Raw genomic sequence first — 50,510 nt, 5'->3', positions numbered from 1 at the left:
TGATCACTTGATGTTTTGAACGTAGCCTAACCTAACCTTTCGTTCCGGTCAGCGTGAAATTGTTTCGACACTCTTCGTCCTCTCGCTGTGCCGAAACGACGAATTTCACAGGGACCCAAATTAAACTTCAGCGCTCGATCGATAAATAAGCCTTTCGTCTTTAATTCACGTGACGTCACGTTCTCGCGGCAGCAATTATACAAATATGGCCGCCTTCCGGGTTGTTACGCCGCGCAGAACTTTACCGACGTTTAAGAAGTGCTTGCTGCCCCCATCAAGACGCCTCTGAAACGTCGGTAAACCTCTACCAGGCTACACGGCGCGAGAACTACGTATTTAAATCGTGTATTCTTGTCTCGGTGGGAAAAATTAAGTTTCGATATATCGATTCCAGAAAGTCGCAAAACTGTTGTGTTCGTGGCCTAAGCCGTTTTCGTCCTGGCACTTCACGAACGGAACCCAAAACCCGAAGCCTCTTCAGGGCGGATTAGTTAGGAAGACGTTCACGGGCTTCAACTCCACGTTTTTCTGTTTCGTCTTCATCCCCTAGGGATTATGCTGTCCCGCTACTTGAATGTTAATGACGCGTGCGAAAAGCAACTTCTTCGTTAACCGGGTCTGCCACATTTGACTTAAAACATCCGCACTTTTTATATCTTAATTTTAGTTGAAAGAAAAATCAGTTCATTTTCTAGCCAATTTCTTCAGACAGGAATTTGTAATTTGTTTATTTTCTTCTTGGGAGCATGTGTAGACTTCTTTATATATCGTGAGCTTCGTGTTGTTGTTGTTATTATTTAATTGGTGCCGGCTGTGTGTAGTGAAGAATAAGAGGGCCTTTGCCCCACAGAGAAATGTCGCAGTTCGAAAGCATTTGAAACTCTGAAATGTTGGTTAGTCACCGGGACTTCGAGGCTCTCGCTCTGTTCGAGTGGACATCCTTGAGCTGCAGAAAATGTCTCCTGCAGTTTGCCCCCCTGCGTTCGTCACAGGCCGTGCAAGTGGCACAATTCGCTGGTGCTCACGAAAAAACTTGCGATAAAGACACGTGACAGAACAACAACCGCTCTAGCGCCTTCGCAATGCGACACGTTCGAACAGACGCCTGCTGATACGGTTAGAAAATCCTTGACAGACTTTAACTACTCCTTTCGTTCACAAATGGCTGCACACTGGAACGTCGCCAAAAATAAGAAGAACCACAACGCTGATGTTAGGTGTGACGTGTTTTGACAGCTGGCACTTGTAAGTAATGGCTTCCACCTGTTCCCATAAAGTACCTTCAACATGTGGCTCGCGAACAGGATGAAGCAGCTAAGTCCAAATGCCTTGTTTTGCACAGAAACATAAAAACAACGTAAATGTGTGGACTCATTATTCTTCCACGAGTGTTCTGTTGTAATGCAAGGACGAACGCCCCCATGGGCCACAGAGCGGGGAAATTAAAAAAAGAAAAAGCAACTAACTCCATGCAGCAGTCCTTCCCGCCTTCTATGGTATCAAAAGGGAAATCACCGCCATCACCGGAGCCCGTCCCCCGTTACCACCTTGACCCAGATGTATCCAATCCAGGCCCTCCAGCCATCCATATTAATATTATCCTTGGCCTTCTAAGAGGTCTTTTCCACTCAGGATTTCCGTTTGTTAGCGTCCACCAACCGAATGGACAAGGCATGAGTACAACGAGTAGTCTTCCAGGACAACTTGACCCTACACTACACAGGATGAACAGAATTCAGTCTTCTGTTTTGCCCGGATTCCAAATCGAGACCTTCAACTACCATGGACCCTTCAGTCCGTGACCACCATGATTCAGCATCTTTCAGGGCACAGTCACCACACAATATCACTCTCAGTAGAGATCTACGCGATTGGTGTCGATAAAAAGGTCGGGGCATCTTTTATCATTCCTTAGCACAGGGGCACTCGCGAGGCCTCTTCTTGTTCACATAACCAAATAAATGAAAATCCTAGTCAGATGTCACAATGGTTCACTTAATGTTGCAGACTTCGGTATAAGCCTCGCTAAAAAATTCGCATGAGCCAAGAACTTCCGAACGACTTCTATATTCCATGGTGCTCAAATTCTTGCACCGCTTTGGCATTGAAATCAGCTCGACTAACCACGAACCTAGTCTCTCTATTCCAGATCCACATCTGACCTTGGTTAAAGTCGTGCTTAACTCGCATATCTGCTTCCAGTCTAAGATCATGTTCCGCCTTGGAAGCTCCGTAATGCACACCATCAAAGCACATGGCGGTCCGCTCACAAGGTGAAAAGCACATCGCATGCAACTGGCAGTTTGTGCATTCAATCTCCCCATCTTGGATGAGACAGAGCGCTGCCTAGGACCAACATGGCTTTCACGTCTTCAGAAGGAATCTTCGGCGCCTCAGTCTGAAATTGCTAGCAAGGAGCTAAAAATTCTGATTCTTTACAACTCTCAGAATTATAACTTGGCTCTCCAGAAAGAATTTAAGAAGATAGTTATGATGTTTTTCCTTGCACTGTGTGGTCTGTTGACCCCTGACTAATAATTAATTGTGTACTGATTAAGCTGCAGTTTCTTAAATGACGCTGCTTCTAGCAAGCTACACATTTCTGCTTTCAGGAAATATTAAGATGAACCTAACAATCGAAAGTGGGCTGGACCCTTCTTGCTGCAGGTTTCACGCAAAAGAAGGGTAAGAAACAGGTGCACTTTGTCTCCATACACAGCATTAACAGACTCGTTCTTGGGGTTCCAAAGAATGTACTTCCTTCTTCAGGAGGATTCTGTAAGCAACTGGCTTAAGTTCAGGTATCAATACTATAGACGCCAATTCGCCGACATTCGCAAAACTTGGTGTAAATAACATGCCTTTGGAAATATTCGCAGCTCGTTACATTTAACATGATGTCATCAACAACATTACCTGACAACTACTGAGGTGAGTTAACACCAGAGCCATTCAATGTAGCGTACAGGAGTATGCATGTTGGGGTGAGTGACGGCGGGCAGAACTACAACCAACATGATAATAAATCACTGTAGCTTGACACAATATATTTATATGGTTACATGTTACACACACGTTTACTAAATTATCAACTGGCGCTAGAACTTGGAAGTTACGAGTACCAACAAAGTCCTTCTTTCTGTCACTTGCTCATACTGACTTAGCTCAGCTTAATATTACATTTTATCATCCCTTCTATTCTTTCCTAGGGGCTGGCCCTGGACTGGACGACCAGGGATCAGACAGGCTCTGGGGCCCACCCAGCCTCCCATCTAATGGGTACAGTGCGGCCGGGGCGTGACGCTGACCACTCACCCCTGTCTAGTGCAGAGTTTAAGAATGAGTAGGAGCTATACAGCAGGACAGCTTCACTTCATAACATCGTAAGACCTTCAGTCTAGAACCTGTGAGCTGCTATTACCATTCACATTATTTACAGCAAAATTAAGCTACTTACTAAAATATAAGAAAAAGTTCTGAGCCATTCCTTATAATAAGCAAGATGAAATAAAGTTTAGGTATTAACGGTATTATAGAACGTGGAATAACTAAAAATTAAGTCGCACTGAATCACGCATGAAAATTCCATTGCAATTCACAATATGTGCCATGCAAACAAGTGTGCACATACGCGCACTGTACAGATGTAAGGAACTACTCCAATGTGATGACTTCCACACTGTCGCCAACCGTACTGCCATGTTTTTCGTTCATCTTCTGTTCTTTCTGCTTGACTGCACTGGGTCCCCCAATCCTTTTTGCTCCTTGACTTCCAGTCGATAATTTTCTGCCTATTTCTGTTATTGAAACGGAGTCCTTAAATTTCTTGGCACTCGATCGGAAACAATCTCCTCCGCCTGAGCCCTGTCTTCCTTGCTGCCCGCCACTGAAGTTTCCATCTGAAGTGCCTTGCTGCTTGGCGGTGATCGTTATTGAAGAAGGAATTGTGACGGGTAAGTCTAGTGTCGGTGGTTTTGCGATCACCTCCAACTCAGAGCTTTGCTGATGAAGACGACTCAACATGCAAATGCTAGAAGCCGCTGAATTGGAGGGTGTGACCGTAATCTCGTGCCCAATTTTCCGCAACGGTATGGGGCTCCTGCAGCCTTTAGTTCCACTCTGGCTCTTATAAATGCTAGAAGGACTCAAATCTTTATTTTCAGGACTTTTATTTTTGGTAACAGCCGATTCACTAATTTCACTTCTTTGCACAAATGGATTTGAGGTTTTTGGAGTGGTTTGAGTGTCTTTATAAATGGAGAGGTCTTGTCCAATTCCACTGTTTGCACTTCTCGGTACAGCGATCATCTGCGTCTGACCGCTCTTAATGGAAGGACCAGTAGCTGAAGTAGTTGACAGTTTACAACCACTGCTCTGGTTTCTCGGCCCCAGGGCAGCCGCCATCCTCGAAGCGATGTCACGACTACAGTCCGACCTGCCTGGCATCTTGGAACCACCACTATGACTATGTTTGAAAGGAGGTGTTATATTCATAACATCTTTAGACACGCCTGTCTGATCCTCAGTTTCATTTCCTTGCGACGGAGATACGGCACATTTACGAAAGTTCATGAGCTTCGAAGTTGATGGTTTTGTTGATGCTGTAGCACTGACAGGTGTGGAGGTGACTTGACTGATGGACACTCCTGCTGTCAGCATTCCTTCACCGCCTTTTAGTAGGGAAATATATGGATTAGGATTAGAAGGCTTTTGTGGCTGGGGACTGAACAAAACCTGATCTTTAGGGGGTGTATATGGTGAAGCAGTCACTGTCAAAGGTAACTGAGCTACAGACGTAGACACCTGGGAACTTGCCTTGGAGACGGAAAGCGAAACATTGGAAACAGAAGAACGGTTGCTAGCAGACTTCGCTAATGCCTGTGAAGCTTGGAGTTTCTGCTGGAGAGAAGGCATTAACTGATTGTTCTTACTGTGGCGGTATTTTGTTGTTAACGGCGATGTTGAAGGGCTGGAACTGCAAGGAACCGATGACTGAGCAGGTGGCAGAGGAGTTATGGATATACTAGTTGGAAGAGAAGTAGAAGGCTTCTGTGTACACTGTGGATTGGCAAGAGCCGAGATTCCTTTATTTCCTACAGAACTGCTTTCATGAGACTTGACTGCTTCAGACTCTTTCTGCCGCTGACTTGAAGGAATACTTGGAATTACAGATGGAGCGACACTGCCTGTACTGGTTGAAAAGTGACGGAGAAATTCTGCTTGGTAACCGCCGATATGAGCGTGTAAATTCAAAAAATTAAGAGCAGCAACTTGTTGGTCTAACATGGCAGGTGCTTTTGATTGGACAGCCGCAGTGATGAGAGACGGATCCGAGAAGAGTGTGTGAAAGGGATAATATGGCAAAGTTGGTGTTGACATATTTTGAGGTATTATGGGTCCAAACTGCTGAGGGGGCGCCTTTTGTATGCTGCAACGAGAACTTGAATACTGCGATTTTGAGCTGTGTGGCGCGATGGTTCCGCTGACGTGGACGTTCAGAGGTCGACCGCGAGATCGAGGCAGTGACTGCGTAGACGAATAATTTGAGGAAACTGCTGGTTTCACTATCGGTGTTACTGTCTTTCGTTGCTGATGTGTAGTCACGTTGGTACTGGCCCCCGTAACAGTTGGCGGCGTGGCGGTGACAGGCTGAGGGAAAGAAGAAACGGTCTCACACAACTCTATACAGACAAAACAATTGAACACTGCGATGGCATAAAAAGAGTTCTGAAGTGAGAGCTTAACAAGGCATACCAGTGGGACGGTGTGTTAGACTTCGCTGCCATATGAGGGGAACTGGACTTTGCCTGAGTGAACTTGTCAGCACAAGCACAATCAGCAACCATGATGGAACTCACCGGTAAATTAATGTGTGTATGCCACGGAAACGTATTTTAGAATGGGATCTATGGTGCACATGCAAAGACATGTAAGACGTAAATATAATATTTTGAGAAATGGAAGAATTGTGAAGCAAGATACAATACTAGCCCTCAAAGTTATATGATATTTAATTTTTACTCGGTCCTGGAGATTGAGGAATTTTAAAAATTACAGCTTCAAAACGCAAAATTTCATTCAAACAGCAATAAGTTAGCAAGATATGAAAATCCATGGTCTCTTAGGCACGTATGTAGCGCCAGTCTCAAATCATGGATTTGTCACCTTGATAAATGAAACAGAGCCACTTTCTGAAAAGCTGTGACATCCAAAGCATTAGCTATGTTACACTATCACCCCAGAATCCTTCAAACTTAGTATTTAAAATAGTTCTGTAAATGTTTTAAATGACAGTCCACCTGGCTCACGGTTGTAGGCACTGGGGCTGTGACAGGGGCATGAGCTGCAGCCCGACTGGCAATGATCTCTTGCTGGCTGAAACGTATCACCTGATCCAACACTGCCGTCTCTACCTACAAAACACCAGACGAACACCAACATAAATTACCCACTACTGAAACAAATGACGGTACACATGAAATTACACTGAAAGGAATCCAGTCATAAGAAACTGCACTTGCATGAAGAACGCATAATAAGGGAGTAGCCAGAATGATATTCTGCATACAGAATTATTCAGAAATTTAAAGCAAAGAAGAAATAAAAGGCTTATGAAATATAAATGCATTTTTTGCAGAACAAACCTTTGCGTGTTGTTTATATGCTTCAGACAGCAGTGATGCAAAAACCGATTCCTTCTGTGGAAGATACCTTTGGACACGCTGGTATGCTCGGTACATTTCCACTACCAGCCCGCTTGTTATGGGTCCCTCACGAAGTTTTGCTCGTAGAGCCTGCAGTGCCAGGGTCAATGCCTGACGACACAATTGCTCCCTTTCAGAATCACGAAGGTACTTCCTGTAAAGATTAAGTAGGACAGGAAGAAAATAGATTTGTACTTATAAAAGCTTCATGTTTCTACAGCAGTAATTTTCAAGCTAAAATTCAGTCAGGAAGATTGCAACAAAGGAAAAGGGATGCCTCCGGGCAGATAGCACTGAGCAGAATGACATGAGGGACCACAAAATTGTGGTGACAGAATATTAAATGTTTGTATTTTGAGACCTACATGCCACCCACTATTTAACCTGTGCACACACTGTCAGGACATTTATTAATTAACCTCCAGGCTTAAAGTGTTAATTTACTTTACATCCTTCTGCATGATAGGGTAGTACTGTACGTCCAGTAATTGCTTTCTACACAATTTAAAACACTTGTTGTAAAATCAGTGACAATTCAAACAAATATTCAGTAAGATCATGGAGATTGGTTTCTGCGCATAAAAACACACGCATGCCCATCAAAAGCAGAATGAAATAAGCTGAAAATTTCCAGAATATGCAACTGTAACAACGCTAATAAACTAACTTGTCAGCTTCTGGAGTGCGCCTCAGCTGCAAACAGAGCTCCAGTAACATCCTGTGATCTCGAATCTCCCTCAACACTTCCATGAGCAGCAGAACGCAACGGCTCATGTGAGAGGCAAAACTTCCTGGGCGGTCGATCTCAGACACTGGTATGCGCCATACGCCCTGTTCCATGATAATTTTTTTTGTAACACTAACAGACAGCCAAATAATGCAGACACATTCAGAGGAAAATTACTTTCGGTCAGGTTTAATAATTTATATAATTAATTACAATTTGAGGGTACAAGAGGCAGTGACTCGCCTCACAAAGCGTCCCGTACCAGAACACCAGCTGCACCCTGTTCCTACCGATGTGGCTCTGGTGACCAAGACACAGTATTATAACCATTACAACAACTTTGGAGGAAATGCAAAATGTCTCTCTTGATACAGCGAACTCCCAATTATCCGTGCAAAACTTCCTTTACACATAAATGTAGACGTGTGTGAACTAGAATTTGACATCATTCCATGCCATACTGCCTGGTTTAGGGAGGGGGCATTTGGTTTTGGGACAGTCTATATCTTCTGCAGACTGTTTTTGGTGTTTTACGGTCAGTTTCCATGGTGTGGTTCGGAGGCTGTAAAAAAATAAGTTACTTCGTGAAGGTCTGTGAATGCACCAAACAAAATATTTTGGATTATTTGTGCACCGTCTCCCCAACAACAGCCTGGATAATCAGGAGTTTACTGCGTGTGCATCTGTTACCAAGCCTGTCCATTTTCAATAATTCCGACACCCAAAGTGCAGAATTGCCAGAATCATCCGCAACTGAAATTTGGTAAGTCTACTACAATTATGCAGACAAATTAGAAAGCAGAAGATGAAACATTTTAATAAACAATTCCATTTATATTTTCTTTTCAAAAGACCTAAATAAGCTGAACATTCAATCGTAAACATGTGTGATCCTGCAAGACTATGTGCGAATGGCTCAAAATTTTCACAACGATTTCACCCCCTGAACTGTACAATAAAGTATAAAACAAGCAAACAAACAAACAAACAAACAAACTATTATCACTATAAAAAAGACACTAGTGTCATACGCGCATGGCACTAGTTTGTTTGTTTGTTTGCTTATTTTATATTCTAATAAACTACACGGTATGCAAAGTTTTAAAAAAATGTACAATAAAGGAAATTATCTTCAATTTAATAAGCAGTGGAACTTCAGCAATTACTCACAACCTGATTAACAAATCAGGTTCAAGGCTCCTTTAATTTTCGATCACAAAACTGACAAGTACTAATAAGTAGAAATGGAACCATAATGATTGCTTCAAATAAAGTATTATGACAGAAGACAAGAATTCTTAACACTCGAAAGAAAACGCTCGACGCCAGGACAAGAGACATTTTCAGTTTTCAAGCATAAAGATAACAAGGAACCAGTATCATCAATATTCTTTGGTGCTTTGCAAAAAGGGGTCATGTCCATAGAAATTGCATTGTTCTTGGGCCATTCCTACTGAGAACCAGTAAATTAATGATACTGGTTCCTTATAATAAGACTTTTTTTCAATATGGAATGTACCGTAAAACGTGTGTAACTGACTCACATTAAAAAAGTTATTATTCTTTCTCTCTGCAAACAGACCCTGGAACCTGGCACTGGCAGGCCTTTCCTCCAAGGTCAGGCACTTGTACGTCCCCAGGAGGAGGTCCTGGCACTTGGATATATTGCGATGGAACTTGGAGTGGAAATAGAAGTGTGTCAGACGATACAAGGATTTGTAATGCTGAGGGAACCGCAAAACACATTCTTCTAAAGCAACCAGACAGTGTTTCGCCAGCTCGTAATGATCTGCGGTAACAGTGAAACATAACCTGATAGTGACAAATACGAGACATCGATAACATAACAAGAGTGTAAAGAACATGTCATGATTTAACAATTAAATAAACACACAGAGGTCTTAAATAACAGATATAAACAACTAGTGAATGTGGTCAGCTCCAAAGTATTCACACTCTGGCTGTGCCATGTCTCGAACCACTGCTGGAAATCATTGTCTGAGAATCCCTTTGCCCTGAATCTCTTCCAGTGATTGAGAATTAAACCATTTAAAGATGTTTGGTTCCAGAAACAAGACAGAGAGATACAGGGCAAAATGAGCTGAGCATAGTGAACATTCTAACACTGGTATTTCTTTACTGGCGAAAAGTGGCTTTATAGGAAGTGATGAGTGGCTGGATACACCGTCAAGATGTGCCTGGCAAAAGATCTGGTCATTTTACAGAAATGTGCTGCCACATATCTTTAAACATTTTAAGGTAGAATGCCTGGTTGACTGTTTCGGAGGAACATGCTCATAAGGTACAGCTAATCTGACATAAAGAGATCAGATCAGAATGGTTTTTACCTGTAACTGTAACATCTCAGCCTTTTGTGCAAAAACAAAAAATCTAAATTTCTGGTGCATTTTGTTGTGGGTCTCTCTTGAAAGGTCAGTTTTATGACCAGTTCCCATTTCCCCAGAAAGGTCAGGTTTTTCCAAAAGCGTTGATAACACATGACTGATAAACTGTAGGAACAGGGAATTAGCATCCAGATGTGGAAAACTGACTGAAATGGTGAGCAATGATTGTTGACCTGAGTGCTGAGAAGAAATGAACATCAACAGAGGAACCAGAGACATTGGTTTTGACCAAGGACCTGTACTAAAATGGTGCAAGAAAATCTCTACCGTGAGCAAAAGTTGAAAAGAATTTACAATGAAGTTTCATTTTAAAGAACTATAACATGTGCCCAAGGTTTAAATTATGGCAGGAAGGTCAAAGTATCGTACATACCGTGATGAGTTCCGTGTTCGTCGTCTCCACCGTTCCCTCTCCTCTTATCTTCACACTTGGTGCTCACTGTGATTCTGCTCTTTGCCTTGGTCGTGAGTGCAGCTGATCTGACTCTGGCCATTGTCTGAGGCGTCTGTTTTGCCTCTTCTGAGATGGCATCACTAACATTGTCAGAGTCGCTGTTTGACGAAGAATTGCTCGAGTCCTCGTTACTAGTTGAAGAATCATCTTCTGAATCGCTGCTGCTGGACGAGGAGTCTGCCGTCGAAGTTTCTGTGGTCGTAGTGGTGGTGGTGGTCGTTGTACTCTCCTGAGAACTGCGTCTATTTACAGACGCCTCTGTATTCGCATTTACCGCCTCCTCTCCTTCCGGTTGTCGTTCCAGCGACTTTGTTCTCTTACTGTCTGACTTGACACCATTCGCACCAGGAAGCTTCTCTCTTTTAACGTCTTTCCCCTCTTCTTCTTCATCTTCTTCATCATCTTCATCATCATATTCATCATCTCCGTCTTCATGTTCATCATCATCACCATCCTCATCATTTCCATTTTCTCCACTAGTTTCCACTTTAGCATCAATTAATTGTGGACACTTATTATCATTTACTTCAACTTTTGTACTTTTAACATCTCTAACATCAGTAATTACATCTTCACATTCATCTTTAATTACATTTGCTTTACTGTCAATGCTATCCATCTGATCTAGTTCATCATCAACTATTACTTCTTCAACAACAATTTCTTCCACAACTTCCATTGCTAAATCGATCGCATCCAACTTTTCCACTGCACCTTCCTCAGTGTGTAGACGGATCACTGATTCTTTACGATTGACCAGTTCCATCACTGGGTCCTTCTTAACTACAACACTGTCAACGTCTATCTTCAGCGGATCCACCTGCACATTTGCTTCATTTGGAAATTCAAAAGCTTTAGGCAGCGAGTCATCTAAAATGATTATTTCTGTACCATCATCTTTGTTCTTAACTGGATTTAAATTTATTATTTTATCTGGTGACTGGGACTGGTTCCTCCTGCTTTCTGTTTCTACAACTTTAGTTAAGATTTCTTCCATCACGTCAATAACATCCTCCATCATACATATATCCTACACAAAAAGAAAACAAATTAATTTTACCCTTATGTACCCTAAGATTTATTCTTCTTTTGTATTTGACTGGTTACCCCGAGTTTCTATCCCACAAGAAAGTAAATGGTGCAAAGTACAATGTGCATGCTGTACATTCTATTGCATTATCATGAAACAAATTCCTGGCTGCCGTGCAGCTCACTTACCAGTGTTCTTTGTAACCATATTCTGTTTATTCCTGTGTCCCACTGCCTCAAATCCTACACTTGACCACCAATAAGAACACACGTAACTGTTGTTGTCAGTAACTTGCAAACGTTGTATTAAGAAGTAAAATATTACAACCTTTTGTGCTGCAGTGGCGTAACGCCGTCACGTCAATTGCCAGCTGACACTGGGTTACAAATTGTTAAAGAAGTTGCAATGAGGCATACTTAAATATGTGCTCACAGTTGTTACTATATTTAGTGCTTTATATTTAATAATAATCTAACCAAAGGCAAATCCAGACGTGCTTTCTTTGTAAATGGGACCTCTTCGAAAATATCCAAAGACACGGGCGGTCGTTTCTTCGTCACTCTCGGGTTTCCTAAAGCAAGTAAATACGGAATACGAAAGAAAATTATAAACCTGTTGAAACAACAGAGACATTTTAAGAGAATACTTACAAATATGGAACTAAAGAAAATTCTCAGTTTATTACAAACAACTTCCTAGTTCCACAAACATTTAAAAAGCCCCCACATAGTATTACAATAAAAATAAAAAAAATTGAAAATCATGTTTATTTCAGATAAAGAAATGTTAAAATTAGCAGCTACAATCAATAAACACAAGCAAATTTCCACAAATGAATCACTATTTCGCTCACTCACTTTCTGTTGGAATCTATAATTTAAAAGACTCGGACAACAGTTTCGGGTACTCTAACAAAACTAATTCACAAGGCTGTCATACAACACACCTGCTGCAAGTTACTTTAATAAGCAATACGGTAGCTTATGACACAGAAACACGCTTACCCTTCTATTTCTCTCAAATTAGAAGCCATGAATGGTCCTGCGGCAGCATCCTTGAGCATTTTTTCAAACAGCGTCTTCAAATTGTCATCGAGCCTTCTGCCTTCATTCTGCTCCAAATATTTAAGTATGCAAGCGTGGATCCTATAGTAGACTTCTAAGGCTTCAACTGCCAAGTTCTGTGGATTACTGTAGCTTATCCTACGGGCATAACTAGCCTGCGTCTGATGAAGGTGTTCGCAAGCCTGCAATAAACGTTGCGTCTACATTCAACAGGCATACTCTTGTTCAGTTCATAGTTTGTTAATAAACCATTTTCTTATCAAGGGTTCTGGGCCTTTGTGCATATCAAGTGGCAGCATAGAGCGTGGTTTTGTGATTCTATCTAACTCAAGATGTTCTGTTATTGCACTCACATTTGTTTCTTTTGTACTGATTATTGTGAATTGTTGTTAATCTGTCAGCTGTTTATCATCTTTACAATGGATCGTGCACTTCCGAATTTGGACTACCTGAGGAAGGATGAGCTGGAATATGAGATCAACATATGGAAGGTCACGGCCTCCAAGAATATTTACGTAATTAGCAGGCAGCGAGATTCACGCGTCCGCCTTGGACTCCATCAAACCTCTGGTGAGTTGTGAACCTTGTGCAATAAATTTAATCAGATCCAGGAAATAGAAACTTACATTTCCTAATCAGTACACCAGGATTATGATGCGCCTATGCCAGCTGACCTACGGGACTCGTGACCTTGCCGACAGGAAAGTTTCAGACCAGTCCAATCCTGCCTCCCTAGACAAATTGTCCGAGGGCATTTCCCACTTCGCGTCGTCTGTGGAGGAGTTTCATAGCCATCTCTGCCAGCCCTCCCAGGATCCCACTCACAAACCCAATTCTCTTGATCATTTTACCTCTGATTCTAACCGGGCTCTTATTTCACAACACCAAGAATAATTATAATCCATTTATAAAAACACCAAGGAAGCCTACTGCTCTTACCTTTGCAAAATGGCTAAGGAAAACTCTTGGATTGTGGTCTCTCTTCTCTGCCACTTTACCCAGCATATAGTGATGCAGCCAGCGCTCATCTTGTATTCCAGAATCCTCTCCTGCAGCATACCATATCTGTCAACATACACCAGTCCTGATATTTTAGCCACAAAAATTATAGCTGATGTATAATCTATCATAGGACATATGACCGTCTAACAAAACAGCACGCCATTTACGATGGACATGCGACTTCTCCTATTAAAGACAGGGTGAAGCATACCTAGTCTTTGAGCTGCCTTTCTGTATTTTGACGACAAATCAAAGGGAATTATCAAATGGGTAAACACGTGGAGAGATAAGAAATAGATACAAAATTTTAGTCAGAAAACTTGAAAGGAAGAGACCACATGGAAGACAAAGGCTTGGATAAGGGATAATATTAAAATAGATTTTTAATAATTCCTTAGGAATGGACTGGTCAGGGACCAGTCGTAGATACTTGGTCATCACGATAATGAACCTTCCGATCGCACGCAAGATGGGGAATTTCTTCATTACCCGAGAGACTACGAGCTTCTTACGATAAACTCTGCTCCATGGAGTTAGTCATATGAGATAAATGGCCTACATCTGCAATTTTAAAAGTAAAAACACTCAGAACAGCGAAACAACAAACAAAGATTCACTTGACCGCTGACCTTGCTGGCAGTGGTGAAACACTTCTCTGCCGTGTCCAACATCTTCTCCTTTCGATTCTCCAATATCTCAAACATCTCCAGGCTGAGGCTGTCTGTTTCCTGCAGACACACGGTGTTCAATGGTTTACAAAAATTACAATGCAATAATGAGAATGTTTTGTTAATTAAATGGCTTCCCTGATGATGTGAAATTGTAGGTGCAGATAATGGCTATGTCTTCTGTTCTGTCAAACATGACGCTGTGTTTCATCTCTGTGGAGAGTTTTGTTACAGCCAATCTCCAGTCTGGAGTCTCTAATGTGTTCCCAACTCCTGGTGGAGATATGAAGGCCCATTTGGTCAAGTAAACCTTACTGCATTAGCAGAGGATCTTGTGCACGCCAATCTTTGAGTCTGGAATCGTCTGCTTCGGTTCCACGGAGGACAGACAACTCCAAAATCAAGAACTGGGCATGTACAACAGGATCAGTCACACCTGCACCATCAGGGAAACCACTGAAATAAGAGAGCACCTTCAAAACTTCAACTGTAAAGATGTGTACAGACCGAGTAAAGACTCTTATCACCTTTCTAACCAGACCTACCGCTCAGACACCTTCATCAAGCAACTGCTAAGCCTCACCAGCAGTGACTGACTCAGCAGACCTAACGCACTTTCAACCACTGGGTCACTAAAACTCTTCCACCTACTTTCCTACTCACATGGTTCCTAAAATGTTTCTCATTGACTCTTCTCCTACTTCATTCTGAATTGCCTTTCTGTACTGTGTTCTGCTACAGCAAATGCGTCTGGACCAAGTCTGAATGGTAAATAAAACATAGATGGCAATCATTCCAACAAGATGGCTATAGCACAACAGAGATAAACCAGAGAGAGAGAGAAGCAAATGACTGGCATGGTCACAATAACTCATACACATTCCTCTGGAGATATCAGCAAGTTTCTCACCACAAATAACATCAAGACAATGCAGTGGCTGAACAAGAAGAGTATTAACATACTGGGACCACTGAAAGATGATCTGGGAGGTGCAAGGACTGACTTTGAAGAGCTCACCAACATACTCCAAGAAACCACAGCAGGGTTAGGTTAGGTTCACAAGAATGTTGAATAACATTCAGAAAGGCCATCTTGCTTCTGAAGAAAAAACTATGCATGTCAGAAGGTCAGAAAAATATCATATAAGTGCGTCACTCTAACTTGTTTTTGCAAGTTTTGAATCAGTGAGCTTAATAGTGACGACATGAGTTTATACTTTACTCTGCATAAGTAACCTAACCTTCAAAGGTCAATGGTTGTCACAAATGTAGGCCCCAGTGAATCTGTAAATGTGTGTGTGTGTCAATAAACACCATTCCCTGATGGTGGAGATTATAAATCGTACCTCTGCTTCAAACTGATAAACCAATCACCTGAGAATATTCTATTGCGTACATCCTCCGTCATCAGCATCAAACAGTGGACAGCATTTTCAGTTACTTGTTATACGACTCTTGCTCTCAGTGAAGCTCAAAAGCGAGTTTACAGCTACAAGAAACGCTCTTTTATCTTACCTGTTTAAGCAGGCGGGAACAGAAGGAATGCACCATATAGACAAAGGAGTCGTACTCGATCCACATCAATGAATGATTCGCCTCAATATCCAGAGCACGCTGAAAGCAACGCTGAGCAGCAGACGCTTGACGCAAAAAGTCCATCTCGCTCTTCAATGGTTCACACTGCGACATAAAATTGTGTTGAACCTTACATATTTACAAAATACTGATTGCTACTACCAAAATTATACACATAGGAGTCTGTTCCCAGTGGTAGATCCGCTTTTCCCACGTTGAAACACGCTGTCCCACGTGGCACTCCACTGGTCTCACCCCCTTCAGGACTCTGCCCCATGCAGTTGGCAAGTCAGAGTACACTCCAATGGCATAAGTCCATACCAAATTTCATCAAAATCCATCCAGTGGGTCTCAAGTTCAATCACGCAGACAGACATGACCAGCCACACACATGCATTCACTTCATGCACATCCTGCAAAAGTGAATGCGTAGCAACCAGTGATTACATTAAGTGGAACGCACTGTAAATATTTTACTTACAGAATTAAGTTTAGTTTCCAGTTGACTCCCACGAGCAAGCGCCATTCCTGCCCAGGAGTCGATGCGTACAGGATTGACACAAACATCCAGCAGGTAGTGCCTAATTGCCTTCCCCTGCAACAGACACTCCGCACTTTAACCTTGTGTTCACTGTTTCCACACTGCACGGCAATAATCGGTGTCAAAATCATTCAGATAACACTAAGGACTCTTCCACAAACACTTATGTATGTCCATTAATAATTCTGGAGAGGAATTTCAAAGGTTCGTGTTCGAGTCGAACATTTCATGTGCATGGTACAATTTTAAAATTTCAGTACAGAAAAGTAAGATATGGGTTTTACAGGAATTACCCCACACGACCTGAAACAGTTACTGACAGGACTAAATTACAAGCTTCATACTTACAAGGACACTGAAGACAAAATCAAGGAAGAAATACTAACAAAGTTTTGTAATGAAATGTCTGTCTTGGTGTTACAGTACAGAAGTGAAGCGAGGGCATTACGGAAGGTAGAATATTCAAAAAGAGAATCCAAAGAAATTAAGATTAAAGGAAGCACAATTCACATATCTTATCAACTACTTACCCATTCATTAACTTTGAAATACTAGTCAGCCAAGAGGTAGAAGATCGCTGACATGGAGCGAGGCAACTGACTACGAGCATCTCCCAACACGGGAAAAGACGGGCTCGTCCCATCGATATATGCCATCACTTTTTCCACCAGATGTGCTGAAAGCAACACAAATTCATATCAGTTCTGTACGTGCTCGCAGTAGCCGATATAGATGGGGCAGAAGCAGGTAAGTCAACATTGTGGAGCCCCTTGAGAGTACAAACTTTTTCATGATTCAAACACAGTTCTAATATCTGTCGTATCCTAATTACGTTAGGTTAGTAGGTACCTTTCCCTGGTGACTTTATAAACAAGTGACTATCAGAGTTCTTTCTTCACTCATGCAAGTGGCTGTTCTACGCAATGGACTGTTCCTTGTTCTGTACTGTGCAGGGAGCTGCAAGTGCACTGTAGGTTCAGTGTCCTGACACCTAAAATCACATGATGAATCTACTCTGAACATAATTCTGGACGATGCAAATAAACAAAAATGAATAAACTATACAGTGAACAATCCAGTCAACTAAAGAGACACGTGACTAAAACACGGCCTTGATGAGCTGATAAACAGAACCAACAAAATTATCACAAGTAGTTGAATCTGTTAGAGAAAACATTTTACCTTGGTTTTCTTATTCGGATGTGCATACAAGCAAAAGAACACCTGTTCCAGGCCTTGACTTTGTCTGTCCCTAACAGAAGCTAACTTCTCATCTCTCAGCCTTGGAATTACCACATCCAACGTGTGTAAGAGGAGTGCCCCTTCACTGCCGCAGCACCAAGACCTCCTGCACGACAAGGAGGAAGTTACACCCAGCAGAAGTCCATTACAACAAAGAATGGTAAAAACTGCTCCGGGACTAAAACAACAAATGCTTTATTTTATTTCAAGTAAAATTTTACTCTTTACGCCACCCGTGTAAATGTATTACGCTCAACCGCATTCACATCGCTGCTCTTTTCCCCGATCAGTGTTACGGATTGCATTACATTGATCAAATTTATAAGGAAACAAACAAGGATTCAAGGAAACATAATGAAAAGATCAGTTCTGGAATTTGTTCATTTCAAGATTTTATCAATCTCCACCACTGACACAGCAGTTCAGGAATTACCACTGGGTCTCGCTTAGGGCCGACATCTTACCTCCCAAGAAAGTCATGGGCAGTAAAGAGAACCGAGATGTGGCCCGGCAAATCCTCACTTTCATGAATCTCCTGCTCCTCGTCCTCGTCCGAGCCGGAAGACGACTTCCCTCCCTCCTCCTTCCTCCTGTCACAAGAAAACGCTTGTCACGTGTCAGCAGCAGACAGTAAAACCACAGTTTACACAGTCAGTTGGTTTCATGCAAAATAAGTACAGAAACATAATGAGAAGTGACAGACCATTTGTCAACTTCTTCTGTTTAGATTGTTTCTAAAGGCTTTTGATGTTTAAAGAAAACTTTTCTTCAAGGGGCTGAATAATACGACTTGCTTCAGGTGGTAATTAAAAACAGTTATGAAATTCTCACTGCTCTTAGGGAAAGATAGCGAGCGTGATTGTTACATAACTTCCATAGGTTTTATGCCGAGCCAGACAATAATAAGTTCTGAAACACAGGGCAGCATTCCAACTGGAATATTCATGAGTAATTGAGGCTCCAGCAAATGCAATATGTAACATATCAGTATGGAACCTTTGTCCAAGAAATTTAGATGCTAAAGTTCAAAATTTATTACATAAAGAAAGACGCTCCGTGCAATACTCACTGTTGCAGGATCTGTTGGAGCAGAATCCACGGACAGATAGATTCTACTGGCATCTCCACAGCTGTTTCTGGGGCATCCAGTTGGTGACACACTATGTGGGTCAAATTTTGGACCAGGCGGGCCAATCTGCCATTTGGAATATTATCGACTGCAACACCACATGGTATGCGTGAGGAAGAAAAGCACTTCATACAACATTTTGGTTGGAAAATCTGAAGGAAAGAGACCACTCACAAGACCTAGGCATAGAAGGGAGGATAATTTCAAAGTAAAACTGAAGGAAACAGAGTGGGTTCATCTGGCTCAGGACTGGGACCAGTGGCAGCCTCTTTTAAACACTGAAATAATCCTTAGGGTCCCATAAAGATCGGAAATTGACGAGCCGAGAGACTGATAACCGCGTATAAATGATCTTTATTTGAAGACCAGCCAAGTGCCAGAAGAGATATGAAGCCAAGGGTATGATAACGCGCTGCTTGGTCAGGGCCATCTCATACCTCGTACACAACACTTACTGTGCACACCTTGCACAAGCAATTAATGACACCTTCCACAAAATTAAATATAAAAACATAATCAGTGCTATGAAATTAATTTCTAAAACAACTAATCACATACGACATAAACACAAAGCGTGCGTCATCTTTCTTCCCATGCAGGTGCACTCTGTCGGAAGAGTTTTGTAAGGAAGCTCAGATAAGATGAGTCTCGTATATTTATGTACAAGAAATGCCACCTACGAGCAGACAGCACTTCAAACCCACAATGCCACTGTGTTACGCTCTTTTTCAATCAACACTTACCGACTGACGGACCAGCCTTCTTCACACAGGATTCCAGACCAGAAAGGAGTTTCTCAACAGTGGAAGCCCACTTGCTCTGTTCCTTGTCTTCAGAATTTAAGTATTTGTGTAGTGCTTCATTACAGCACTCCTCTCCCCAGTAGAAACAGTCCTATGGAACAGCACACACACACACCAGTGCCATATTTACTCAGACGGAAGATGGCCGGTTTCCACATTGTCCAAATTACAAACTGAAAAGCTATCTTGAATTGAAGTGTGAAGTACACACCTGTGTTTTCTGAACATTTTAAGCTCTTATCAATTTAGCACTGCCACTGTAACGATAAGCGGGCGCCATATTCTTCAAACGTCGTGACCTGGCACATTTCCCCATTAATTTTCACGCGGCAGCTTTCCCTTCGTTGACGATATTCCTGCTACGGCACGGTCCTCCCCTAACAGAAGTGTTTACCAAGGAAGAAGGCCGAATAAGACGCAGATTTCATCAGCATGAAGTGCGTCTTTTGACTCGCAGCATTCCAAACTCTTTTGCCCACTTGCATTCTCTTTATACATATTTTTCTATGTAAGCCCACACACCAAGATATGGGGAAACCACTAATGCTTATAGTTGGCTTCAGGCAGGACCAGAAAAAATATTCACTAAATCAGGTCTTCACCACATAGGCCTATTACAAGAAGACTGAAGTGAGAAAAAAAATTGTTCTATAGGAACAAATACTGTAATCGAAATACAAGGTCAGCTGTTCCACCTGAAGTCTGAGTGGATCCTCAACCAATCTCCAAGTAAGAAAAGTCTAAATTAAGAGCACAGGTACAAGTACCTGGTACCTCCTGAGTTGCCACAGACCATCCATTAACATAGCAAGCTGAGTAGCCCGATCAGGACAAGCGGCGTTACAGCTTAAAGCTGATGGAAGCTGCATTTGTTGCGAGTAGTGAAAAGTTTCCTGATGAATTTTTACCAGTTCTTCATAATTCTGTACATCATAGAGATGTTGAACTTCATACAGCCTCTGGTTTCTGAAAAAACATATACACAAATAAATACAAGGTGATTCTTCAATACATGCAATAAATATAAGAATCTTTTTTCTACTCACGAAATTAATCAAAAAAGTTCTAATAAACATTCTGTCACACTGCATTGTTAGCAAGAATTAGTTAATGAAATTAAAACAAGTAATGCTGTGCTCTAGGAGCGCATTTATTTAACACATTTAATGTTTACTAACAGTTGCTTAAGATGCTGGTTTGTTACGGCTACCTGACGCAGCTGATCGCCCAACAAGGCTTAACTGAATTTAGTCGCCACAAGAACAACAGCCCACACATCAGATGTGGCATGTTCATGTATATTTACCTTGTCAGAGCTGCGAGCAATTTCTCTGCCTCTTCCTTGTTGATATGATCGTGGTGCTTGCAGTTTGGTAGAAAAACTGTTCCTGTGTTGTCACATCTGTCATTAAGGTACCCCAAAATCTCTAAGACATGACACAATAATATTAAAACTAGCAGTGTGAAGCGACATTATTGTTTTTTACTTATATCTATGGAACACTTAGTGTTGATGATTGAATTGAAACACTTCACTTCTATAAGCATAACTGCGACTATTCAAGCAAATGGCTTGCAGTATCAACAAACACGGGAAGTAGGCGTCAGACCTCGGCATTCAACAAAGATTTCCTTGTGGGAAGTGGCTTGTTTGTGCAACGCTTCACCTACATAAGGTACGGCAGTCAGTCCTGCATCAGGCACCGATTGCAACAGCCATGCTTGTGGGAATCATTCGGAAGATTAACCCAGTCAGCTGTTATCTGTAGAAGACAGAAGCGTGGTGCACAATTACATCTAGGTAAAGTACAGGTATACAGCCACCAGCGCAGTGCGACGCAATATTATTACATACCGCTCTTCGACACAGAACATCTAGGACAGCACAAAGAGCCATTCCCCTGGAGACCCTCCAGAACAGTCCGCGTCCACTGGTACCTGTCCGATGCACTGGCGTACATGAAACACAAACACAGATTATAAGTCAAACACACCCAACCGACGATCGCCAAGAAAACCAACTTAGATCGATAAAATGTAAAGAAAATAACACCCTCCCACGATATTTTAACAGTATCGCCCTTTCTGAAGTTAAAAGGGGAGGCTCTTAGTGTCATTACACCCATTGGCGATCCCATCTTATGTACACTGGATGTAAATGAACAATGATAAGGAGATATAAAGAATCAAACATGGGCACACATTTACAAGTTCAAAACCACGACAACGAAGACTCAACCAATATCTCAACCTCTCACAAGAAATAAATAAAACTCTCAAAAAATAAACTGAAAGCTGACAAATAATCCACGTGAGAAATACATTGCCCAAAGTATATCAAAATGAAGATAATACTTGGAATAAATAGCTTTGACTGTAATACTTTACATATGCCTAACGTAGCAACTTACAGCTGTGAATCACAAGCAGATATTGTAGAATTTGAGGTTTTCACAGCAGCTAGTACGGAGATTCGTTTTCTGGGTTGTTGCGCCGCGTAGTATGGTAGGTATTTGTATTGATATTGTTTATATTGTCTAGAAAACATGAATTTTGTACATAGTCACCACCAAAATATACACAACACATTTTTTAAAGTCACTATATACACATATTTAATAACCAATAAGAATTATGGCAATGAAAACAGTTTTTTTTTTAAATTCACCTGAAGCATTTGAACTGTGGTGCTATAGAAGGATGTTGAAAATTAAGTGAACTGATAAAGTACAAAATGAGGATAGGTGAAGGAAGAATATGGAAAAATCTTACGAGAAGAAGAGATAGGACACATTCTGAGGCACCCAGGATTGGTTAATTTGGTAATGGAAGGAACAGTTGAAGGGAAGAATCGTAGGGCGAGACAAAGATTGGAATATGTGACGCAGATTTTTGAGGATGTGAGCTGCAAAAAATGTGTGGAAATGAAGAGATTGGCGCAAGATAGGCGAAAATGGAGGACCGCATCAAACCAGTCGGAACACTGACGACAAACAAACAAACAGTACACCTTAATGTTGAGTAAGGAGACTTATAGAATACTAATTGTTTATTATCAAATTCAATACTGATGACATATAGTTATATATAATAATGTTAAAAATAATTGCACTTTGCAGCAAGTTCAACAGTATAAAACTAATCTATATCATACAAGTACTTAACATATTAAAATGGACAATTAAAAACACAAAGTCATTAAATAATATCTCAGCCAGCAGTCTTTCATAGTTAATTAATTGAGGAGAACGTTCTGTTGTACAAAGTTGTAACAAGTAATATACTCTCCATATAAGAATTAAAAACAACAAAAGCCAGCACAATTAATGTTAGTAAGGACAACACACTATGAAGTTTAAAAATATTACTGTCCAGGAATCTTACACAAAATGTTAAAAAAAATGGTCAGGAAGAACACGCAGTATTTCCAGTGTGTGAACAAAGTTACAAACCGCTGAGGTCAAAATTTACAATACTTTAAATTAAATATATGCATTACTGCACTTCACATAAAATATTCCTATACCGACAAACATCATACCACCACAGAACACAACTAATTTCAAATGACATCTACTCAATTTCACAGACAGTATTTCCGTAGTCTTAGCAAGTTACCCTAAAGAGGAAGCAACAAATATACAATATATTAACAGGGAACTATTTCTACAAGACATTCACACCACAAATCACATAATTATCGGGAGCTGTCATCTACGAGTCGTTAAATGGCACGTTACTGCTGTGCCTCTTTGATTCATTGGGGTTTTCGGTGTGCCCCAGGAAGTTTGCAGTCTTGATGAAGACCCCTGAGCTGCAACATTTTTCCACAGAGGTTTCAGGAGTGTTACTCGTGCCTGTGACATCTTCTTCGTGCTACGTGGCAGTAAAATCTTTGAAGGTATTTTAGACAGGGTTCTAGCAGGGGTGTTACGCTCACGGAGGCAGTGACCTGCGACCATGGAGCTTCTGCATGTCTCTTGTTGCTTTAACACTTCCAGATGTTCCTATAACAAGTATCATTCAATTTAATACATCTACACCTACAATATGAGCATACTAGCAAAAGGCGGCAAGGACATTATGTAAGCAAACTTAGTATTAGTAGCATCAATATTCACAGTACACCAAACTCCTACTTAATAATGTAATAACATGCCTCATTATAATTATTTTTCTTGCAAAGAACCTGATGTTTGTACTTCTAACAAGATCTAGGTTGTCAGGATGTGAAAAGGGATGAAACTGCTCAGTATTATCATCATTGGGCTCTGTTGTTAGAAATACAGAAACATTAGACCAAGCAGCGCGTTATCATACCCTTGGCTTCATATCTCTTCTGGCACTTGGCTGGTCTTCAAATAAAGATCATTTATACGCGGTTATCAGTCTCTCGGCTCGTCAATTTCCGATCTTTATGGGACCCTAAGGATTATTTCAGTGTTTAAAAGAGGCTGCCACTGGTCCCAGTCCTGAGCCAGATGAATCCAGTCCATACCCACTCTGTTTCCTTCAGTTTTACTTTGAAATTATCCTCCCTTCTATTCCTAGGTCTTGTGAGTGGTCTCTTTCCTTCAGATTTTCCAACCAAAATGCTGTATGAAGTGCTTTTCTTCCTCACGCGTACCATGTGGTGTTGCAGTCGATAATATTCCAAATGGCAGATTGGCCCGCCTGGTCCAAAATTTGACCCACATAGTGTGTCACCAACTGGATGCCCCAGAAACAGCTGTGGAGATGCCAGTAGAATCTATCTGTCCGTGGATTCTGCTCCAACAGATCCTGCAACAGTGAGTATTGCACGGAGCGTCTTTCTTTATGTAATAAATTTTGAACTTTAGCATCTAAATTTCTTGGACAAAGGTTCCATACTGATATGTTACATATTGCATTCGCTGGAGCCTCAATCACTCATGAATATTCCAGTTGGAATGCTGCCCTGTGTTTCAGAACTTATTATTGTCTGGCTCGGCATAAAACCTATGGAAGTTATGTAACAATCACGCTCGCTATCTTTCCCTAAGAGCAGTGAGAATTTCATAACTGTTTTTAATTACCACCTGAAGCAAGTCGTATTATTCAGCCCCTTGAAGAAAAGTTTTCTTTAAAAAACAAAAGCCTTTAGAAACAACCTAAACAGAAGAAGTTGACAAATGGTCTGTCACTTCTCATTATGTTTCTGTACTTATTTTGCATGAAACCAACTGACTGTGTAAACTGTGGTTTTACTGTCTGCTGCTGACACGTGACAAGCGTTTTCTTGTGACAGGAAGGAGGAGGGAGGGAAGTCGTCTTCCGGCTCGGATGAGGAGCAGGAGATTCGTGAAAGTGAGGATTTGCCAGGCCACATCTCGGTTCTCTTTACTGCTCATGACTTTCTTGGGAGGTAGGATGTCGGCCCTAAACGAGACCCAGTGGTAATTCCTGAACTGCTGTGTCAGTGGTGGAGATTGATAAAATCTTGAAATGAACAAATTCCAGAACTGATCGTTTCATTATGTTTCCTTGAATCCTTGTTCGTTTATTAATTTAATGGAATTTATTATATTAAATGTATTTTGTAGATTACAATATCCTTTTAAAATGTTTGATAAATGTAATATTACACGACACAGAAAAGCGCCATAAAATATAACATAATGCAATTTATATTGTAAATGTTACAAATAATTTTAACAACATTATTTTAAAACAAGTTTTGTGTATAGACTGGAAAAATAAATATATGTATTGATATAACACAAACATGACGCAATTAAGATACAAATTGAATAACAGTCAAATAAATTGCGTATATCAATTTTTAAATTTGAAACAAAAGGTACTAAAGTGCAACGCTAATATTAGATTTAACAAAATATGTTTAAAGGCAAAAATAACACCAAACTATGCAAAAATAAAAATACAAGGAAATAATCCAAATATAACGATAATACAACAAAAAGCAGAAACATTATATATAAAATCAGAAATTAAACAATTATATAAAAAGAAAAATCAATTAAACATATTAACTTATAAAAAACATTTAGAAGCCGCAAATATATGGAAGGATGTATGGATAGACATAGAAAATGAAATAACACAAAAATTAAAAACTGAATTGACAAAATTATATCAAAAACAAAATAAGAAAATAAAAATATTACGTGACAAAATAAGAAACAAATATAATAACAAATTTCAACAAAACAAACCACCACACCCTTTCGCATATCGCATAAAAAATTTAACTAATATCCAATTCACACAAGACGAATATAATTTACTAAATAAAGGTTTAAAATATAACCTACATCACAAACAAAAAACATGAATCATAAATTTAGCACTAGAAGCAGAAACTGCTATAAATTTAATTCCTATACAAAAACAAGACCATATACGACATATAGTAGCTAATAAAATTGAACACCTAATTAAACAAAACAAAAGGAACGATCAATATAATAAAACACATATCAATGAATGGAAAATAATAAAAAGTATTAAACAAAAATTACAACAAAATAAATTAACAATTACGCAGGCAGATAAAGGTAAAACCATTATAATACTATCTATAGAACAATACCAAAAATACATTACTCAATTCATAAATAAAAATTCATTCGCACAATTAACACAAAACCCAACATTAAAATACCAAAAGGAAATATAAAAAATAACCCAAAAATGTAATAACATTTTTAACCCCCCTAAAACGCAATACTATAACCATAGTGCTACTGCACCAATTATCACAGGACAAATTAAACTACACTTTATTGCACTTTGCAGTTTTAAAAAAATGTTTTATATATTTGGGATTTTCAACAGTTTCACTGAAATTTCTGCCCATATATGATTTTTATTTCCTGTTTGTGGCTTTTTCAGAACTTGTTTGAGAAAATGTTAGAAGAGGAGCAAGAAAACAAGAAGTTGTTTGTGATAAAGATTGAACAGCATCTGGAAGAGATGTCAGAATTGTGCAAGGTAATATTAATAACAATTTAAATAAATTTTTGTCTGTTATAGTGCAGAATCCATTTAACAATAAGAAGGGCAAAACAAAATTTATATTTTCTGGGCTGCAATACAAATTGTACGTTTGCTGGAATATTGTTCTGCTATAGAGAAAGAGAAATTATTTTAATATTGGCTGTTTTATAAATGGTTAAAAATGGAAGTAGGCAAGAAAGTAGGCTTCTGAGGTCACCATGTTGTGTGTAAATATTGTCAGAATGCTTAATACAGGGCCCTCAAATGGTGAATCATAACAGCTTAAAAAATTCCACTTTTTCAAAGGAAAATGGTGTCTCCCTGAAATCACTATTTGGTTTTATGGTAATAACTTAGTGAATAATTTGGTATGATGATAGATCATGAACATATTCAAAAATTCCATATGAACTATTATTTGTATGTTAAAAATCATAAACATGGCAGTGGTGCAAGATTTTGAGGTTATGTAATACAAATCTAATGCAGACATTTGTAATAATTCCTTCTCAACACAGTAATAACGATAGTCTTTAGCATCGTCACACAGAGGACCAGCACGCTGCATCTGTGCTTTTTGCTTTGGCAAGTCTGTCAATTAATGATTTGTCCATATTTAGGAAATGAATATGGAGATGTCTGTAACTGGGTTAGAAAATCTGCCATTGTGCAGTGCTGAAAGGACACTGCGACACCAGTTGGGCGAATATCGCAAAATAAAAGAGTCGCGTGCATGCAGATTGGCAGATCTGCAAAGGAAGGTATGTATTGTTACACAATAAAGGGAATAGGATTATTTATTATTACTTCATCACAGCTGTCAACATGCCATATGATTTAAACAAGGTTGTGGATGTGTCTTCCAAGTTGTCAGATTTGTCAATAGATGCCTTGAATTGGAATTTTGAAGTTAATTTCTCTAATTCTTTCATACAGGAAAAACTGCTTTGTGATGATCTGGGTATTGAGCCACAGACCGGCTTTACAGATCAGTTTCCCACTGAGCAACGACTTGACGATTTTGAAACTTACATTACGGAAAAAGAGAATGAAAAGGTGAGCGTATTTCACATAAATATGTCATCAGTGGCTGCCAATCTAGTTTATCAAGTTTTGTGTGGGTTTTACTGTTTCTTGTTTTTGTCTCGTAATGTGTGTGGAATGCTACGAATTTATCACTACAAGTCCTATTCTTTTTAATTTCAGCAACGGTTGATGCAGTTGTATCAAGAATCCCAGTCGGCTATCATTGCCATTATGACCGAACTGGCAATTGTTCCAACACAGGAATTCGAGAAACTTGTATGTGGAAATGATGCGGCCTTCAGACCAACTAGGGAGAATATGGCTGCACTGAACGTACGTAGCTTTACTCTCTACTTGTTAATTTAAGCAGTTCTTGATTTGGGAATTAGAATTTTTTAAATAATTTTCAAACCTGCAGAAATATTCTTTAACCCAGTATTAGGCCAATACAAGATGTGTTTTTAGAACTTCCTAAATATTTTCCTCCTGCTGGTTGGTCTTATCTTTTTCTCTGCTGTGGGCAATCTCATTACTTCGACATCTTTCCAGTGTTGTATAAAATTTGTAATTCTTCATTGTGTGTTTTTGTGCATAAGAGACTTTATTGTGTTTGTCCATCTAGGCCTACTCTGTTTTCAAGGAAGACTGTTTTTTTTTAGTTCCCATGGAAAAAGTTTCAATGCCCCCCTGGGGGGTGGGGGAAGGGGGGTTGCAGCTCCCTCTTAAGGAAACACTTCACTCATTTTTGTGTTATTTCCTGTCTCAAAATCTTTTTACCTCCAGGGAGATTCTGTATATAAGCTGAGAGCATGTGTTAAAGAATACAGACGTGAGCTAAAATTCCCAGTTTCAGGCGATGAAGAGACAGTGGAATTTTTCGTGATGACAGCAGTGATCATAACCATCCTCCTCAAATGTCATTTCCACCATCTTATGAAAATGAACTCCTCCAGTTGCTTTCATTCCCCAATAAGCAGGACTCTTGTGTGTATCATCAAACCCTGATAGAGTGCCTCTCTATATTCTGCCGCACTCACATTGCATTCCAAACTGCATAAAAAGTCATACATTACAACTATTTGCTCACTCCAAAAATTTGATGCTCACGAATCACTTACTTATTTTGCTCATAGTGAGCCTGAAACTTCTGGATTTCAAGTTCATGTAGTTCCAAGAGATCTTCAGTGAAACGCTCGCAAGAATATGGTCGAAACTGCGCGCGCTCTTCTTCGCTAATCAAACCAGTGTTTGAGCTCTTCTCGAATCTTCTCGACGAAGCGTTTGATGTTCTGGCGTTTCAGTACCTCGCATCTCTTTACTTCATCCTTCAACTGTAATTATGAAAATGTTAAAACTGTATGAAGTGTTGGACACCTCTTACTTCATACAAACACAAGAACAATCAATATATACAATAAGATACAGTTAATGACTGTTTTGTTTGTGCTCCCGGAGGCACCTAACAGTTTTTCATAATGATGCTAGATCTCAAAACATTCTAGTTTACAGGAGCTGCTACCATTATGCAGCTTCTAGAAGTGCTTCTAATATGAGAGGTAAGAATGATAAAATAACAGGGATGGAGAAGAAACACAGAGGAAAGGACGTACAGACATGTAATGAATAAATGGAAGAAGAAAGGGGAAGATATTGTAACCGATCTCCCTTTTAATTTGTTCTTGGTTATTTTGTTGGGCGCCAGTGGACCTCTTGTGTCCACGAGAGATGGTTGCTCAGGGTAGCTCCAGCCGATAAAACACGCCGTCTATACACTCAGGTTAGTGTAACGGCCGGACTCACGGTGATGCAGCGGACGCTCGGACTTATGACACAGTTGTAGGTTTTAACAAGCCCAGCTTTATTGTTATAAATTGGAATTAAACTGTACACAAATGTTCACACTGTCTATATAACTTGCTAAATCACCCAAGTACACTTCTTCACCTCGCCTCTGCCGATGTATGCAGTCCCAATATATTTTATCAAATTTGTTATAAATTTTGGTAGTTATAGAATTTGGTACAATATCCAATTAATAGGCCGAATTGTGGCTGAGCAGTTTGCCACGGAATTACTTTATGTCCAAAAGGGAAGAGCCTAGAAGCATCTCCAAAACCAGGGGTACCTGCAGCACATCCTTGCTTTTGATTGGATCCCCTAATTTTGGGACCCAAGCCTAAATTTTGTAACAAAGGGGTCTCAAAGGCCATCAGTCAACCTGGTTATTACAGGTAGTGCCATTAGACATTGACCTACCTTAAGATTTAACAATAGGGCTTAGCTCTTAAGGGAAATGCTATACATTAAGGTAGCTTCTTTTGTCCTCGCCCAGATGTGCTACAGGGGCATGTATAGAACATCATTTTATTTTCTTAAAGAACAGAAGTTATACATACAGCTTCCAAAGTAGCAGAAGAGTGGTCTCGATGAGTAGAGAAGAAGTCTTCTCTGTGCCTGAATTCTTCAGGGAGACGGACCCAAAGTTGCGTGATTTTTCCACGCAACTCAGCGACTTCAGCTTCTTTATCTTCCAGTTGTTGTTTTAACCTCTGGTGTAATTGCTGCAACATGGATATAAAATGTTTGATACGTGTAGCTAATCTTCATGCCACAGCCTGAGGACCAATGCAATGTGAGAATCTCCCTGGAGGTAAAAAGATTTTGAGACAGGAAATAACACAAAAATGAGTGAAGTGTTTCCTTAAGAGGGAGCTGCTACCCCCCCCCCCCACCCCCCAGGGGGGCATTGAAACTTTTTCCATGGGAACTAAAAAAACACAGTCTTCCTTGAAAACAGAGTAGGCCTAGATGGACAAACACAATAAAGTCTCTTATGCACAAAAACACACAATGAAGAATTACAAATTTTATACAACACTGGAAAGATGTCGAAGTAATGAGATTGCCCACAGCAGAGAAAAAGATAAGACCAACCAGCAGGAGGAAAATATTTAGGAAGTTCTAAAACCACATCTTGTATTGGCCTAATACTGGGTTAAAGAATATTTCTGCAGGTTTGAAAATTATTTAAAAAATTCTAATTCCCAAATCAAGAACTGCTTAAATTAACAAGTAGAGAGTAAAGCTACGTACGTTCAGTGCAGCCATATTCTCCCTAGTTGGTCTGAAGGCCGCATCCTTTCCACATGCAAGTTTCTCGAATTCCTGTGTTGGAACAATCGCGAGTTCGGTCATAATGGCAATGATAGCCGACTGGGATTCTTGATACAACTGCATCAACCGTTGCTGAAATTAAAAAGAATACGACTTCTACAGTGATAAATTCGTAGCATTCCACACACATTACGAGACAAAAATAAGAAACAGTAAAACCCACACAAAACTTGATAAACTAGATTGGCAGCCACTGATGACATATTTATGTGAAATACGCTCACCTTTTCATTCTCTTTTTCCGTAATGTAAGTTTCAAAATCGTCAAGTCGTTGCTCAGTGGGAAACTGATCTGTAAAGCCGGTCTGTGGCTCAATACCCAGATCATCACAAAGCAGTTTTTCCTGTATGAAAGAATTAGAGAAATTAACTTCAAAATTCCAATTCAAGGCATCTATTGACAAATCCGACAACTTGGAAGACACATCCACAACCTTGTTTAAATCATATGGCATGTTGACAGCTGTGATGAAGTAATAATAAATAATCCTATTCCCTTTATTGTGCAACAATACATACCTTCCTTTGCAGATCTGCCAATCTGCATGCACGCGACTTTTATTTTGCGATATTCGCCCAACTGGTGTCGCAGTGTCCTTTCAGCACTGCACAATGGCAGATTTTCTAACCCAGTTACAGACATCTCCATATTCATTTCCTAAATATGGACAAATCATTAATTGACAGACTTGCCAAAGCAAAAAGAACAGATGCAGCATGCTGGTCCTCTGTGTGACGATGCTAAAGACTATCGTTATTACTGTGTTGAGAAGGAATTATTACAAATGTCTGCATTAAATTTGTATTACATAACCTCAAAATCTTGCACCACTGCCATGTTTATAATTTTTAACATACAAATAATAGTTCATACGGAATTTTTGAATATGTTCATGATCTATCATCATACCAAATTATTCACTAAGTTATTACCATAAAACCAAATAGTGATTTCAGGGGGACACCATTTTCCTTTGAAAAAGTGGAATTTTTTAAGCTGTTATGATTCACCATTTGAGGGCCCTGTATTAAGCATTCTGACAATATTTACACACAACATGGTGACCTCATAAGCCTACTTCCATTTTTAACCATTTATAAAACAGCCAATATTAAAATAATTTCTCTTTCTCTATAGCAGAACAACGTACAATTTGTATTGCAGCCCAGAAAATATAAATTTTGTTTTGCCCTTCTTATTGTTAAATGGATTCTGCACTATAACAGACAAAAATTTATTTAAATTGTTATTAATATTACCTTGCACAATTCTGATATCTCTTCCAGATGCTGTTCAATCTTTATCACAAACAACTTCTTGTTTCCTTGCTCCTCTTCTAACATTTTCTCAAACAAGTCCTGAAAAAGCCACAAACAGGAAATAAAAATCATATATGGGCAGAAATTTCAGTGAAACACTGTTGAAAATCCCAAATATATAAAACATTTTTTTAAAACTGCAAAGTGCAATAAAAAAAAAAAAAAAAAAAAAAAAAAAAAAAAAAAAAAAAAAACTACACTGATTTCTTAACATATCCCACACTTTTAGCACTTACTTAGCAATTATCACAGTGAAGCGATATTAAAGATGTTCTGTCTGTAAGTTTGAAGTTGTATCTACTTGGTACTTGACACTTCAGTTTTTTATGTAAACTGGTACCTGCTAGTAACTGTTTGATATGGATCAAAATTTACCCCTACTCATACCCCATATTAACTTGGGTTTTGTTTTGCCCCAAAAATATACCATCTTAACTTTACCTATAGCAGTTATAATTTTGCGTGTATGAATTATCGCAATTTATTTCATGTCATTTTTCTATTTTTTCTTTCCCATTTCTAAATAGAAACAGTGACCAATAGTTCACAGACAGGAACTAACTCTCGTGGATTTCTTTTATACTTCCTTGGCTTCAATGATCACAGTGCTAATATATTATGCCTGTATTTGGACGGATATTGCAAACAGCTGTGAACACATGCATCATGCTTACTATCCTGTTATTATGGCACACAAAACTGACAGACAGTGAAATAGAAGACATTTCTGTTGATGAGTCCCAAAGTAATACTTCTATGCCACAAACAGAACTAAAGTCTTAGATTCAGACACTTCTGTCGATACACAAGCTGTATAATGAGGAGGAAGTGAAAATTTTTACGTCTACAACATCCATTAAAATATCCTAGCAAGGTCTCAGATAACTTGGGATAGTAATAAACAACTGTTCACATACAGAAAATTTCCTTGTAAAAAAAGAGAGAGCGAGAGACAACAACCACAACCCTACATTAATTTATGTATTTTAAAATATCACAAAACTAAACCAAAACAATGTGTCCCTTTTAGGCGTCACATTCAGAAAAAATAAATGGAAGAAACAATGTTTAAGCCCTGTGAAAGAAGTTCCTCAAATCACTTATAAATGTATTCACACAAATTTCATATGTGTCACACATCTGTTTTAGTATGTCACTGATTACATTGCAATTCTTTCATGTGCACATAAATCACTTAGATTCTGAGAATTCATTCCTGCACCAATTCTCACAACTAACAATCACATGAATTAACATTCTCTTCATTAGTTGATTATGTTTAAAAATTCAGTAACCATTGTAATATTTTCTTGCCCTCTCTGTGCATCACAAACAGCAGCACAAAAACAAATAATTCTGATAACTAATAACCATAAAAGATTTGTCCATATATGTTGTTACAGTATTATTAACTGCTGTGCTTACATCGTTACAGTAGCTGAATGGGAAGAAACCATTCATTTATATTTCTTGGATAAGAAAATGCTTTTCCATGAATTTTTATTTATCACACTGAACAATATTTCAAATAGCCTCAAATCTCAACCTGCTACCTATATTTTACATACAAGTTATGAGGAAGTTAGTAAAGTTTGGTTTAAACTTCAAGTGAAGTGTAGATTTTTGCAGAATTGGGTAATCAGCCTCATTAATATGGGCTACCACAAGCCCGGTGTCACTAGCATTTGCTGTAATCTAAAGAAATGAGGCACTCAATGAACTTCTCATCAGCAGACTGGTTATAACAAGCAAGACACTCCAAAACCAACCATTTTTCTTCATACACACCATGCTTTATTCATAATAACAAACAGGACATACACTTACTTTATCATTGCATAATTTATACTAGTCCCATAGTATACTGTTAGCATCTGCTTTGAGTTTCCAAAACTGCCGAATATGATAGATCACTAGCATGCCTTTGGTATCAGAGTTTACACGAAACATTGTTCTTTGCTGGTACTACCTTTTCAGGCATCTTCTACACAAAGTGAAAAATGAAGGATCCAGCAAAGTGACATGCCTACCAGTCATTTATTTCTACACACTACACACAATGCAATTTAAACCTTGTCTATATTTGCAAGTGTCAATACATATTACAGAACGGTTTATCGATAGTTCACAAAAGTACTGAAATAAGAACATCAACTTACCTAGAAGGAATAAAACTGTCCATATTTATGATTTACATTACATACACATCATACAAAATAAAATCTTATAAGACTCGCCCTTCGCTTGCACGTTATATAAATACCTTGAGAGGCAAGAATTTGATTGGTTGAAGAAACAGACTTTCATTGGCAGAATTTAAACTGTACCTGACGTCATCAACCACAGATTACAGAACATTGCATTCTTCAACGACGATAACTTAAAAGTTTCGAATAATCTGTGGTTTCAAACGCCAGCAAGGTGCGTTTATGTATTACTCTTTATGTATGAAAAGTTTCTATACGATAATCAAAAAGAGAAGAAAGCATACAAAAGCAAGCACACTGAGAACTCTCTAACCTAAATTTTATATTGTTTTACAAATTTATTTGACTTTAATGGAATATTCTACATTGTAAAAATATTTGTCTAAGGTAACTAAGAAGTTCAAATACGTGGTTCTAGGCCATATATGCCCTTCCCTGAAACAGGACTCAAAGTACCTGATGCCCAGCTCTCCAAGAACAATATCACGTTTTGATGGGACCTGAAGATTCATTGCCATAATGTTTATGAATTCACGCGACATGATTCTAACCTGAGCCAGCGAATAGAAGCCACATTATTAAATCCTACATCAGTGTCTCAACCCAAGGTGCATATAACCCCAACGCATGTGCATGAGATTCATTTCATATACTGGTTAGAGCTAAAACGAGGACAGATTTTAGTCTCTACACATTTTCTTCCCAAGTGATTTAAAAGTCCTAAGGAACATGCAACCCTACGCAGCTACTTACAATCATTGGGTGTGGGGATAAGTGGATTTTCCTGGCTCAAGATAAGGGTCTAGCAGTGTGCATAGGTGGGTAGTGAACTCCAGCTCTTGTGAACACGGTAATGAACCTTCGAGTTCTACACGAGTCTCAAAATATTCTGCCCAATTCAAGACGGAATTGTGTTGTAATGACACGTACGTACGTACATAGATTACATACGTACGTGTGATTACTTGCTCCGTCTTTATAAGTTCTTATTCATATTCTAAAACTCTCTAACTAGCATATTCTGGTACTTTCATAACTATAAAGATTCAATGTAAACATATGTTAAAAGTATTTGGTTTACCAATAAGGGAATTTTTACACTTACAGACCCATGGTTTGCAATTTAATGTAACATATTTTTGTAATAACTGTGTTATAAATTATATTAGTTATTTTTAGCTTTTATGCTTTATTTACTGTACTAATTGCATTACATATCTTTAAGCTACAGATAAATCAAACTAATTTAGGCCTAACCTAAAAAATAAATAAATTGATTTTAAGTGAAGTGAAGTGAAATTATAGGAAGTGCTGTGTATTACAGTAAGTGAATCCAAGTGAAGTGCAGTAAAACGGTATATTCCATTTAAAGTGCTCTGTGATTCTAAGTGTAAGTGCAGTGAAGTGTTCAAGTGTGATATAATAACTTGACATAAGTTAGATCCACATCTCCAATCTGTTCACTGTTATTAATAGTTCTCTTTAGTCTAAGCCTTTGTAACTTAAGTAAGTTTTAAGATAAGAATAGATCTAATGAGTTATCAGGCAAATGTGGCTCCTGCCAGAAAGAAGTCTGTAAAGGTATATTATGTGACAACTGTAATTGGTGGTTCCACTGGGAATGTGCCAACATCACTGTTAATAATGTCGATGTAGCTAAGCCATGGTTTTGTTTGATGTGTAAACAGGCCAGGTTAGTTAGGGAACAGGAGAAAACTATTTTGGATCTACGGAGGGAGTTGGCTTTGGCATATGATCAGATTGCTAGTTTTAAAGCTGATAACAGCTCTAATATTAAATGTAACTATTCGTCCACTCTTTGGACTGAAGTTAAGGCCAAATCGCAACGCAGAAACAAAAGTCTTTGCTCCAGTAAGGGTTCGACATTTACTGTTAAACTGAGCAACAAATTTGAGGCTTTGACTGTGTCGGAACCTTCAGGTGCTGTCAGTTAAAGGAAAAAGATGCAAAACAAATTGTTAGGAATAAAAAATGTAAGAAGGTCCTGCTCTTAGGCAGTAGTCATGGTAGGGGACTACGTGAACGTCTTCACTCAGTCCTAGGGGATGAATATATGGTTACAAATATATTCAAACCCAATGCTACACTTGGCAATGTTGTTGGGGAACTAGAAACACTAAGCAAGGATTTCACTAAGGATGATAATGTATGAAGAATCTTCATACTCACCGCTGTGAAAACCTCAAGTCTTACGATGATAATGTAATTATAGTGGGAGGACTGGGAAATAGCCTTGACATGGACCGAAATTACAAGATTGAAAATGATATGGAGAGCATTGCCAGGAAAAGCTTACATACTAATGTTGGTTTTGTTGGCCTTCTCGAGCGGCATGACAGGCCTCATATGAGCAAGTGGGCAAGGAGTGCAAATGTGAGACTTGAGCATGCGCTTTGGAATGCGGACAGATTGCACATTAGATTAATTGATGTGTCATCTGTGAATAGATATGACCACACCAGACATGGATTGCACCTAAACTCAAGGGGTAAGGAGAAGCTTGTGCAACTCATTGCCAATGAGATTAGGAGCAAACCAAATACTGGTAAGATTCCTGTTATCACTGGTGTAAGACCTAGGCCTTTTTTAGGTTAAGGCCCAAATGTATCACTAAATTCCTGAAAGATATCCAAGTCAATGTAAATAAGCCAGTTCTAAAATTAGATCACAATCAAAATGAAAATTTCATGTTATATCATCAGAACATTAGAGGCCTTTCAACCAAAAACTTAGAAACCACCCAGAAAGAAAATCTCCTGGTTTTCCATCAGAACATCAGAGGACTTTTCCCAAAAACTGAAGAATTGATAATTTCTCTTGAAAGTGCCAAATTACCACATATTCTTTGTCTAACTGAACATCATTTGAAAGCACCAGATATCTTACAGGTAAATTTAGACAATTATACACTAGCGAGTAGTTTTTGCAGGAAAAATTTAGCTAGAGGAGGAGTGAGTATATTTGTTAAAAATAATCTGAAATTTAGCCAGATAGAGCGAGTACAATTTTGCAAGGAGCAGGACATTGAATGCTGTGCTGTACAATTTGATAAAATTTTTCTAAATTATGTTTTTTAGCAATATACAGAGCACCAACAGGTGACTTTGAAACATTTATTAACAAGTTAAACAGCATTATGGACTACCTTTACAAACTGAAAACGGAATTTGTCTTCTGTGGGGATATAAATATTGACCATCTCTCTGAAAGCTGCCATAAGCAATGTCTAAATTCTCTTTTAGCAACATTTAATCTTACACCTACAGTTACTTTTCCCACAAGGATTCAAAATAGCTCAAACTCTGCCATTGATAATATTTTTGTAGATAGTTACAGGTTAGAACACATTTCCATTAAACCGGTAATAAATGGGCCATCTGATCTTGATGCTCAACTATTAGTTATAAAAAACATAAACCTTATTTCTAGCTTTTACAATGATAAGAAGGTAACTAGAGTGATGAATGAAGTCACTTTAAATGAATTTATACAACATCTCAGTAGTGAAGATTGGGAATTATTACTCAGTGGTGGTGATATGGATTCGAAGTTCAATTCTTTTCTAAACATCTTTTTAAGCATATTTGAAAAAAGTTTTCCTACTAAAACAGAGAAAAGATTGTCTGAAACCAATGTATGGATAACTAAAGCATCAAAACATCATGCAAATGTAAGCGAGCTCTTTACCTAAGTAGCAGGTCCAGTAATAACAAACTATCGAAAATATTGCAAAATTTTATCTGAAGTCATTAGAGAAGCTAAACGCATGCATTACAATAAACTGATAGCAGAGTCTGAAAATAAAGTAAAAAGTGTTTGGAAAATTGTAAAAAAGGAAACTGGAAAACAATCTACAGACATTGAAAGCCCACCATTAATGATAAATAGTAACAGAGTAAATGATCCTAAACTTATAGCTAACTATTTTAATACCTACTTTTTAACGATCGTAGAAAGAATGAACAGCAGTGAGACCATAACCCCAAAAACCGAAGATGCAATGAAGTTCTTGGCTAAGGCAATTCCTAATTCATTTCCAAATATTAATCTTATTCCTACCAAGCCAAATGAAATTAAAAGTATAATAACTTCTCTCAAGTCAAAAAGTTCATGTGGTTATGATGGAATTTCATCTAAAGTACTTAAATCTTGTGTAGATTATATAAGTATTCCATTAAGTTATCTCTGTAATCATTCAATGGCTGTAGGAATATTTCCTGAAAGACTTAAATATTCAAAAGTAAAACCACTATATAAAAAGGGTGAAAAATCCTGCATCTCAAACTACAGACCTATTTCACTGCTGACAACATTTTCTAAAATTTTTGAGAAAGTTATATGCAAGAGAGTAAATAAATTCTTAAACTCAAACAACATCCTTGTCGAGGAGCAATTTGGATTTAGAAAAACTCTCTCAACAGAAAAGGCTCTATTTAGTTTCACTAATGAAATTGTATGTGCCCTTAACAATAAAATGCATGTGGGTGGAATATCTTGTGACCTAGCCAAGGCATTTGATTGTGTAAACCATGAAATATTACTAATGAAACTGAAATTTTATGGGATTCGAGGTATAGCAGGACAATGGTTTAAATCCTACCTAAACAATAGAAGGCAGAAAGGAGAAATTAAAAGCCCCCATACCAATCATAATACCTATTCAGGAAGGGATATCGTAAATCACGGAGTGCCACAAGGTTCAGTTCTTGGGCCCTTACTTTTCCTCATATATATAAATGACCTGCAGGCAACTATAAACTCTATATCCAAACCTATTCTTTTTGCTGATGATACAAATATCATTATTGCACACCAAGAATTGGTCTATCTTGAAAATATCATGAATGATGTCTTTGCTAACATAAATTAGAGCTAACAAACTGGCACTAAATTTTGAAAAAACAAACTTCATAAAATTTGTTACTAAGCACAAGACATATCCTAGATTAAATATAGGTTTTGAAGAAAAATTAATTGTGGAAGTTGAAACAAACAAATTCCTTGGCTTACAAGTCGACAGTACCTTAAATTGGAAGAAACACATTGAGTATATTTTCCCAAATTAAGCTCTGCATGCTTTGCCATGAGAACAGTCGTACCACTCATGACAATAGATACTTTAAAGCTAGTTTACTTTGCTTACTTTCACTCTGTATTGTCAAATGGATTAATCTTTTGGGGAAATTCAACAGACAGTAATAAAGTTTTTTACATGCAAAAGAAAATAATTAGAATAATGGCCGGTGTCTTGTAGAAAATTATTTCGTAAATTTAATACACTTCCACTTGCAAGTGAATTTATACTCTGCTTGCTATCATTTGTGGTGGAAAACATGGATAAATTTAAAACAAATACAGATGTACATAATTTAAATACAAGACGTAAACATGATCTATATGTGCCAAATGCTAACTTTACTAAATATCAGAAAGGAGTGTACTATACAGGTATCAAGTTGTTTAATAATCTTCCACCAACAGTTAAAAGTCTAAATTATGATATAAACGTATTCAAGCCTGCATTGAAAGATTACCTCTTTACTCACTCCTTCTATTCTGTAGATGCTTTCATCTCTGCTGAAAATGTTTAAGCTTTATGTATATTAATTTGCAAACTTATTTTCCATACTTTTATTGCAGAATCTGAAGGTAATGTACATTGATATGTGAAAAACGTTCTTGTACTTGTGTCAAAAGTTCTGAAGTGCATGTATATTGTATGAAATAACTTGTTCTCCATCCTTTGGTTTAGTCCTAAGAAGGATCTATGGAATGTAAATAAACTCTACTCTCTAACATACCTGAATAATGCACTTCCTTATCCAAGTCACAAACACTCCAGGTGCTTCGTTCTGTCTGGTTCTTCACAACTCCAACTCCAAAAAAGCTGCTTCCCCATCACGCACACAACTGATCTTCTGAAACGCTGATATTCAGACAAATTGGTCTGCCATATCTTCGTGTGACACCTTGATACCAGTTCACATGAAAGTTGCCACTCAGCACATCCCCTGATCTCAAACTCCTCTTTGAGACAGACAAGGCACTCACACTGAATCTATAACCGTACACCTCCTCGGCAAGCAAGGTAATCGCACGAGGGCCCGAGGTCTTCCTTGTGGCTTTGTGAGGCATGCTACGAACACCCCATACTTGGTCACTAGGAATCAAAAGTGTGCAACTGTGGTGAGGTGGCCACATAACCAACATTACAACCTGTAACCCTAGCTACTTACTTCTACCTTGTTCACTGCGATAAGCTCTTGCACAAATTTAAATCAACAGCTACTGAATTTCCACATGTAAGTTACAAAAACTGAGGCTGCCACCACGTATCTGTGGGTCATCCCAATCGCATCGCCTGATGAACTGTGTCCATCATGCACAATGGTCATGTCAGCTAACGGAGCAAAGTCTTGCTACCTCCGTAGTAATGATGGACTCGAAACTGCGTAACGGCTGAAGTATCCCATATGCTTGCATTCACGCCTACCTGAAACAAAACCATGTACAGAAATAAACATCCGCATTGAGAGACCAGTATTAATTCTTACTACGAAGGCAATCTACACCACATTAATAACCTACTGGCAACTAATCCGGCCTTTCGTGCAACCAAAATATTTCCCACTTTACGTACTTCACACAGAAGAAAGATGACAAACATCAGTTCACATAAACTTGCAAGCCCTGGCAATATATGAGAGTAAAGCTGCACTCGACTGGGCAAGCATCCTACCATCACGCCGTCCGAAGGAAACAATAACAGCAGTGGACCTGCGCCATTTTCTCGTACGCAGGGACGCCAACGTCTGAAAAACAGCGAACACATCCCGCAACCGGCGGAGCACGAGGGATATTCAATGATCATTATGTGCGCACCCTGACGAACTCTCCTGTCATCTACCGACAATACCCCTGAGGTACATGCCCGTCCGCGAACACTACACGGCACTGCGGAACCAAATGCTGCCTGAAATACCACTCCACAGTTTGTAAACTTATAAGCACCTGAAACGTAATTAAGCGAATACCATTACTGACATCTTCTCCCTTAAAAATGACAGGAAATAAAGAAAAAGAATTAAGGCGAAACGAGCCTACCAACGTCGCCTATAAGAAACCAACTACCAAACACTTCCATAACCTCAAAAATCTTAAAATAATTTATGAATCCAACCACACCCAATAAACTACAGCTCAATCAACTTAGCACGAAGCACTATGAAACGAGTAACCCACAATTCGCCACTAGATCGCCTACATCCTAGCGCACATTTATCACATAACCTCTCGGTCGCCGATTTGTTACTGCACACAGCAACCTTCGACACCCTGCTCAGATTGATACCAGACACAAATCTTGAATACCTGCACGTCTACCTATAAATCACCCATTGAAATCGTCTACGTCCTTTCCAACACGAACTTATCCTCGTCACATTTCATGTTGGCACTCAAGACATCACGCAAATTCAGCACCGACATTCTCCCTGCGCGATAATTTCTCACAAGTAATTGTGGGATTTCGTAAACTACAGCTCAATGAACGAAGCACTATAAACGATTATTGCATATGTCGCCACTACACAGCCCCTCTGCCACCAGGTTCTACTTCACGAGCATCTATAACACACCCAACGACCCAGCCCACTGGTGACCGTACTTCAACAACACCAACTTCCCTTCGTCAGACTTCATTTTGGCACATGCAGCAATCAACACTTAATACACTACCAACAAAATTAATGCCGGCAATATTCGCTGAAAACCACTTGCAGAAAAACACACACAATCCATAAAACTCATTGCACTTACCTGACTTACATAAAGCAATCTCATCACTGGCAAGTCACACTTTTCGATCATAGGACAACTGCTATTGCGCATCTCCCGTTAACGACTGCTTGGAAACTCCCTCTCGGTGATGATCACTAAGTATTCCCGTTACCTCCCGCTTTACAGATTTACATAGAGAAAATACAAACTAAGTAATGCGTGGTCAGCACACTTTTAAAGCCCTCCTGGGTCAGAGAACGGACATCCACTATTATCAAGACTGTCCGGTTTAGCCATGCCAGAGATCTTCATCGCCGCACTTCCTAAACGAGTGAAACTGCAGAGCCCCCCCCCCCCCCCCCCCCCATCTGCTTCCGAACAGATTCACAATGACTGACGTTTTGAAGATCTTCCTGTGGCATTAGCTTGAACTGAGAATGTGAAATGGGATGAATCAGATAAAAGGAAATAACATATTCTTTCCAGGAAGAGGAATTTTGCCTCGGCGTCGCTCTCTTAACGCGGTTGCGTTCCTGTCAACAGAAACCATTCTTCTTGTCAGGAGTCGAGGCCTCCGTTTCCGTAATCTCCTCTTCGAAGCAGAGAAACTCTGATCCTGGCGCCATTGTTCTGTCTCGTTAGTTTCGGAGTTAATAGAATCGCCCTTGACGGAAATCGAACCCAATACACTTCCCTCACAGTTCCGACCTTCCTATGTTCTCTGATTTGTCTTGAGGAATAATCGCGCCACGTTTCCTCTTCACGGGCCACAAGCGATCGAGTAAAGAAATGTCAACTCTCAAATTCGAGTCTACCCATGGCCGGTAGACTCTGCGGTATTTACTAAGGGGAAATACGACAGCTTCTTACAAATTCAACTTCTGGGTCTCAGACAGTTTTCGGGCTTGTGGCCTTAGACAATCGAATCATTTCCCAGGATCAAGAACAGAATTCGCCTTAGCGCCATTCGTCCCTAGTGGTCGCTATCCGAACAACAGAAAACATCTTTGCCGGGGTTCGAAGGAAGGAAACATTTTCTTTGGCTCAGCGCCCGGGCACCTCAAAAATCATTTTTAAAATTAATCAAGTAAAATGAAGTCGGAAGTTATTTTTAAATAAGGGCAATGAAATTGCAATCTTCTCATTATTTTTATGTGTTCTCTTCTTATAGGAAAAGAACTTAGAATTAATTATTGAATGTAACCAAATTATAAGTTAGAGTAATTCACTTTTGACGTAAATACGTCTATATTTTAGGGTCAGTGTCATTTGGCAAAAATGTAACGAAAAAGTGTAACTTCATTGTTATGTTACCAAGGAAACGTCATCTGTTTACTCGGCATTGTTGTGTTTCATTATCGCCGTTAACAATCCGCTTTCGTTATTCTGTTAAGAGCTGAGCTGTGAATCGCTTGTAGAAGAAGTGCGTCGTAGAGTAGATAATTTTGTGCTGTTAAAATCCTCTTAGAATATCACAATTACTTATCTTATATAAGAATTATTAAGAAGTCTGTGAAACTCCATTTTAGTTTTGATTAGATCGATCATTGACGGTGGACGTCGTGGTCTCTTACAATTGAACAAAGTTTGAGGTAAGGGATTCCTATTTATTATTATTGTTCATCACATTTAATGTTTTCGTCTGCATTTGTGAACTCGTGTAAGAGAATTAAACTTTTTTAACACAATTTCAATTAACATTAGATTGACTTGTGTGTGTTCACGGCAACATTGATAATAAAAGAATATTCCAGTAGACAATTAACTTTTTACAATTTTAAAGGAATTAAACGTATTTCGTGGCCCAGAATCTTAATAAAAATATGTCGATGCTAAGAAGTGGGGTTTATATTCTGAACAATAATTCTAAAACTTTACATCTCTTGATACATCGACATTATTAAAGCGTTTTAGGGAACTCTGAAGAAATTTTATTTCGGTTTTAAAAGCCTAATTATCGACGAATCTCCCTCTCATTATCTCCCTACATCAGCAGATTAAATCCGGGGAATGTTTGCTATTGTTGAGTGCAAAGTATTTATGGGTGCAAAACGTGGTCTTTCACTTTGAGGGAGGAACATAGACTGAGGGGCTCTGAGAACAGAGTGTTGAGGAAGATGTTTGGACCCAAAACGGGAGTGGGACAGATAAGAGAGAAAAATACTTGACGAGCAACTCACCCGATGTTGTTAGGGTGAGTTGAGTGTTTACAAGGCCTGAAGGGAGGAGACCTCTGGGAAGACCTCGGCGTAGGTGGCAGGATAACATTAAGATGGGTCTTAGGGAGATGGGACTCGATGGAGCGAACTGGCTCAGGATAGACCCCGGTGGTGGGCTTTTGTGAACACGATGATGAACCTTCTGGTTCAGAAAAGGAAGTGGGCTATTTTCTTTGACGAGCCGAGTACCAGTCGACTTTCCATAGAATATCTTGCACATTGCAGTGTGTGAGTGGCGTGATCTAGGCCTGATCTACGCATGCGTTAGAACGACTTAGAGTTTTTGTGACTGTTCCCAACTGTAATTCTCGCGTTAATTGAAAAATTTAAATTACATCTTGTGCTTGTAGCGTATGTAAATTTGTAACTTAGGCAGGAAAGTCCATAATCATGTAAGCTCTTACGCACTTTTAGTTCTACAGAGAGAAGAACTCGAAAATTTTATGCTTATGAAAAGGGGTAACCTTCTTTATCCAAAATTTATTTCTTAACTGTCTGGTTCTGCTTCAAAGGTCACGCAATTTCTATGGCAAAATTTTTCCTAATTTTCTAAAATCAGTTCACCAGAGCAGAGGCATCTAAGACTTTATGGATTACACTGATGTTTTTATACGTAATGTCTACGTAGTTTACATATAAGAAGTTTTCAATTTATGCGCGTAATGTCAAACACTTGGCATGACTTATTGACTGAATCAGTCACGTCTTCAGGGTGATTAAGCCAAGGAGAGTGAGATGGGCGGGGCATGTGGAGTGCATGGATGGGGCGAGAGGTGTGCATCATCCTTGATCTGACAGCCTACAATTTATTAATTAGTGAAGAAATCTATAAAGTTCCATATTACGAAATTTTCACCATTCTCTTATCAGTAACTCTCTCGCAGGCCCAGATATTCTTGTCAGTACCGTGTTCCCTCCCAGTCACTCTCAGTATGAAGAAAAACCTGTAACAGCGATGGACTGTCTTTTCAGGAGATGGAGTCAAACCAAAGTCACACCGAAACATTGGTCTCTCTGAAAGAAGCGAGAGAGAGGAACCTCTTTTGTGACGCTGTGCTGAGGTTGGACGACGGCGGTGTCTTTCCAGTTCACAGATTGAATCTGTCGATGGGCAGCGCATATTTCAGGTTTGTTCATTTAATGACGTGGTTTATTAACACGTGAAGTAAGGACACAACAGGCCCTTGGGTCAGCAGTGGCCGCGCGATCTGAGGCGTGGGCCTTGTGCCGCTCGGACACTGGGACCATGGGTTCGAATCCCACTCAAGGCGTGGATGTTTGTCCGCGTTCTTCTGTGTTGTGCTGTCCTGTGTACAGGCAGAGGCCTTGTGACGGGCCGATCCCTCGTCCAAGGAGTCCTACCAAAATGTCTGTAGATCGAGCCAACGGAAAGTTGGGACCCGCAGATGCTCAAGGCACTGAAGAACGGGTCGTTCCCAGTATCCCAGTTCATCCCCTTTGTTGCAGAAACCTGCATTGTTATACGGCTGAATGTCTTTTGTTATTTGTTCATTGTCATGAAATCTCACGGCGCCGTAGAAACTGAGTGGCATTTCAGACGTACTTACTGCCTTCCTTCCTCGATGATGGAGGCAGTAAGCACCTCTGAAACGTCCGATAATTTCTACGACGCAACATCCCAGAAGACGTACGTGATTTTTGTACTAATTTTTAAGTGCGGTTGTACCAAGTTGACAGTCAATCGATCTCGAGGGATAATTAGAATCCATTTCCAAAACGTCTTCGTTTTAAAGACGACCGACAAAGTACAGAAGAAAGTTGGTAATGCCCGGAACATTGAAAGCTGCTGTGTGTTACTCTGTCTGAAACAAACTATAACAAAGACCTTCGGGAGAAATGTTTCATTGATAGGACAGAATCGTTCGAGAATTTGTGCTTACGTTAATTTGCTTGTGTTTTAAATAAAGTTGCGGCGAGTTCTCGAAATGAGAAATGAATTTTAACCACGAGCCATTGATTCTGTCTTCCAAGAGACGTTTCTCACGTCTTGTTACAAGCTGTGCCCCTCTTTCAGTTTTTAGACAATCAAATCTTTCCGTTTGGCTTGCACTGCAAATCCCTTAATTTGTAATAGGAAATTCTTTGCTGGTTGGTGATCACCTCTTAAAGGCCTCGTAGAAACATCGGCTTTTCTTTTAAGTTGTTTATTGTCGGGAAAATGTTTTGACAGAACAAATAATTTCATATTACGAACTGATCAATCAGTGGAATGTACAGCCCGCGATGTGTTTTGAAATATTTGCGTTGGCTTTAAAATTTCTGTAGGAGTTGTTATAACCTCTGATATCTCTTGAAGGAGTCAAGGTTATGTAAGAAACGAGGGTGACCATTCCATAGTTCAAATGCTCGCTGCTTGCTTTCCGATTTTTAGGTTAAATTCTTTTAAGCCTTCGCCCGCTCTTGAACCTCTCGCAGTTAATCCGGTCGCTTTAGTACACATTCTGGGAATTTTTTAATTATTCAGGTAACAAACATTCATCCACCACATACGCGAAAGAATACTTTTATTTGGCTAAGTGAGTCATAAAAACTTAAGAGTTTATGCGCATGACTTTTAATTTTCTGCTCGCCGTTTCTCCAAATCGACGTTTCAGGACCCTCTTCACGACAAAACTGCACACCAGTGAGAAGACTGATGTTTTCCTGCACAGAATCAGCTCAGACATGATGACCCAGATACTGGATTATGTTTATTTTGGCGAGGTAGACATCCGCTCCGACAACGCGCGTCAGCTGCTCGAGACGGCTGACTACTTGTGTCTACCACGCGTTACTGAACTCTGCTGCGACTTCCTCATGGATGCGATGGACGCCGACAACTGTGTCGGCATCATGCAGTTCGCAAGGTAATCGATGTTCATTTGTCATTTGCTGTGACGCCAGCCTTCGTCGCTGGAGCGAATCAACTTTTCTCAAGAGAGCAGCCGAGAGCCGGGTCGGAGATTAAAGCCTCTGACTGACGACTGGGCAAATTATAAAGCGTTGTAGGTCAGGGCCTGTAATTTAAATATTCTGATTTAACTGCATATGTTTTGATCGTCATTAATACCAGCAGATGAATAATTTCACCACCTAGAACATTAATCGCGATCTATTGCAGGGTCATACTTAAATTTGTCTTCCTCTCGAAATCCTTTTCTGTTTCTTCCCCTGCGGAATTCCTTGCTGCTGACATAATCCTCCCAACACCAAAATCAACATTCAGCCCCACATCCTTCTGCGTACAGCAAAACCTCTGTCAACCGAGCCTCGATTATCCGATTCCCGCATTAAGAGACCGAATTTCAACCAGATCGGTTGCGATTGGATTCCACCGGCGAGAGTGTTTAAATCGATGTCCACGCGGTACAGTTCATTGATTGCTGATTATTATGAACACTTCAAGATATTTAGAGAATTGTTTGTTATCGGGCAAAGACAAGATACAACCCGCTGGTTCCCGTAGAAGCTGAACTCCTACTCCATCTTGTTGAGGAAAAACATAGCAAGCAAATCGACTGACATCGGCAGAATCACACCGGAACCTCCAGTTCATCCGATGGACAGAATGACTGATAAATTCACTATTTTAAAACAGGGACTCCCTCGAACAGCGCTCACGAGTGACTTTCGCCGTCGGCTTGTGCGTGCGACTCGCCCGCATCATTCGCTAGCGACTAAAATCTTTATCGAGTCTCAACTTATTTGTTCAATTCCGTGACCACGTTCCCCTTTCCCTCGCTCGTCAGACCCGTGGTTCCCCCCATATAGTCGGGTTACACGAGGTTTCACGGGATTAACACACGCAGTTACCGAAACGTCGTTTTGCCAAGGTTACGGCCAGAATTAAAAATTCTACACTCCTCATCTCATTGCCTTCTTCACTTGCGTACGCCGTGCCCTTGTTTCAACCTATAACCTTATCACGAGGACGAGCGGGCATTGCCTGGGTACCTTCAGAGCCGAAAACTTTCTATTTTGCCCCGGTTAAACGGAGCGTCTCTCACCGTTGCCTCTCCACGTGTCTGCTCTCAGTCTCGCTCATTCGGGCTTCAAGGGCTAAGGCAAAAACTGCAGGCGAAATACTGTGGTGTGCAAATAGTTGAGAATCCAGTTCTTGCTTCAGTATTTCAATGTGTAAGAGTCCGAAGGAGAACGATTCTGAGTCGGCTCTTACCCTCGCTGTCGCAGGTTTCACTTCTGCGCCTACCTCGAGTCTCACGCTCGTCGCTTCGTTCTGAGCCACTTCGTGGAAGTATCTCAGCAGAGCGAAGAACTTTTGGAACTGCCTGTAGAGGAGCTGCTAGAGATAATCGAGGCCGAGAAACTGAACGTGAGGGACGAGAGAGTTGTGTGGGAGTGCATTCTCCGGTGGATCAATCACGACCCGGACAACAGGAAAGGCCACATCGCGGACCTTTTGAAGGGCGTCAGACTGGGATTACTTGACGAAACATTTTTCAAAGAGAAGGTCAGTATGCCCCTGAAATCGTGGATGTTTATCGGAAGTGAAGCCCGCATTTTCAATTCAATATTCACACGTGTTCTTAACTAATTAATTCAAATCGTGAGCCTTTCGCTTAGTCACGTGTAAGCCCGTCTGTCTGTCTGTCCATTGGCATTTCCAGCTCGAGAACGTCTGAACGGATGTTCATTGGACTTAATACTGATACGTTTTAACGGAATCTGTTGACATATTCCAATTCTGGTTAAAATGTTACAATGACATCGTGAAAATTGTACAATGATTTGTATGCCTTCTTCCGCGCAAAATTTCCTGCGTAAGAAATCCTCAGATTAACTTAATTGCCATGGTTACAATAACTTCCTGTGGAATGCCGCTGGTAACACGCTCGCATTTGTGTGTATGTGCAAAACAAATATTCGATTCGTCCTTTTATGGAGAAATGTGGTTGGAGTTAATGATCGTCTTTTATTCATCGTCTGTGCTACAATCTTTGATTGAAGTGTCAGCTTATATTAAGATCCATTACGGGCTTTAGTTCAACTACAGCATTCCACCGTCAACTACATTCAAACGCCCACTCAGCTCGAACAGGAAAATCCTCCAACTGATAAATCACGTCTTCTGACGCAGCGTTCGACTTAACCAAAGATCCTACCGCCATAAGAAGCGTGTCTTAGCTGCTATAACAATTTCACGCATCTCCGACGATGAACACTTAGCATGATAATCTTCAGCTGATTGACCACATAGGGACAACAGATATCCGAAAAGTTCAGCAAGAAAACTTCGTTCTACTGCCAAGAGTAAATTACCCGAGGGGCTTAAAACTGATAGACAGCTTGAACATTCTAATATTTTAAACGTAATCTCACGAAGCAGCCATATTCCTTCTTCCATTTAACGATGCGCTTTAACCCGAGAGGAAAAAAAGTTTCTACTCTAGGTCAAATGCCCTTTGATTTCAGCCACTCACCTCTTACGAATATTCGTGAAACAATCTCACTTATTCATGAGAATGTTATCCGCTTCAAATGTCTTTACAATTTGGCATTCCTATCTAGTAGTTTTGGAGATCCACCTGAAGATGTCGAATTAAGGTCGAAACATGCAAAGGCTCATAGTAGACATCGAGCCCATAATCACACGCTGTTGTGTTGACGGGCCTTCCACCCAACCATCAACATGCAGAAGGTTGCCTCCCTTGAAACTCGAAACAACCAATTATCATAATTTTCTTTGGATTCTACGTAATTTTGACGATTAATTAAAGTTATCGATTCAAAAAGAATGTGCATCTCGCACGGGAGAGACGAGAAATAAATTACAATTTTTGAATGTAACTCAAAACGCAACCCTTACTGAAGTATTTAACTTTCGGTTGAAACACATTTCAATAGTTTTCTCTAAGATCTATTTAACCTTGTTTTCGCTTCTCTCCTCAACCTGTGCATTTGTTAAGAGCGTCGTTACAAAAACCAAAAAAACATTTTCCTGTATATGTCACAGTCTATTTCGGTGATTTCAGAACAAAATTATGTGTGAATTTCTTGTCTCGTCTGCAATGGAACATGGCATCCCTTCCTAAACGTTCATAAGGTTCACATTGAACTGTTCAACAGGTGTCAAAGCACCCGTACGTGACGGAAAATGTTGCGTGCAGACCCGTGATCTCGGAGACGCTCAAATTTCTGGACGACGTGAAAAGTTTGACGAAGGACGACAAGGACCTCGTGACACCAAGGATTGCCCGCCCGCGAAAGCGACGGGACATTCTGTTTGCTATTGGTGGGAGTTGCAACGGAGACCCTACAGATGTGATCGAAGCTTACGACGCACGCGCAGACCGGTGGACTGTGGTGAGTTGGACGCATTTCTACTCTTACCGTGCCTTGTTAAATGACGCCTCCGAGAAAAACTACTTTTCCTTATTGTTGCTAAACTTAACCACGAGGAACTCATTGCCTCTTTATT

At 39.7% G+C, this 50,510-nt stretch overlaps 6 protein-coding genes across 8 annotated transcripts in view; 3 read left to right on the top strand and 3 right to left on the bottom strand.

Moving 5' to 3' along the window:
• Positions 1-3,030: 3,030 nt before the first annotated feature.
• Positions 3,031-21,241, bottom strand: LOC110840861 (uncharacterized). Its single transcript, XM_087343840.1, is given in 21 exon segments — positions 3,031-5,649; positions 6,300-6,413; positions 6,645-6,858; positions 7,372-7,535; positions 8,976-9,220; positions 10,210-11,320; positions 11,797-11,932; positions 12,178-12,190; positions 12,323-12,566; positions 13,324-13,449; positions 14,016-14,114; positions 15,570-15,734; positions 16,111-16,224; positions 16,701-16,868; positions 17,353-17,518; positions 17,877-18,002; positions 18,482-18,629; positions 19,285-19,435; positions 20,112-20,310; positions 20,651-20,817; positions 21,200-21,241. Coding segments are annotated over 21 exon segments (5,907 nt in total). The 3' UTR covers positions 3,031-3,654.
• A 1,134-nt stretch (positions 21,242-22,375) lies between these two features.
• On the bottom strand, positions 22,376-31,869 carry LOC147874691 (protein regulator of cytokinesis 1-like). Its single transcript, XM_087343839.1, has 7 exons — positions 31,786-31,869; positions 31,045-31,183; positions 30,750-30,988; positions 30,445-30,597; positions 29,748-29,912; positions 23,972-28,682; positions 22,376-23,351 (listed from the first exon to the last, which is right to left on the bottom strand). Exons 1-6 carry the CDS (start codon positions 31,867-31,869, stop codon positions 28,584-28,586), a joined length of 879 nt encoding a protein of 292 aa, XP_087199965.1. The 3' UTR covers positions 22,376-23,351; positions 23,972-28,583.
• LOC147874693 (calcineurin-binding protein cabin-1-like) lies at positions 23,347-24,734 on the top strand. The gene is made up of 2 exons (XM_087344604.1): positions 23,347-24,134; positions 24,614-24,734. The coding sequence occupies exons 1-2, from the start codon at positions 23,944-23,946 to the stop codon at positions 24,732-24,734; spliced, it is 312 nt and encodes a 103-aa protein (XP_087200730.1). The 5' UTR covers positions 23,347-23,943.
• On the top strand, positions 26,188-27,717 carry LOC147874692 (uncharacterized). The gene is made up of 4 exons (XM_087344596.1): positions 26,188-26,319; positions 26,946-27,086; positions 27,262-27,381; positions 27,532-27,717. Exons 1-4 carry the CDS (start codon positions 26,188-26,190, stop codon positions 27,715-27,717), a joined length of 579 nt encoding a protein of 192 aa, XP_087200722.1.
• On the bottom strand, positions 31,820-42,180 carry LOC147874690 (uncharacterized). Of its 3 annotated transcripts, none has more exons than XM_087344603.1 (4): positions 41,892-42,180; positions 40,497-40,566; positions 39,875-39,999; positions 31,820-31,884 (listed from the first exon to the last, which is right to left on the bottom strand). In XM_087344603.1, exons 1-3 carry the CDS (start codon positions 41,961-41,963, stop codon positions 39,938-39,940), a joined length of 204 nt encoding a protein of 67 aa, XP_087200729.1. In that variant the 5' UTR covers positions 41,964-42,180; the 3' UTR covers positions 31,820-31,884; positions 39,875-39,937. The 3 variants fall into 3 exon arrangements, with proteins under 3 accessions (XP_087200729.1, XP_087200727.1, XP_087200728.1); XM_087344601.1 differs by having other exon boundaries at positions 40,714-42,179; XM_087344602.1 differs by having other exon boundaries at positions 40,813-42,179.
• Positions 42,181-43,251: 1,071 nt separating this feature from the next.
• Positions 43,252-50,510, top strand: part of LOC147874689 (kelch-like protein 10) — a 14,219-nt gene continuing 6,960 nt past the window's right edge. The window contains exons 1-5 of the mRNA XM_087344589.1: positions 43,252-43,444; positions 45,044-45,198; positions 46,687-46,938; positions 48,263-48,542; positions 50,159-50,395. Of these exons, the coding sequence (XP_087200715.1) occupies positions 45,047-45,198; positions 46,687-46,938; positions 48,263-48,542; positions 50,159-50,395 (921 nt within the window). The 5' untranslated portion in view covers positions 43,252-43,444; positions 45,044-45,046. The remainder of the gene's footprint in view (positions 43,445-45,043; positions 45,199-46,686; positions 46,939-48,262; positions 48,543-50,158; positions 50,396-50,510) is intronic.

The sequence above is a fragment of the Zootermopsis nevadensis genome, unplaced genomic scaffold, assembly GCF_977971745.1.
Source record: "Zootermopsis nevadensis isolate Lab colony 2312 unplaced genomic scaffold, Znev_1.0 Znev_ptg000007l, whole genome shotgun sequence".
NCBI lineage: Eukaryota > Metazoa > Arthropoda > Insecta > Blattodea > Termopsidae > Zootermopsis > Zootermopsis nevadensis.
The sequence above is the reverse complement of the archived record's forward strand: the minus strand, read 5'-3'. Positions and strand labels throughout refer to the sequence as shown.

Bases quoted from the DNA above. Each gene is read 5' to 3' on its own strand.
- LOC147874693 (XM_087344604.1), top strand. From the start codon at position 23,944: ATGAAGTGCTTTTCTTCCTCACGCGTACCATGTGGTGTTGCAGTCGAT. The intron at 24,135-24,613 runs GTGAGTATTGCA...TTCTTGTGACAG, and splicing joins CTCCAACAGATCCTGCAACA to GAAGGAGGAGGGAGGGAAGT.
- LOC147874692 (XM_087344596.1), top strand. From the start codon at position 26,188: ATGATTTTTATTTCCTGTTTGTGGCTTTTTCAGAACTTGTTTGAGAAA. The intron at 26,320-26,945 runs GTAATATTAATA...GTCCATATTTAG, and splicing joins AGATGTCAGAATTGTGCAAG to GAAATGAATATGGAGATGTC. The intron at 27,087-27,261 runs GTATGTATTGTT...TCTTTCATACAG, and splicing joins TGGCAGATCTGCAAAGGAAG to GAAAAACTGCTTTGTGATGA.
- LOC147874691 (XM_087343839.1), bottom strand. From the start codon at position 31,869: ATGTTAGAAGAGGAGCAAGGAAACAAGAAGTTGTTTGTGATAAAGATT. The intron at 30,989-31,044 runs GTATGTATTGTT...ACTTCATCACAG, and splicing joins TGGCAGATCTGCAAAGGAAG to CTGTCAACATGCCATATGAT. The intron at 29,913-30,444 runs GTACGTAGCTTT...TCCATGTTGCAG, and splicing joins AGAATATGGCTGCACTGAAC to CAATTACACCAGAGGTTAAA.
- LOC147874690 (XM_087344601.1), bottom strand. From the start codon at position 40,944: ATGATCATTGAATATCCCTCGTGCTCCGCCGGTTGCGGGATGTGTTCG. The intron at 40,567-40,713 runs GTACGTAAAGTG...GTTTTGTTTCAG, and splicing joins TCATCTTTCTTCTGTGTGAA to GTAGGCGTGAATGCAAGCAT. The intron at 40,000-40,496 runs GTAGCAAGACTT...TCTGAATATCAG, and splicing joins AGTCCATCATTACTACGGAG to CGTTTCAGAAGATCAGTTGT.